Raw genomic sequence first — 72,089 nt, 5'->3', positions numbered from 1 at the left:
ACAATGCAAAAGTCTAAATCCTAATCTTTTAAAAGATCGTTGTTGAAAAGGAGGATGACATAATCAGATTATGGGTCACCTTACATTTCAAGAAGAAAATGTCAAGGACTTATTTTCAAACCATTTAAAGCTTATTGTGGGGTTAGATTCAAAGCACACCTTGTTCTCCACATTGAGTTATAGTCACATGAGGTAAAACTATACCGCTAAGATCAGGTTTGTTTTCAACCTCTTACAGTCTAGAGTCACATATTCAACAGTCACACATCTTTTGAGAATGTGAGTGATTTGTTATGATTGTCTTATGTAAATAGTTATTTGAAAATCCAAAAATTTAAAAACTAAAAAAATATAAATTTTTGAAAATCCAAAAAAAAAAACAAAAGTGCCATTTTTCTTAAAAGAGTCTTTGTGATTAGCATTGGTTGGTTTTGTTTTCATTATTGTGAATAGGGGGGCACTCGAGCTTGACTCGTTTAAGCTCAGCTCAAACTCGTTTGAGTAGATAAACAAGTCAAGCTTAAGTAGAGGCTCAAGCTTGGTACACAAAACTGAGCCAACCTTGACCAGGCAAGCAAGCTAGATTAGCCCTATTAAGCTCAGTTTGTGTAGTTATATAGTGCACTTAATATGGTATATGGATTATTTATGCTTTGCTTAAATGGGTAATGTGTTAACCCTTTTCTAGGAAAGTGGATAGATCAAAACCCAATGTCTTCACTATATATTATTATTTTTTTAAATAAAAAATGTTCGGCTTGAGTTGAGGCAAGCTAAGCTCAAGTTTGACTCAAGTCGAGCTTGATTAAGTAATTTTTTGAATGGTCTGAGCTCAGCAAGCCTAAGTTTGACTCATGTGCACCCTTAATTGTGAAAAGAAAATTTGAAAGTAGAGCCTTTTATGAGATGAAAGCATAAAATAAAGAAGCTTGAGTGAAATAGAAGGATAAATATCTTTGTGAAGCTTGAAAATAACAAATGATGAATCATATAAGGGCATGTTGAGTATCATATTCTATGGTTTAAGACCATGATGATCCACTTAGAGAAAAAACTCTTTAAGCTTAAAGATAACAAGAGTATCTTTTGTTTTGTCTTTACTTCGCATACCCTCCATTTGTTGGTCATGTGGACTTATATATCTTATGCACTTGTACATTCTTCTCTAAGTCTTATTTTCATCATCTCTGAAAAGGACTAAGTTTGTCATCTCATTGTACAAAGCAAAACATACACATTCAAGCCTTATCTTAAGGCACATTTTTTCACCTTATAAAAAAGAGTATCAAAAAAATTGTTTTCATAAAAAAAGAGTTAAAATGCAAAATTTAAAAAAAATGCCAAAAAAAAGTCATGTCATCCCCTAAGCTTTCTTGTCTCTCTTAAAGTCAATCACATAGTTATAAGTCTTGGTGGCCATGACAAAAGAAGAAAAAAAACATTGTTGATAACAAAAAAAGATGCATTATTGAAAGAAAAAAATGTAGCTTCAAAAGTTGTAATGCTTCCTCAGTAATTAAAGATCTCATGCAAATCCCAAGATCCCTTACCCACTTTTTTTTTTTGAACCTTACGTTCAAAAATGTTGTGTCCAACCTTCTTTGTTATTCTTTTTAAGTCTCCCAACCCATTGCCTGCCTGTAATCTGCATGGAGAAGAAAGGTGGCATGTTTTATTCATTCTAAAAGTTACTTGTAATGAGAAATAAAAAACCTTAATATTTTCAATGGTCCTTTTATATATAAGGTAGATTTAATATAAGTTTTTTTTTAATAAATTCATAACATATTTATGTTTGCAATTATGGACCTAACATTGGCTCCATACCAAAATTGCTTGCACATAGACTTGAGCTCATGATAGGGTTAGATCCACGATTAGCACACACACACACAAAGAACAACACATGGTTTACGTGGGGAACCTCTCTCTCTCTCTTAACACTCTTTCTCTCAACTCTATGAATTAAGTGAAGAGAGAAAAGAGTAAATATATATTATTAAGTTACACCACAAGAGGTTACACGTTTTGGGTTGGATTTACATAAGCCTTGTTTAGCAATAATTTCATCTAATCTTCTCTTGTTAATTTTATTCACTTCTTTAGTTGGAAGATCCCTATATTTGGCCGTATCCAATTGACTTGCATGACAATAAGATGCAAATGGGTGACATTCAATCAGATGAGTAACTAGAATATGAGAATTATAAATATGGACATTTTCAACACTTTTTTTGCAAATCCAATCATATGGATGTGCTTGGCATGGTGAATTTGCTAGGAATCAATCATTGGATCATGTATATTAGATTATAAATGTGATTTTTGAATGCATGAATATTTATGAAGATTATAAGCCATTGATTTTAAAACCTTAAACTAAACAAGTTTATGCATCAAAATCAGATGATTCAAGGGCGGGTTCTTTTAAATTCAAGCATCTGGATCACATCGGTACACTTAGATTCAAGAGAAAAGGATAAAATATCTATGAAAATAGCAGTTCACAATTAGTTCTCATATTTCCAGTTCTCATATTCTAGTGATTCCGATCAGACTCATGATCCAAATCAGATAAATTGTTTTGGATCGAGTTTATTTGGTGGGGTTTTCCTTACTCAGATCAATGTTCTCTCTTGCATATATTAGAAACTAGAATCTAGTTCTAATCCATTTCATTTGCAATTTTTTTTATGAAAAACTTTTTGTTTCCAACCTTTTAATCGCCTGAAAATATATTTTGAGCTTCATTCCAGACTCGGGCCCCACTCTTTTGACACCCCCTTAGGTCTGCCTAACCCCATCTTTGCCTACCCAATAAAAAACCAACCTTTAAAGCAGATCAGGTGATCCGTCAAATCACTTTAAGAAAATGATTAAAGTGATTTGACATCTTCACCGTCCGTTGTTTCATTCTACGAGGACCCCACAGTCTTTATGCAATTTGTCGACGGTGACCGATCTGCTCTCGTTTCCTTCGTTTCATCAAAAAATAAAAAAAAGTTGCAATTCCAGTATTCTCATTCAGGTCTATAGTTCAAATACAGATTTGTATTCACGCTTATCAGAGAGAGAGAGAGATGGCGCCAGACGGGTGGAGGGAGCGCGAGGCGACGAAGAACAGCCTAAAATCCGCAGGAATCGTCTTCGCGGCGCTGGCCTTTGGTTGGGCTGCGGTGGAGTTGGCCTTCAAACCCTTTCTCGACAGCGGCAGGAAGGCCATCGACAAAGCCGATCCAGACCACGACCCCGACGACGACCAACGTGCCTCAAAGGCGGCTCCATCAAACGGCTCCTAGATCGACAAGGTACAACCTTCTTGGCATTTCCGTTTCCCCTCTTCTCAATTTCGTCGCTATGCAAAAAAGGGGTTTTCCGTTTTGGATGTCACTAGTGATTGTATGACCCCTTTTCCATGTTGATATGGATATTTTATAGAACATAATGAAAGAAAAAAGGTAGGCATCGATACAACAACAACAACGCCTTCATCCCAAACAATTGGGGTAAAAAAGGTAGGCATCGATCTGTATACTATTTTGTATAGGTAGATACCAAGCCGCCCCACTTCTGTAGAAGAGAAAGAAGATAAAAAAAAACTCGTTCTTGCCAGGCCTAGGGCTGTAGGTAATCTAATTGAACTTCTGCAATGGTCGAGGACGTTAGGGTAAACAATACCATCGGCAAGAATGGTGAAGGAGGAAAGCAGGTTGGAGCCTGCTAAATAATATAAGTTGTTGCCATAATGAGTTAATGCCGTTAAACACACATGAAGAGCGTGAATTATACGAACCGCTCTTGTAAGCACGATTATAAGCAAAGATTAAGCGTCTAAATGAGTGGCCAATATTTGAATGGTTTGTGGAAATGCCTTTCCTTGGAGCCCCCTTCTAGTGTATCCGTCACACTGTTATAGTCAGAGGGTACCAATATGGCTATTTTGTTTTGTCGAGTTTTTCTGTTGAGAATTTACGTAAATGGGGATAAGTAACCGAGGAGTTTGCAGGATATAATCCAAAAGAGGGAATCTTTTGTCCGTAATCATTTCCCCTAGGTATGGAAGGGGGCACTCCCATCGTGTTTGTGTGTATGGGCTACTAACTAGCAGTAGAAGGGATAGATCCTGACAAGAGTTGAACACTATTACAAGTTTTAATCATCCACAGTGCTTGATGGGGGATTTTAACACTGTGTTGCATCTTAAGGATAGTAATCGCCCCCAAAATATTAAACTAAATATGAGGCAGTTTCAGGATTTTGTTGACAAATGGATTAAGAGGGATACACCTTGCGAAGCAATAACTATACCTCGTCTACTATGAGGAAGAATCCTCGCTTAAAAAGTTCCAAAAAAAAAGGAGGTAGATTGAATATGTTTGTATTTTTTGTTCCTATATTAAGGCATGCTTGTAACTTGAATCATCAATCATGTCTGGAACTCAATGCCAATATTGTATAAGGTAACAGACTGCAAGTTCACTGTTTTCTGTCATAAAAAAAGGACAAACATTGTGAATCTTAGAAATGAGGGAATGCTAGCATCTTGAAGAGCACTTCATGAATTAGCAGAGACTGGATCTTCCAACCAATGTGGTACTGCATGACCTTAGTCTTGGACATGTAATTATTATATGGTCTTTCAAGGGCAGGTTATCCAGCGCTTAAAAAATGCAAACGGTTCCATGTGGTGTGAGTAACTAACTCGCTTACCAACCCTAACCTGAATTGTGAAGCTGTTGCAAACAATATACTGTTTGTTATATATGTAAATGGGTTTAAAGGTTGGTAATTTGTAAAATAGAATGCAGGTCATGTGCTACTGCTAACTTTCTGAAAAAAAAATGGAAAAATGGTGAGGTTAAGCATTGGATCATCTATAGATTTAATGGATGGGTGATAATCAAATAAATGCTTGAATAATTACAACGACCAGTGTGGATCTTGGAGTTTTAGTGGATAGGCTGTCTTATTTGAACAACTCTTTAATTATCTGAATGACTGGTGAATATGCAGCTCAGCTCAAAGCAAATAAGTCCTAACAAAAGAACCAGAGTTCTGAACTAGTACAAATATCAGATGGTACAATATGAACTACAGAGATTTAGAGAAATTTCCTATTTCTTTCCACCCTTTTAACTATGTTTTTTACTCTCTCTCTCTCTCTCTCTCTCTCTCTCTCTCTCTCTCTCTCTCTCTCTCTCTCTCTCTCTCTTTGTTCTCGATATCTTTGGCTCCTTATGGTTCTGCTGGCTTATATTATTGTGTTTATGCATGACTGTAATATGTTTGACAAATAGATTGCCCCCTTTTGCTATATTAAAATACCTGATATCAAAACACTTGTAAGTTGATTTTCTTGTTCATTAAGTCAATGACATGGGATCCAGTATGAAATTTTGTAGTTTAAACTGAACTATGTAACATGGACTCTAGTTTACACTAAGCTATATCACATGGACTCTAGTTTACACTGAGCTATGTCACATGGACTCTTTACTTAGCATTCATATTTCAGGTCTATACGACATGACACTCAGACAGACCAAGACACTTCATGGACACAGTCAATATTGCGTCATTCACTTTATCTATTTCCTTATATGATTTGATTACTTATTTTGTATTTACTTGCATTCTTTTTCTTTTAAAATTGTCATCAACTATATTATATTTTTATTTCAGCTTTGTTTTATTCATAGTCACAAATATTGGTCTCAGCAAGACAAATTCTCTGGATATTATAGGCTTTCAATAAAATGTTGGTATTTAAAAAATAAAATGAAAAATTTGAAAAAATAGGGAAAAACAGAAAATTTGGACAAGCTCCCTCAGTTCCTTCCTTCCTTCTTTCTTCTTTCCTTCCTTCCTTCCTTCCTTCCTTCCTTCTTTCTTCTTTCCTTCCTTCCTTCTTTCCTTCCTTTCCTCCTTCCTCTTCCTTTCCTTCTTTCTCTCCTTTTCTTCTTTCCTTCTTTTCTTCTTATCTGCTCCTCTTTTCACCTAACCCAGAGCCAAAAGCAACACCTATATATGGCAATATTATCATATAATATCACAATATATAAATTTTTGATATTTTCTCTTCCAAAAAGGTCTTTGAATTTATAGTGATAATATCGCAATATTTTGAAAATATCGCCGCTATCTATGACAATGGTTATATTATTTGATGTTATATTGATTTAGAATTGCTATTCAAGAGTTTGCAGATGATATTCATGTTTTATTGCTTTATATATATATATATGGGTTAAGATTTTCTACAGTCGTTTGTATTTGCAAATGACCTAGCAAATGGGGTGAAACCCTTTTGTTTGTTTGTTTTTCTCACATTTAACACCATAGATGTGATCTACATGGTTTGTTTAGTGGGAACCAACTTTTGGATCGCTGGAATCCAACCTGTATACAGGTTTTCCGGTGCTCCAAAAGTCAACAGCTATGAAGGCATCAATTTTTCTCAACTCATAACTTGTTTTTTCATCAAAAAAACATGATCCAAGGGTCTATTCCTACTAAATTGAGGATGCTAAACACATCTATAAGGTTAGATTGTGTCAAAACAACTCACATTGTGAGATTAAAACTAAATTGTAGGTACAATCGTGTGTACCAAATATAAACTATATATATATAAACCGAAATACCCATCAGGGGTATTTCGGTCCTTTCACTAAATAGGCATCAGCCCCTAATGAGCTGACTATTCCTTTTATATTTTTTGTTATTTTTATCTTTTTGTTTTTTTTTCAGCTTTTTATGATGGAACAGCTCCATGTGACTGTTGCAGCTGCCCCAACTGGTCACATGGGCTGCTCTCTTTTGCCATTCATTTGTATTATTAATAAGCCTCTTGTGGCCTTGTAATATCATCTCTTTTGAAGAGAGTCTATAAAATAACAAAGTTATTTGACCCTTGTGTGGGTGGTGTGTTCATTCAATCAAGTATTCTACTTGATTGAAGTGTATTCTTGCATGTTTATTGGGTTGAATCCATTTCATTACATGGTATTAGAGCTTTGGTAGTCCAAAAGCAATTTTTTAGAGGAAAGATTGTGATAATATCAAGAGGAGGATCGTGAGCTTGGTGGATACAACGAATCGTGGATTGTTGCATCGGGAAGCGCATCATCTCTCAAGCAAGTCTTGTATTACATTTTCTCTCTCTTTCTCTTCTTCTCTTTACTCTTTTTACCTTTTCTCTTCACATTCTAAAGAAATAAAGAATGAGAGGGAAGTAATAGTCTCCATTCTTGTATGCCTAAATGATACAAACTATGTGATGTGGGCATCCATAGTAAAGCACAAAATATGATAAAAAGGACTATGAGGTTTGGTGGACGGTACCGAAAAAGAGTCTAAACTCATTCTTACAAAATTTGAGAATGGGAAGGAAGTTGCTCTTCAAGGAGAGAAGCCGTTTTCGATTATGAAAGAAGATGGAAAGAATGGAGGATGGGTTATTCCAAGATAATTGGATGACTCATCAATAGTGTGGACATCCACAAGTGTTCGAGTTTGGCGAAATTTGATTTTGCTAATGATGCGTGAAAATATCTTAAAGACATGTATAGTCTTAAAGATATTGCACACATATGTAATGTTCAAAATAAGGTAAGAACCATGACTCAAGGAGAGATGAGCATTAGGGAATACTACAATGCACTCTCTCTTCTTTGTGATGAATTGGCTCTTCTTGAGCCAAAATAGCATTGCCCATAAGATGTAGAACTCCATAAAAACCAAATTAAAACGGAGCATTTCTACCAATTTATTAATGGGCTTAGACCCAAATTTGAAGGAACCAAGTCGGCTCTTCTTCATAGAGGACGTATACCATCCATAGTAGAAACTTTTGAAGAATTGACTATGGAGGAAAATAGATTGAAGAAGCCTTCCGCTTCAAAAGATGAAGAATTCATGCTTGTCATGTCAAAGCCCGCTAATCATACTAGAAGCTACAAACCTCCTCATTTTGTAAAAAAATGAGAATAAAATAAACCCCAACAACTATGAAAGGAATGAAAAGATGGGTGATCATGAATATAAAAAAAGTAAAAAAATAATTTGTTATCATTGTTATGAACCGGGACACATCAAGCTTTTTTGTCCTAAAAGAAAGAAGGATGATCATAGAGATGACAAAAGAGTTGCTTTGGTTGAAAGGAGTAATATAGACGACTCTAAATGCATTAGCTCGCTCTCTTTGGCTCAACTAGTGGAGGCGCTACAACCCATGCTTAAAGCTCAAGCTATCTCTTTTTCGGGAGCAGCCATATCTATGAGTGGTGACCATGGTAAGACCTCTTGGATCCTAGACTCCGATGCTTCTTTTCATATGACTCCAAATGAATCCATATTGTTCGAATGTAATTTTAACCTAAATGACTCTTATGTTTCAACTGCTGATGGGACATCCTTGAAAATCAAAAGTTTTGGGATTTTTCAAAAACATACAATATTTCATATACCAAATATTAGAGTAGTACCAAAATTAAATTTAAATCTTTTATCACTTTCTCAAATTACAAACCATGGTTGCAAAGTATTATTTTCATCTAATGATTGTCTAATACAGGATCTCCAGTTCGAGAAGCCGATTTGGCGAGGCCATAGAAGAGGAGATTTCTATGTCATGGACAATCTTGAGTTACCAAACAATCATTTTGTAATTTTGTGAAAAAGAAAGATATAGAAATTTGGCACAAAAGTCTAGGACACCCTAGCGTGACCAAATTATACTTGTTTCCATTTCTTTCAAATTATAAAGAAAGATTTTGTGTGTGAAGATTGCATTGTTGGCAAAATGAAGTCTTTGCTCTTTGGACCAAGACATTTTATAACTAAGAGCTCATTTGAGTTAGTATATTCGGATGTATGAGGACCAGTTGTAGTTGTATCCAAAGGAGTATCCTATTATGTTGCGTTAGTAGATGACTATAGTAGACATTCTTGGATATTTTTTCTAAAACAAAAATCGAAAGTATTTGATTGTTTTAAAAAAATTCATTGCTATATCAAGAATCAATTCAAAACTAATATTTAAATCTTTAGAACTGATAATGGGGGAGAATTTGTGTCAAAATAATTCAAAAATTATCTTGGCCTAAATGAGATTGTTCACCAAAAATCGTGTTCATATCATGGTTGCCAGTTGAGGAAGCGGGAGCGGGAAGCGAGGCACTTTCAAAATTTTAGGAAGCGGGGAAGCGTGGGACCACTTAGGAGCGATTCGGGAAGTGTCTCGGAAGCGACCTAGGAAGCGACCTAGGAAGCGTCTCGGAAGCGAGGGGAAAGCGAAAAAAATAAAAATAAAAAATACAAAAAAATTGAAAAAAACAGGGGAAGCGAGGGGGAAGCGCGCTTCCCATTAAAGGGAAGCGCGTCCCCCATTAAAGGGAAACACGTCCCCCATTAAAGGGAAACGCACTTCCCAAAAAAGGGGGACGCTTCCCCCCACGCTTCGGAAGCGCGAGGTTTCGCGCTTCCGAAGCGCGTTTCGGGGAAGCGCGCTTCCCCTTTTAGCTAGGCGCTTCCGGTAACCCTGGTTCATACACTCTTTAACAAAATGGACTAGCCGAGAGGAAACATAAACACATTATTGAAACCACTAGAACATTTCTTATGTCTAAAAATATTCCAAAAGTTTTTTTTGGGCCGAAGCCGCCCTTACGACAGTCTATTTGATAAATAGAATGCCTTCCATAAACATTGAAAATATCTCTCCTTTTGATTTTTTTTTAAAACATCTCCCGATTATAAAAGATTAAGGATCTTTGGATGCAAATGTTTTGTCCTTACCAATAAGAATGTCAAATTTTCTTCAAAAGCAATCCCTTGTGTTTTTTAGGCTACGGCGAAAACCAAAAGGGATATAGATGTTATGACATTGAAAGAAATAAATTGTATGTTTCTCGAAATGTCACTTTTCTTGAAAATGAAATTGGTTATTGCAAGAAAAAAATCCAAAAAAGTTGTAACTACTCGTTTCCTTTTTACCTTGTCAATGAACATGAACGGTGTGAAAATATTCATGACATACATGAGAGTGGAAATGAAGACACACATAATGCGAATGAGAATGGGAATGGGGGTATTAATAATATAGACCTATCTCACAATACTATACAAACCTATTCTCGACGTAACGAAGATCATCCACCATGTGCTTTAGAAAGATATTCTCAAAATCAAGAAGTAGATTCTTCTAGTGTTAGAAAATCCATAAGAATTTCAAAATCCCTTAGTAGATTTGTATCATATGATTCCTTTGAACCAAGGTATAAATTATGCCTAATGGCCATACACTCTTATTCTAAACCACAATCTTATCACGAGGCTAAACATCATCTAGAATGGATTAAGGCTATGAATGATGAATTAGAAGCTTTGGAAAAAGCAAAAATTTGAGAAATCCAAGCATTACTTAAAAAAAAGAAAATTATAGGATGAAGATGGGTCTACAAGATAAAAACCAAATGTGATGGAACATTAAAACGATACAAAGCCGGGTTACTAGCCAATGGTTACAGTCAAGAATGTGAAATAAACTACGATGAGACGTTTGCCCCAGTTGCTTGAATGACAACTGTTAGAACTCTCATTGTTATAGCTTCGATTAAAAAATGACCTATATTTCAAGTGGATGTGAAGAATGTGTTTTTGAATGGTAATATGAATGATGAGGTTTACATGGATCCCCCACCAGGCTTGAATTTAGCACATGATAAAACTCTTCAGTTATGCAAAGCTTTGTATGGCTTAAAACAAGCTCTCAAAGCTTGGTATGATAGGTTCAGTAATGTGATGACACAACTTCATTTTAAATCTTGTTTTATTGATACTGCGTTGTTTGTTAAATTTTTCAATGTAGGGATGACGATCTTACTACTTTACGTAGATGACATGATAAGGTGATAAGTAGTGAGTTAATCATATCAAAGATGTGCTTAAAGCCAACTTTGATATGATAGATATTGGATTTTTGCGGTATTTTCTTAGATTAGAAGTTGCGAACTCACCTTGTGGTTATTTTTTATCATAGACTAAGTACGCAACAAAGATCATTGAATGATCAGGACTCTCAGATGAAAAATGGGTTGATACTCTAGAGGTAATAAATACCAAAATAAAGAAAGATGATGGCGAGCCTCTACAAGATCCAACTTACTACAAACAAATGATTGAAGCTTTGTCTTATCTTTCTATTACTCATCCTGATATATCTCATGCTATTCATTCTGTTAGTCAATTTCAGCATGCTTTCACTACAGTGCACATGAGTACTGTAATGAGAATTGTTAGATATATTAAGAAATTCATTAATCATGAATTATTTCTATCATCCTCTTCCTCCTTAGAAGTCATTGCATATTCCGATTCTGATTGGGAAGGGGATGTAAATGATAGACGCTCAACCACTGGTTTATGTGTGTTTCTAGGTGATTCTTTAATTTCATGGCGATGCAAGAAGCAATAGAAGATATCACTTTCCTCCATTGAAACTGAGTATCGGGCCATGACGACAACCACATCGGAGTTAGTATGGTTGCAGTAACTACTAAAGGACTTGAGAATTCACATTGCAGAACCCTTCAGACTATGTTGTGACAACAAGAGCTTAGTCTACATTGCAAGCAAACATACATTTCATGAGAGGACAAAACATATTGAAATGGATTTCCACTATGTTCATGAAGAATTTTTTAAGAAGACCATCACATTGCCTTGCGTTCCCTCAGAGTACCATACTCGCGGACTTCTTCACTAAAGTGCTTCCATCACCTCGATTTCATTTCCTACTTGGCAAACTCTCGGTTGTTCCACCATGAATTTGATGGGGGGGGTGTTAATATATATATATATATATATATATATACACCGAAATACCCATCAGGGGTATTTTGGTTCTTTCACTGAATAGGCGTCAGCCCCTAATGGGCTGACTATTCCTTTTGTATTTTTTGTTTCTTTGTATTTTTGATCTTTTTATTTTTTTCAGCTTTTTATGATGGGACAGCTACATGCGAACAATCACAAATGTGACTGTTGGGTGCACCCCCAACAGCCACATGGACTGCTCTCTTTTGCCATTCATTTGTATTATAAATAGGCCTCTTGTGGCCTTGTAATATCATCTCTTTTGAAGAGAGTCTCTATACAATAACAAAGTTATTTGACCCTTGTGTGGGTGCCGTGTTCATTCAATCAAGTATTCTACTTGATTGAAGTGCATTCTTGCATGTTTATTGGGTTGAATCCATTTCATTATATATATATATAATGTGTGTGTGTATTGCCATGTCCCTGTGTCCTAGTGTTGAGAATTGTCATGTCGTACCAAGTGTATCCGCATTGCCTCCCATTGCACATCCATATTCATGTGACAGGAAAACTAATACATTTATTCAAAAGAATTTGTCAAGCTCCTTTTCATGCCTATTACCTTACTAACACCTGCATTCCATATGTCTACACTTTTTATCCCTTTTATTCTTTTGTTGTCTTTGTTGTACAAATATATGCCTCAAAGCATTTTGCCTTTGCCAAATTTGTTTGGATAGCTGCACTTTCCCTTGGAGGAAATGTAAGAATTGTTGCTACTTGTCATTATTCATAACTGGCCATGAATCAGTGAATGTTTTTGATATTATACTTTGATAAAGAAATACTTATAAGTTTTTCTTCTTTAAAAAAATATTACTCCTATGATTCCCTTTTATACCACTTATAATTGAGTAAGAAAATTTTGAAAAGATTAACCAAGCATTTTGTCAACAATTAGGATGAAATAGAAAAAAAATAATTTTAAAATATTTGCATGGCAAAAAGTGTTAGAAAAACTGCATACCATTGAAGGTACTAATATATGAACTGAGAGGTATATGAGCCAAAATAGAAGGCGCAGGAGATGTTGTTGGAAGGAAAATTGATAGCGCATGCTATGCGCTATTCTTGCTTTTTGATGGGTCGGATAGTTGCCTTCCATAATAGCCACTTTCTCAATTAATTATGCATGTGATATTGTGATGTATGAGAACTTCTCAACTAAAATGTGCATGTGATGTAGATTGTAGAGTTTTCTTAATCAATTGCAAATGGTATAAAAGGGTAGTTGTTTGTTTAAATAATTTTTATACATTTATTAATTTTATTTGTTTCTCATAATAAAATTTTGACATGTGCTTTACTTGTAGAGCCAGGCTAGTGATTCTAATGAAAATATGGAGAAAAACATTTCGGAAGATGCAGCCACTGTTTCTTATTTATGTTTCATATTGAAAACGATCTGGGAGGTGTATATTGGTTAAAAAATCATTCTCATCAAACTTTTGAGATGGGTTTCAGGTGGAGGATGAGATGGTAGGACTCGATTACATACCTCATGCTTGATTGTATTTTTACTTGTTCACAGTAGGACCTTTATTTGTGGCTTGAGTGTTTTCAGGTTATTGGTGTTGGGGATAGTTTGCTATGTAACCTCATGATGGAATAGAGAAATGAGTTCTCGTATAATCTATTTGCTTCCTGCAGGAGATCCTTTTAAAAGGATCATCATCATCATCACTATCATCAAACCTTATCCCAACTATATGTGGTTATTTATAGAAGTCATAATTTCTCCGTTCCTTAAAGAGGATTATAAGAAGCACTACATGGTTAATTATAATGTGCAAGTGAAGAAAATAATTAACAGAAATAGTCCCTTTTTTAACCTACTGCCTTGTTAAATGTAACTTTAGAAGAAAGGTGAAGTTGATTTTTAACTTTATATCACAATCATAAAGATCTTGCAGATTGCTAGATGTAATAGAGTGAATCATTTTTTTTATTTAATTGGTTGCAGATAATAATGGGTGCTACTTGAGTGCCGGATGTTCTTTCAAGAATAGGAGGGTATTCTCTTTCATCCTTTCTTGGATCAAACCCTGAACACGAAAGCTAGTATTCTATCATGTCATTGTTTTATTGTAATTGCCTATAGTCATCTTAAAAAAAATAAGTTGGGCAACTCTTGCACATTCTGTTGGCATTTTTTCTTTTTCCTTACCAGAGAAGTTTGATCCAATGAAGCAAACAGGGTTCTCAATGAGATGCTGGTTTGAATGAGCAACCTCATGCTTGGGCAAAATCAGTCTAAGCCTAGCTCGGAGATCACCAAATTAGGGCTAATCAAGACGGGCTAGCCTTTTTGCTCATGTCTTACGAGGCTCAGCTTGCTTGGTAAATGGCCTGCAATTTTTTTTATTAACTATATATCTCACGGACAAAGATACTGAAGACGTTCATTCTATTTTTTTTTTAGTTGGTAACTCTGTGACAGGGACATATCACCGCAGGGGTTGGCCGCGCGGCCAGTGGGGTGGTTGTGGAGAGAGGATCCTGTAAAACGCAGAGATTAGCAATGTCACCCAGCATTTACAACCACAAACCCCACTCCTCTACTGTAGCTCAGTACAAGCGGCCACAGAGGAGTGGGGTTTGTGGTTGTAAACGCTGGGTGAGATTGCAGAATTTTACAGGATCCGGTTGTGAGGGTGCTGAGATGATGGTGCCGGATCAAACCCCGCTGGTGCACTGGTTTGTCTGTAGCTTTTGGTGGTAGGCCACATAAGGCAAGGTGGTCGTGGGGCCCCACCTGCGGCGATTCTTCTATCATCAAAAACGCTGACAGGGACATGCTATTTTGGTGTCATGTCCCTTGTGACACGGCTGGACACACTCAAGCATGATGACATGTACGGATGTATTAGCACATTTTTAATAACTAATAATACTTCACTAAAAATGCCTTTTTTATGTATCAACATATCAAAATATATTTTTTATCGATTAAAAGTTTTAAAAAATGTCTGTCCAACTACATATATCCCTTTTCACAAGTTTTTTGTGAATTTCGTACATTTTACTCACCATGTCAGGTTGTAACAGCATCTTTGATATAGGTTAGTACATGAAGACCGTTACATACACTTACATATAATAAGCCATGAATTCATATACGGTTTCATTAAAAATTTTGTAGTATTTTTATAATGTATAAAAATAATTAGACAGAGAGAGAGAAGGGCTGCAAATGGATTGGATATGAGACAGTCTTGCCTCATTCGAATTTGTCGTAAATTAGCAAGTTTTGATCTATATTTTTTGTATTGGCTAGGTTTTTGGGTGTATCATATTGTATATCGAACCTTCTTCCACATACATAGATGATATCGTTACTATGGCCCACCCAAGTAGAAACAAGCTCATATTTCTTCCTTAAATTTTCTTAGTTATTTCTTTTGATTAGATTTATTTTCTTGCTTTATAAATTTCAAGAACATTATTGAAAAACAACTTGAAAAATAAATTGAAATATTTCACAGTGATGGTGGGGACGAATTTGTTAGTGATAGTTTTATCAATTTTCTAAATAGTTGTAGCATTAAAAAATAGCTCTCTTGTCCATACGCTCCTGCACAGAATGGAGTCATTGAGAGGAATCCTAGACATGTGTCTGAACTGGCATTATTATTTCATGTTGGTCTTGGTAAAAAAATTTAGGTTGATGCCTTTTAGAACCATCATCCATTATTAATCGGTTACCCTCTCCAAACCTAGGTCATAAATCACCCTATGAGCTCTTGATAAACTATACTACCGGCAAAGAACACCTTAAAATTTTGGATGCACCTGTTACCCATACCTTGTCCCATATGTAAAATTTAAACTTGAACCCAACACTCTGCATCTTCTTGGGTTATGGATCTAACCATAAAGGTTATTTATGCTATGACCTTGTGACTAAAATGTTTATCTCTAGACATGTGGTCTTTGATGAGAAAAAAATTATTTATGCATCATGTCCAAAGATATTGCCAATTGGATCGAAAGCCAAAATCCTAAATACTCAAGTGAGTCAAATAAAGACGTTAACAATAGGGTGTGGGTTAATCTAATCCAGTAACCTAACCCAACATAATATGTTCAGCTGTTAAACCCTCCAGATGAACCGTCCATTACCGAAATTCCTGAGATAACCCTATAAGAACCTAATCCAGAACCAAGAACCTTATCACCTATTGAGTTCTCCCGTGAAGAGAGATCCAATGAATATGTTTTGCCATTCTCATCCTCTAGATTAAATCTCATAGATCTCATATCCCAATATGGAACCCTGCGACCTGGACTATTATTTGGATACAGATATCCTATTACTCTTCTAAGTGAAATAAAACTAGGAAGAATATGAGCCATACAACTTTAACCAAGACAATACAAATCCTAAGTGGTGCCAGGCCATGGAGAAAGAAGTGAGAGCCCTAGAGCAAAATCAGACCTAGATTTTTGTCCAACCAGATAATGTTACCAATTTAGTTGGATGTAAGCATAGTTATAAAATCAAAAAGCATACTGATGGAACTATTGTTAAATACAAAGCCCAACTAGTTGCTAAGGGATATAGTGAGCAGGAAGGTATTGATTACTTTGAGACTTTTAATTCAATCATTAAACCCACCTATGTGAGATTGATCATGTCTATTAATGTTAGTTTATGATCGTTGATCCATTAATTAGATGTTAATAATGCATATCTTCCTAGCATTCTAAAATAAGAAGTCTATATGGTTTAACCACATGGGTTTGAGCACAAAACTCATCCTCATTATGTCTGCAAACTTGATTGATCCCTCTATGGGCTAAAATAAGCTCCCAAAACTTGGTTCGAAAGACTTCATGTTTATTTAAAAAAATTGGGTTTTACCAAGTCCAAAGTTGATCCTTCTTTATGCATTTGTCACACCAATAAGTTATATATGTTTATTTTGGTATATGTTGATGACATTATAGTAACAAAAAACTCACAAGATGAGGTCAATCATATAATACAAGATTTTGTGTTTGAGTTCTCTATTAAAGATTTGGGTCCATTATATTTTTTCTTTGGAATTGAAGTCGTCTCAGACTCTAAAGGTGGGGTCATTTTATGCCAAATAAAATATATTTTGGATCTACTAACAAAAATAGGTATAACCGCTGCTCCTAATGTTTGAAAAAACCTTGTTAGAGAATGCTACTGAGTATAAAAGTCTTGTTAGAGAACGCTACTGAGTATAGAAGTGTTGCTGGAGGTCTTCAATATGTCACGTAAAACAAATCCTCCGATATTTGGAAGGAACCATAAATATGGCTTTGCAAGTCAAGCGGTCTGCTTCCTTGCAGTTGAGTGCCTATTAAGATGTCAACTGGGCAGGATGCCCAGATGATAGAAAGTCTACATGAAGCTATCTGACATTCTTGGGTTCAAATATTTTATCCTAGAACTAGACCAAACAACGTATAGTTACTACATCAAGCACTAATGCTAAATACATAGTAGCTGGAGCTGTGTCTGAACCTAACGTCTCCTCTAGTGGAGCTCCTGCAATATGTGTGACAATGTCGGTGCCACATACCTTGCAATGAATTTGGTGTCTCATACTCGAACCAAGCATATAGAAATTGATTATTATTTTGTTCGAGGAAAAGTTGTAAATGAAAAAATACAAGTTCAATTTGTTTCAACTTAAGATAAAGTTGAAGACGTGCTCACTAAACCTTTAGCAAGTCCAAAGTTCACCCAGTTCAAAGACAAGCTCAATCTCGTGGAGATTGGCTTGAGGGGGCATGTCAAGAATAGCAATGCAAGTAGGACTCTAGAGCCTACATTTGTGGAAGAGGTCAACCATCATAAAAATCGTCCATATGGGATATGAATGCCACCTCAAGTGGTTGCTCGAGAACCTCATCCTAATGAGGTGCTACATCATAAAACTCTTTCCTTGAATAAACCTTCCCTTCTCAATGAATCTCAATTGAACAGGACTCCATACAAGAATCAAATGGTGAAGTCGTCCAGTGGGACCGGGACTCCTGATCAGACGCAATCTTATCATTGTAATTCTAATGGAAATGTGGTTAATTTTAGAGTCCTATCCTCGTCTATATGCTCTCAAGATAAAGCTTGTACATGGATTCATACTCATGTAACCGTATATTAAACAAGGAAACCTCTCTCCTCTTATCATCATCTGGAGAGAGAGAACCCCGTGGATGGAGGTTACATTGATCCAACCACGTAAAAGTTGTGTAGTCCCTTGTGTGTGTTTGGACTCTCTACGTCGTGTGGACCTGGTCTTTAGTTTCCACATCCGGTACACGCGTCACGTCATAGATGTCCACGGTTGCTTATGCTTTGTATCTGGTAAAAAAAACTTTGGAGTAACAGTAGTGTAAATGTGACTAGCTAATGAATCTGAATTGTTTCTTCACATGATGGCCTCAAATTCGTGTGCAGAATTTTCCCTTTTTTTATATTTATAGAGGGGAAAAGTCAGTTAAAGTGGTGAACCTCGGAAGAGATTGATGCTCTTGCCATAATTTTGTTCTACCACCAAGCAGTTGTAACCCCTGGACTGGTTGCCCCCATTTGCCACCTGCTGCTTCAGCCTATATCAAACTTCCTGTAGTGTTCAAGTTACAACGATCAGCAAAAAACCATGCCACGCTTTGCTACTACGATAATAAAGATTGCCCATGTAAGGGTAGTTAGAAGCGGACCGAGAAAAGGAGAGAGAGAGTGCTACTTGTATCATTTTTCATGAATAAAACAACTCCAATCAACTGTCAAATCAACGGAGACAGACAAACAAAAGCAAGCCATCTTTCCTACTAACAGAGATGAGAGGGTGTTGTGTGTTCTGCCTGTTCGGGTGGTGCACATATAACCAGCTTCAAACAGAGATGCATGCAGAAACACCACTATCAAATATTGTTAGCAAACCTATTGATTCTATGGACACTAATAGAGATGAAAAACCCCATGGGAGCCAAACTTTTCCCTGCATAACTTTGTGTGTTATGAGCCGCTTAATGATGGTTAGTGTCTAATGGAAGCATTTGAGATTGCGAACCATCAGAAGAACCCGTGTGCATGAGACCGGCTAGAATGCTGTCTATATCACCAAGGCCACTCAAGAAGCTCGAATTAGCAGGTTCCCATGCCGCCTTCCCTTCGTCCTTGATGTCTGCAACACGAGTCACTGCTGCTGTTGATGACGATGATGATGATGAAGACTCGGGTCGAACACAATGTTGCAGCTTCCTTGTGGCTTTACGGGTTGTCGGATTCCCGGCCGGTTTCCCGGTGAGTTTCTGAACCAGTTCCCGGAAATTGGCAGCGTCTGTTTTGATGATCTCTGGTGCAAATACGTGAATGATTCTGACTGTTGGGGATGGAAACTTAGGGAGCCCTCCATGTCTTAGTTTTGTGATTGTATGCGAGTTTTTGCATGTACCAAGCATGGTGCATGACTTTCTGGAATCGGGCACCCGCCTGTAGTTCAGATCACCTTCCATGTTGTCTACGAGAGAGAGAGAGAGAGAGAGAGAGAGAGAGAGAGAGAGAGAGGTGCTGAATGGAAGAAATCAAAAGAAGGCTATGATAACATATAGAGGCAAGACAAGGCGTGAATGAAGAGGGCGGGGAGTCTGACAAGAAGAGGGAGGAAGATGTGTCGATGTATTTGGCTCGATTTCAAAAGAGCCAAAAATTGATGCCTCAAATTTTTATCCGTTTACTTATATTTCAGATTAGTTGTCTGATGATTATATTAGAATCATGGAATCACCACTATTTCACTATTAACACTTCAACTGATGATAGAGTTAACAGATTATTAGCACATAGAGTTGACCGCTGCCATGAAAGTTGGCATTTGGTAGAAGTACTATTATTGATTAATTGAGGCAGTGCATTCTTTTCGTTTACAATACCAACATGATCAATTTAATTTGGTTACAGTAATTATTAAACTGTTCACCTACTATATCGATTAAGATCCTCATATTTTCATTTTGGTATGGCTTCTAGATATTTTGTATTATTTGAGAATCACTCGATGGTAATTAAACGTAGGTAGTCAGTTATTTGGGGGCGAGTTCTGACGTTTTCCGGCGAGAAACCGACGGATTCTGCACGTGGGTGGGTGTGATTCTGGGGGATATGATTGCATAAGCGAGTGGGCACGAGACTTGTGCCTGCAGGCAAATGTCTCACCCCTCCTCCTTCCAGGATTCGCCGCATGGCTCGTTGTACGACGCCCTCGGTCTGGCCTTCCAACCAACGGAGGGGATGGAGTCACCTTTGCAAAACACCTGTTGGTTCGAATCTTTAAATTTCCACGCTGCCAAATTCTAACTAAAAAACAAAGATCAAAACATAAAGACGCTGCCTGCTTTTGGTAGTTTTATGGTGAAACAAGTGCAATTGGGACCATAGAGACAAAACTTTATTATCCGAAAGCGAAAAAAATCTTGAGAAATTGAAATCGTTTATGTTCTCATGTTTTTATTCTTTAAAATTGTGGCAAAATAAATCGATTAATAATATAAAAACAAAACTATGCTATAAAAAATATAAATACATAAAAATTAAAAGCTTATTTTTTCATGAAATAGCCATTAAAAAGTAAATATCACGAAGAAATTATGATATTTTTATTAAAACAATGTTATTAGGACATATTGAAAATATCACAATATTTTAACCGTTTAAATGGCAAAAAATATGGCCTTTTCACAATAGTCTCAAAATATCTCAGATGTTTATCACTGTGATTGGGACTAGTAAAGAAAAAGGGAAAAAGAAATTACAGTTGGCATATTGCGACGGAATCAAGTGGGGCTTGTTAACCACGAGCGATGGTCCATATATAATGGAACATTTCACTGTATTTTTTCTTAACATTTTTTGTTTTTGTTTAAACAGCAAACATTTACTCATGATTTAAAAGGAAGAAATTTGGAGTCAATAAGGTCAATATTTTAAAGGTTGCGTTGCATTTCATCATGAGTTGATGATAAGCCTATGGTTTGCCACTTTTCCTAGCTTGATTCATTATAGAAAGGTAGTGTTGTTCTCATACTAATATAATTATAACCTAACATGTAAACAACCAACCCCTCATTTCTTACCAACTTGGTTTATTCTAATATTTTTGCTTTACAGCTTCATCTGACATGTATGCCATTATTTATTGTTTTCAAGCTATTAATAAACCATATGACAATATATATATATATATATATATAAAGTTACATTTGCTACCATCTTACATAAGGAACCCCTAACTAAAAACTGTAATATTTTAAAAATATATATTTTTTACACATTTGGCCGACCATATGTGATATATTTGGGCTACTTGAAATCAGGGTTTAGACCATGTTATTCCAACGTGTATGTAAGATTTTATAGTGGTTGAAAGATCAATGGCCCGTCTATAATATACCAAAATTTTAATCCTAACAATATTTTTACATGAAAAAAATACAATACAAGAGTCGATGGCTACTATTTTGACCATATTGAACACATCCATGGTATCAGATTTAGTCAAGACAACCTCCATCTATGAGTTCCAATTAAGGGGTTCCTTACCAATGATAAGTTAAACCTTTATATTAATGTTGATAGCAGAGACGAGAAAACTTTTTCTTTTCTAGATCTTCCCCATGTGGTCTAGAGTTCTCACACTAGTCAACCTCTCACACATGCACCGACGCTTACCACACAAAGAATTTAGGCCCCAAAACCCCTTTTTCCTTTTATTCACCTTTCAAGAGTACAGGACTTTGGTTCCAGAGCTTACACCTCTTTCATGGCTTCTCACGCAAAAAATGCACAAGCGTGTGGCTGCTACGGCGCATGCATCCGCATATGGCATTCAACGCCCGCACGCAACGTGTGGGCACACAACCGTTGCGCGTGATGCGCAATACATTTGCACATGCCCACGTATGTCATGCGGGTGTGCACCCATTGCGCCAAATGCATTACACAGTGCACAATACTCACCCGTGTTGCTTTGCATGGGCATGCCATGTGATGTGTCCGCACTTCATTCGGATCACCGCGGACTCCATCAGACATCGCCACACCCTCCTTCGGATCAGAGCAACCCCTTCTTGTTGCGTCAGATTTAGATTCGCCATTCCGGGGTCACTATTGATAGCTCCTGCTGTTCGGGGCCCTGAAAATTTTCGCCCTCCTGTGGCTCGGTGGGGAAGGCAGCTGATACACTGGCGTGCACCAGTTCAAGTCCGAAGTGGCGCAACTGCTGGAGGGGGCGCGCTTCAGAACGCCGACCCCTAGGCACTGGGGGAAAACCCCTGCGCGCAATGGTTGCTCGCGGAGGGGCACACCGCGGTAGCGGGAATGCGCGCGGAGTTCGGCTCAGCGAAGGCGACGATGCGCGGGCGAAGGGAGGTTTCTCGGCAGCGGGATCCGCCGCGCGCGCTGCGTGCGGTGCGCGATGCTGGGGAGGTTCTCCGCTTGGAACTCGTTAGGCACGCGGAAGGCGCGTGCGGTGAAGGCAGGGCCGGTGCGTGCCACTAAGGCTGAGAGCGAGCGGTCGTGCGGAGGGTTGCGCATAGTGACTGGGAAGGTCGTGCGTCGAGAGGGCGTCCTGGTGGTGCGCAATGGGGGAAAACTCCTTGGTAAGGGCGCGTGAGGGGAGCTGCGGGCGAGAGGCAAGGCGCGCCGAGGGCCTTGCGGATAGAGGGGTGGAGTGTCGCACTGCGCAGGCTGGCGCGCCACTGGCGAAGGTGGAAGGGAGTGCTGAGACAGGCAGGCGTCCCACGCCTTGACCTGCTGTTGCCGCCGCTGAGGAAGGCAGATCCGGGGTTGTGTTCCACGTGACCTCGGCCGGCCAGGGGGAAGAACCACGTCCCCTTGGCTACTCGCTGAGCGAGTCCCAGAAATCTGACGTCGAGAACCACGCGACTGTCGGCCGGCTGATGGGAGAGCCACGCCCTTCAGCTACTCACTGTGTGAGTCCGGCTCTGAGCTTGCGCCTGCAGGAGCGTGAGGGAATAAGGAAGAGAAAAGGCAACTCGAAGGTGCATCAGTTCCAAAATTCCATGACTTCTACTCCGCAACAGGGAAGGCTTATAGCCATTACAAAAATGGGCCCCCATGGCTGGGGCGCCCAAAACCAAAAAGAAGAGCCCCCAACGGCTCTCTGAAACAAACAAGACCCCTACACAGTGTGCAGGGGTCAGTCCCGAGGTGCTCTGTAATGGGCGCCTGCTGAGCCTTGCCACAAAAGGCCCCTGCGGCGCACCTGCCATAGGGGCTGCTGAGACTTGCCACAAAAGGCCCCTGCGGCGCACCTACCGCAGGGGCTGCTGAGACTGACCCTCTTGCCAGAACCTGCGCTGGCCTCTTGCCAGCGCCTAGTCTCCTGCGCAGCTACCTGCACACGCCACCCTGTAACAGCACACTGCCTGCGCCCTGCCTCCTGCACGGCTTTCTGCACACGCCACCCCTACAATGCGCACAACTTGGCCTATGCTCCCAGTTGGTGCGGTCCTCCTATGCACCCAGTTGGTGCGGTCCTCCTAGTGGGATCGTATCAAGTCCCACCATGCTTCTGAATTGCTTGCCCTCAAGCCAAGAACCCCGGGTAGTCCTTCCGAAGTTCACTCTCCCACTTCCAACTAGCAGTCTTTGTACCTCCGTTTTCCATTTCTACCAGGTGCTTTTTTACCAAGCGCCTTCCTCCACGTCTTAACCTCTTAGTCTTCAAGATCTTTGTGGGAAGAGGAGCGTCATCATCTTGCGGAATTTCAATTGTTGCTGGCGGCATCCCATAGAATGGTTTGAGCCTTGAAACATGGAACACGGGGTGTATCTTAACCTCTTGGGGTAAATCAAGAAGATAGGCCACCTTGCCAACCTTTTTCTCAATCCGAAACGGCCCATAGTATCTTGGAAGTAGTTTGGTGTAGGGTTGTCCGAAGAGAGACTTTTGCCCTCGCTAAGCTCGTTTAAGCCACACCCAATCGCCTTCTTTGAAGTTTCGATCTAACCGCCCTTTGTCATAGATTCGCTTCATTCGTTGTTGCGCTTGAGCGATGTTGGCCTTGAGGATGGCTCTCACTTCATCACGGTTTCGCAGCTCTCGATCTACGTCCAACGAATCGGCCCTCCCATGTTCATAGGAGATGATGGAAGACGGGGGGTACCCATACAAGGCTTCGAATGGGGTGAGGCCGATGGAGGACTGAAAGCTCGTATTGTACGCAAATTCTGCCCAAAGAAGATAGGCAGCCCACTGAGTGGGTCGATCACTGGTAAAACACCTTAAGTAGGATGCAAGAATCCGGTTTACCTCTTCTGTTTGCCCATCCGTTTGGGGATGGTTGAAAGTGCTGAATCGGAGTCGAGTTCCACTTCGTTGAAAGTATTCCTCCCACAATTGATTTAAAAAGAGTGAGTCTCGATCGCTCACAATGCTTTTGGGCAGACCATGCAATTTCACCACATTCTCTAAAAATGCGTCCAACACTTTGTGAGTAGTATAGTCTTTTGGGAGGGCCACGAAGTGGGCATATTTGGTGAACCTATCCACTATGACAAAAATGGATTCTTTCTTTCCAGAACGCGGTAGGTTCTCAATGAAGTCCATTGAAATATCTTGCCATGCCCCCTCCAGAATAGGTAGAGGTTGAAGCAGCCCTGGGGGCTTGATCCTCTCATACTTGTTAGCTTGACAAGTAGGGCACTCTTTCACATAGGTTTTCACATCTTTTTTCATCCATTTCCAAAAAAATAGTTTTTTGAGCTTTTGATATGTCTTAGAAACACCCCCATGGCCCGCTTGAAGAGTGTTGTGGCACTCTTTAATGAGATCTTTGGTGAGTTCATCACCACTTGGGAGGTAGATCATTCCCTTGTGGTAAAGAACGCCCCCTTTCTCTTGGAAGTGGGGGTGAGCCTGGGGTCCTTGCGGATCTCTTGAATTTTTTGTTGTGTTTCACTATCCTTCTCTTGAGATTCACATATTTTGCTTCTTACATCATATGTAAAAGTGGTGAGTGTGTGCATTGCATGTGAGTCTTCAAATTTTCTTGAAAGGGCATCGGCCGCCTTGTTTTCGAGCCCCTTTTTGTACTCGATATCAAAGTCATACCCCAAGACCTTGGCTATCCATTTTTGTTGGTTCGAGGTGGTGATTCTTTGCCCCAATAGAAATTTCAAGCTTCGATGGTCCGTACGCACAAGAAATTTTCTTCCAAGGAGGTAGGGCCTCCATTTATCGATGGCCAACACGATGGCCAGCATTTTCTTGTCGTAAGTAGAGAGTGCCTTGCTACGATTGGGCATGAATTTGCTCATGAATGCTATGGGATGGCCCTCTTGGGTTAGGACCGCCCCCACTCCTGAATCGCAAGCGTCAATTTCTACTACAAATTGTTTGAAAAAATCGGGAACTGCTAGGACCGGGGCTTGTGTCATGGCCACCTTTAGCTTCTCAAAAGCCTCTGTGCTTCTGCTCACCCATTGAAAACTATCCTTTTTGAGGAGGCTGGTGAGCGGTTGGGCTAGGTGCCCATAGCCTCTCACAAACCGCCTATAATAGCCGGTGAGGCTCAGGAAGCCACAGAGTCCCCGAATGGTATGGGGTAGGGGCCAATCTATCATGGCTTGAATCTTATCCGGGTCGACTTGAATCTCGTGGCCAGTCACAATGTGGCCCAAGTAGCTAACCTTGCGCTGGCCAAAAAGACATTTAGACATTTTTGCATGCAAACGGTGGCTTCTCAATGTGTCCAACACCTCCCTAACATGTCTCAAGTGTTCTCCCCATGACTTACTGTAGACAAGAATGTCATCAAAGAACACAAGCACATATCTCCGTAGTGCGCCATAGAAAATATCATTCATGATGCCTTGGAAGGTAGCAGGGGCGTTGGTTAGCCCAAACGGCATGACCAAGAATTCGTAGTGCCCTTCATGGGTGTGAAAAGCCGTCTTGGGGACGTCTTCTTCGCTCATGCGCACTTGATGATAGCCGGGCTTTAAGTCCAACTTCGTGAAGTAACTAGTGCCATGGAGCTCGTCGAGTAGTTCCTTAATAACGGGGATCGAGAATTTATCTTTTATGGTGGTGTCATTCAAGGCTCGATAGTCCACGCAGAATCGCCATCCCCCATCCTTCTTTTTTACTAATAGAACTGGGGGTGAATAGGGGCTTGTGCTAGGTTAGATGATCCCTTGATCGACCATTTCTTGCACAAGTCTCTCTATTTCACCTTTTTGGGAATGGGCATACGGGTAAGGTCTCACTGATACGGGCCCACTCCCAACCTTTAGAGGAATACGATGATCCTGGGACCTAGTGGGGGGCAGACCGCATGGTTCTTTAAACACATCTGTGAATTCTTCCAGCACTTGAGCTAACTCTGGAGAGACCGCTTGGGGGGTCTTCTCTTGGCTAGGGTCCACGGATTGGGCTGTGAGGAGGTATGTTGTATGGCTATCCCGCAATAGTTTAAGTGTTGCGGTGGATTCGATAGCAGTGGCTGTGGGGGCCTTGACCCCCGCAAGCTTGACCTCCCTTCCTTCATTTTGAAACTTCATTTCCATGGAGAAAAAATCCCACACAACCTGCCCTAAGCCCTTCAGCCATTGCATCCCAAGGACAACATCGGCTCCTTTCATGGGAATTACGTAAAGATCTACCTCAAATCCACTCTCTTGAAGCCGTAGGGGAATATCATCGAATACTTCTCTACATTTGAGATGGGAGTCGTCCCCTACCATAACATCGAACGCGGGGTGTTCTTTGAATTTGCATCCCAAGGCTAGCACAAGGCTCTCGTGAATGAAGTTGTGGGTGCTTCCGGTGTCTATCAAGACATCCAAGTCATGCGTGCCAACCTTTCCCCGTATCCTCATGCTTTGGGGACTTGGTGCCCCCGAGAGAGCGTTCCATGCGTAGAATCCTCCTCATTTTCATTTGCCTCTTCCTCTTCTGAGTCAGCGGAGCTACTCGCTTTGTCTCCGCTATCATCTCTCACTTGGTACACGTGGAATTTTTTGCATTGGTGGTCTTTGGACCATTTTTCATTACAGTTAAAACAAAGCCCTTGCTTAATTTTGTCTTCCCTTTGGGTTCGCGTAATGAATTCTACTTTTGGCGTGGAGGGGGAGGTGCCCCTTGCAAATCGTGGGTTCAGTTTGCTTGACTTCCTCTTTGCATGCGCGACGGGCTAAGCGATGCGGCTTTTTGGCAGCCCATAATCTTTTCTGTTTTTCATCGTGCAATCGGGCAACCTTGTAAGCCTCCTCGGGGGATCTTACATTGGCTGCCAAAACTTCGATTCTCAGCTCCTCACGTAATCCGCCCGTATATGAGCCCAACAAGGTCTCTTGATCTACATGCAGGAGCAACGTGCAAAGCTCCTCAAATTCTTTTTTGTAGTCTTCGAGGCTGCCTTTTTGTCTTAAGTTTTTTAGGTCTACGTGGTAGTTGACTAGGGTGGTAGGTCCGAAGCGTTCCATCACCCCAGTCACAAATTGATCCCACGTAGGCTTGCCTCGCACCGTAACGACCCATTGGTACCATCTAAGGGCGCTGCCATCGAGGCGGGCCACTGCCTCATCTACCTTGGCATCATGTGGTATGTCGTGGCAGGTGAAGAAATGAGTTGTTTTGTACATCCACTCACGCACATTTTCTCTGGAAAATGGGGGTATCTCGAATCTCACCTTGCGGCTAAGCCTTGGTTTATAGTCGTAAAAGTTCCCTGCAGCGGCGTGCCTTGGTGGTTCACCAAGAAAAGAGCATGCTGCTTCGTCCATACTGAATTGATCAGCTACCCCTGGGACTGCTGCGCCTGGGCCTATTGTACCAGGGCCTGTTGTGTCGTGACCTGCTGCAACAAAACCTGATGTGCCTAGGCCTGCTGCACCAAAACCTGATGCGCCCAGGCCTGCTGCACCAAAACCTGGTGCACCTAGGCCTGCCGCGTCATTGGGGTGCTGCGGGTTGGTGTCAAGACCACCCGTGCCCTGTCTGACATGCATGGAGGCACTCATTGTATCCATGCGCTCTGTCAGGGTCGCAATAGCACGTTGAAGAAGCCTGAGATGCTCCGCCATTTCCTGGCGGTCCCTTGCCATGTCGATCTGGGTTTGCTCGGCCACTGCCCGAGCTTGCATGCTGTGGCGATAGGAATCATCTTGACGTTCACGATCGTGGGAAGACTCGGGGATGTCCATCTGCAGTTCGCTCTGATACCAGGTTGATAGCTCCTGCTGTTCGGGGCCCTGAAAATTTTCGCCCTCCTATGGCTCGGTGAGGAAGGCAGCTAATACACTGGCGTGCACCAGTTCAAGTCCGAACTGGCGCAACTGTTGGAGGGAGTGTGCTTTAGAACGCCGGCCCCTAGGCACTGGGGGAAAACCCATGCGTGCAATGGTTGCTCGCGGAGGGGCACACCGCGGTAGCGGGAATGCGCGCAGAGTTCGGCTCAGCGAAGGCGACGATGCACGGGCAAAGGGAGGTTTCTCGGCAGCGGGATCCGTCGCGCGCGCTACGTGCGATGCACGATGCTGGGGATGTTCTCCGCTTGGAACTCGTTAGGCACGCGGAAGGCGCGTGCGGTGAAGGCGGGGCCAGTGCGTGCCACTAAGGCCAAGAGCGAGCGATCGTGCAGAGGGTTGCGCGTAGTGACAGGAAAGGTCGTGCGTCGGGAGGGCGTCCTGGTGGTGCGCAATGGGGGAAAACTCATTGGTAAGGGCGCGCGAGGGGAGCTGCAGGCAAGAGGCAAGGCGCGTCGAGGGCCTTGCGGATGGAGGGGTGGAGTGTCGCGCTGCGCAGGCTGGCGCGCCACTGGCGAAGGTGGAAGGGAGTGCTGAGACAGGCAGGCATCCCACGCCTTGACCTGTTGTTGCCGCCATTGAGGAAGGCAGATCCGGGGTTGCGTTCCACGTGACCTCGGCCGGCCAGGGGGAAGAACCACGTCCCCTTGGCTACTCACTGAGCGAGTCCCAAAAATCTGACATCGAGAACCACGCGGCTGTCGGCCGGCTGAAGGGAGAGCCACACCCTTCAACTACTCACTGTGTGAGTTCGGCTCCGAGCTTGCACCTGCAGGAGCGTGAGGAAATAAGGAAGAGAAAAGGGCAACTCGAAGGTGAATCAGTTCCAAAATTCCATGACTTCTACTCCGCAACAGGGAAGGCTTATAGCCATTACAAAAATGGGCCCCCATGGCTGGGGCGCCCAAAACCAAAAAGAAGAGCCCCCAACGACTCTCTGAAACAAACAAGACCCCTGCACAGTGTGCAGAGGTCAGTTTCGAGGTGCTTTGTAATGGACGCCTGCTGAGCCTTGCCACAAAAGGCCCCTGCGACGCACCTGTCGCAGGGGCTGCTGAGACTTGCCACAAAAGGGCCCTGCGGCGCACCTGCCGCAGGGGCTGCTGAGACTGACCCTCTTGCCAGAACCTGCATTGGCCTCCTGCTAGCGCCCAGTCTCCTGCGCAGCTACCTGCACACGCCACCCTGTAACAGCACACTGCCTGCGCCCTGCCTCCCGCACGGTTGTCTGCACACGCCACCCCTACAATGCGCACAACTTGGCATATGCTCCGAGTTGGTGCGGTCCTCCTATGCACCCAGTTGGTGTTGTCCTCTTAGTGGGATCGTATCACTATCAACCCCAGCGCGCGCAACTACCGTGGTACTTAACCGCACTTGACAGCTAGAGCACGTCTTTTGAAAAGCCCCGCACACGTGGAGCGGCCGTAGAAGGCCAATTGGCCACGCACCTTCGGCGCATGCCCAAGGCCCTAACTGTCATCCCCATGTAGCCATGATCGCGCACACTGCGTGCGTGTTGTGTGCAGCGCAGCAGCAGTTACACTGCCATGCACGCACACCCAGCACAGTGGATAGCGCCATGTACGGCAACAGTTGCTCTGTTGAACGTGCGAGCTGCACGCGGCAGCGGTTACACCAATGCGCACACGAGCCTCGCACGACAGCATCGCGTGTTTGAATTTCAAGCGCTCCACAACATGTGATGGTCGCGCACGGCAGCGGTTACACCGCAACATGCTAGTCATGCACGACAGTTGTGGCGGTTCAAAATTTAAACACAATGTGCGTTATGCACGCCGGTATGCGCCATGCACCATGCACAGTGCGGCAAAGGTGCCACACAATCGCATATGCTTCTGCTGCTTGCAGCATGCGCCCCTGCAGCGTGCGGCAGCAATTGCCATCCCAGCTGGGCGTGTCCCACCTATTTGGTGCCTCTTTTCCTGCCTTTTTGCTTTTGAATTCCCTAAGGCTTATTTAAGCCAGTATTGTAGTTTGTAAAGGGAGCTTATGAATTTTATAAAATTGCCTTTGGCTTTCGTCTTGCGAGACGTTTCTCTTTTTCCCCTCCACTGAAGAGAGGCTTTTCAGCACAAGGCCATGAGATCCTTCTCATTGTGCCATTTCGGCTCACGCAAGTATTGCGAAACACTTGGGTCTGCTTGGGCCATCGACGACGCGTGATCGGCGATGTTGGTGGAGTAGGCGCACACACAGCGAGCAAAGGAACCTGCCAGCGGTCTAGGGGCCTTCTTCTTCCCTCTTCACCAAGGGAGGTTTACAACATTGGGATGATCAAACACATGGTTTGAACTTCCGAAGCTCATCGTTCAACTGTGTACGAGTGCTACTTTCCGGTAAGCACTTACCTCCATTGAGTTTGTACATCTTGCACGGTGAAGCTATTGTTTTCGCGAAAACACCATCGCAAGTAACTCATCGCTTTGAGTTGGCTTTGCCGACTCGTTACTTTAGCGCACTGACGCCCTATGGGTGCCTACGCTATTGTTGGATTACGGCACATTGCCGGGATGACTCGAAACGCACTAGAAGAACACAGGTCACCCGCGATTCCAAAGCCTTCAAAGGCTTTAATCGCTACAGTGTTGTTTCCCTTGTGCATGTACTTGTTCATACACCTCACTACTCATGTTGCACTGCACCATCGCATCCTCCCCGCACTCTTGCACTGCACGGCACGCTGCCCCTACAAGCCTGCAGACTGTAGTGTGCTGCACTGCTATTCTCACTATTGTTGCACACTCCCTACCACTGCACCATTAGTAGTGTGTTGCTTCTGCACACTGCACTGTAGCGCTGTGCTTTGCACAGCCCCTGACCCTGTGCACTCCACCTACGCCACACAACTCCTACACCCCCGCATCCCATGTATCGCAAGCTCGTGGCGTAACGCTTGTGCACCCTGCACACCGCGCTTATGCATTTTGCGTGCCGCACACCCCGAATCCACGCACCCTGTGTGTCGCACGCCCCGCACTCACGCATTGTGTGTGTTGCATGTCCTGTGCATCGTGCACCCCACACCACTCTCGCGCACTGCTGCACTGCAACACTACATCGCGTGTGTTGTGTGCTCTTCGCGCTACACCTCACCCTCTGCAGTGCACCTGTGTCATACACTCTGCAGCATGTTGCTGCCAACAACAGCCTCTCAGCTACAACCTCCCTTCACACTCGCAGGCACTAGGTAAGTATTTCTGCATTCTTTTGAATAGGCACCTGCGTGTGCTAGGGGTGGCTCTTGCGAGCTTGTAACCCGGTCTTGCGCGCCTGTGTATCAAACTTGTAGCATTGACTCTAGCTAGATGAAACCCGTCCAACAAGCCTTTTCTCCTTCTTGCGTGAGTTATTTCTACGCTTTGTGGTTAGCACGTTTGCACACACTCATGCTGGCACTGACTACTCGAGCCCAACGCTGCGAGTTGCGAGATTTGATTGGCATTGAACTCAAATATCATTCTGTTGCCCGACAAAACAAAAATTTCCTGAAACCTAGTCATAGACCATCAGATCCTAGGAAAAGGGCTGCACCACATGCCCACGCATGCAAGAACTGAGCACGACGCGCCATGTGTGTGAATAATGCCCACATGCGTCATGTGTGCATGGAGGGCATCCAATGTTTGCCCTGCGATTCTACTACGTGTCTTTGGATCTTGGGCATCTTCCGCTCCAGAATTTGAGTGCGTGTGTGGCTGCATCCAACTCTGTAATGACACCAAATTATACCCTATTTTTTTACAGAATTTTTTTAAATTTTTTTTTAAAGCAATGTGGAATAAACACCCAGGGATTCAGAGCCCATTACAGATTCAATATCCATATCCAAACCATTTATTTCATTCACTCTATAAAATAAATAGTTTGAATTTAATTAGGACTTAAATAAATGAAAGTTATCAATTCAAATGAGTTTCAAATAAATAAAATCAACTAAGTTCAAATTGTGTTCCGACATTCTATTTAACAATTAAGGCATGTTCCAACTAAGCTACCCTCGCAGGGTTCTCCCCTGTTGCAACCTAGTGGATTTAGGTGCATACCCTTCTACTGAACCTTGAGTGCGCCTGACCCAACCTCCTGTCCTAGCTATGGGGCGACAATTCTTCCCCACTGGAGGAGTCTGATGTCATCATTGGATTATCAAGGTATCTTTGGATGAGATCCTCGAATTGCCATAGTTTCAAGTCCTTCTCCCAAGTAGCCTCCTTCGGACTCAATCCTTTCCACTTTACCAAGAAGTAGACCCATCGATTCCTCTCGTACTGCCCCTCTTCCCATCAATCAAAGATGGCTTTGTCCACCTTATCGAAATAGTTTTGCACCATAGATGGTGCCCCCTTTTGGACCACTCATGAGGGGGTCCCTGTTATCATCATGGTATCTTTTCAAGAAACTCACATGGAATACAGGGTGTAGCTTGAGTCTATTTTGCAAGTCCATCTGGTAAGCCAATTTTCCCACCCTTTTGGTGATGGTGAAGGGGTCATTATACCTCTGAATGAGCCTCTTGTGTGTCATCTTTTTGACTAACTTTCTTCCAAAGTTGAGAGGTGAGTTTGAGCAAGACTCATTCAGCTATACCTGGAACTCGAGTAGTCATCGGTGCTCGTTAGCCCACTTCATGTTTTGCACTTCCTTGGCTAAGCAGTCACACACCTCTTGTCGGTCATGGTGCATTCTGACAAAGCGGTAGGCCACTGGACAATGATCAAAACTCTTTTGCTTGGTGTCAGCTACTACTGTCTTGTTGCCACCTTGAACGAACTCTGACCTGTTGAGGAACTCTGTTGAAGGTTGTAGCAGAATTGGGTCACATCCAATAACTCCATCCAATTTCATTGGTTGGCCAACACATAGTGTTGCAGATACTCCTCCAGTAGAGCGTTGATGGGCTTTGGTTTGTCCATTTGTCTGGGCATGGTTGCTAGTCCAAAAATTGAGTTGAGTTCTCAACATCCCGAACAGTGCCACCTAGAACCTCCCTTTAAATTGTGTATCATGATCACTCACGATGTCCAATGGGATACCTCGCTGCTTGACCACATGGTGAAGAAAGAGCTATATTGTTGTTTCCTGGTGTACTTTATGGGGTGAGAACGAAGGTAACATATTTCAAAAATCTGTCAACCACGAATAGGATTGAAGTGAAACCATCTATCTTTGGTAAGCTCATAATGAAATCCATGGAAACGCTTTCCCATGGTTTGGAATGAATGGGTAGTGGTTCTAACTCTCCTACCACCTTCCTCATCTATGCCTTGTCTTGTTGATAAATAAGACATGTTCATGCATAGGCCTCTACATCTAACTCCATGTGGTGCCAGTAGAAGTTGGAGGAATGTAGAGCCAAAGTTCTCTCCTGGCCTGGGTGCCCTGCCCAAAGTACATTGTGGGTCTCCTTTAGCAACAACCATCATAGCGCACTTGTGCTTGGCATGTAGGGTTGTCTGTCCTTAGCATAGAGGACCTCGTCCCCCAGCCAGAATCACGAAACTGCGCCATCAGCCACCTGTTTGGCCAATATCACCCATGGCTAGATCGCGAGAGGTCTCCTCCTAAATTTGTTGTAGTAGGTCACCTCTGACCTATGTCATAAAGTGGCCAACACTATGCTACTCTCGAGCTCTTCCTGCATTTCAGGCTTGATTTTGCGGTTGAGGGCATCGGCCACTATGTTGGTCTCATCTAGCTTATAGAGGAGGGTATAGTCATACCTGCCACCTCACCTGCTTAAGCGTCAACTTCTTCTGCATGGCAAAACAACTTATTGACATGTTGTTCATGAGGACCACGAACAGTTGGTTGAGGAGATAGTGTCTCCACACTCAAAGGCAATGAACAACCATCGCCATCTCCTTCTTGTGCATGGAGTAACGTCTTCGTTTCACTGAGCTTCTTGCTCTCAAACACCACCAAGTGTCCAACACACCTTTGATGGCTAGGTTCAAAGCATCTGTCTCAACCTCGAATGGCTGGCCAAAGTCAAGGAGCCTCATGATGGGATCTGAGTTCACGACTTGCTTTAGTTGATTAAAGGTTTGTTGGCAAGCCTCGAACCGGGTCCACATCCTTCCTTCCTTTCTTTAACAAGTTGGTCAGGGCCACCACCTTATTGAAATAGTTTTTAATGAACTTTCTATATTAATTGGTTAGGTCGAGGAAAGAGCGAAGTTGGGTCAGTGCCCTTGGCTCTCACAATTCCAAAATGGTCCTCTTCTAGATAATGTGTTTGAGGAAGTCAATCTTCTGTCTTCTGAATGATTATTTTTTGAGCTTTAAGTAGAGCTTGTTCTTCTTTAGCTTACCCAACATGAGCCTCAAGTTCTCCACGTGCTCAGAAAGGGTTCAAATGTATACTAAAATGTCATCCAAATACACCATGACAAAGCGGTCGAGGAGTTCTTAGAAGACATTGGTCATTAAGGTACAAAATAAAGCTGGTGCATTTGTGAGCTCAAAGGACATTGCCAAAAACTCAAAAGAACAGTACCACGTGACATCAACAATTTTTGGCTCGCCCAATTGGGCTATGTAAAGCTGCCAATATCTAGAGCACAGATCCATTTGAAGAAGAATCACACTTTCCCCAAGCGATCCAAGAGCTCTTCCACATTAGGAATGGGGTACTTGTTCTTCACTATGACCTTGTTCAAGGCTCGATAGTCTACACGTATGCATAATAATTTGTTATTTTTCTAGAAAAGGACAGACGCCTCATATGGTGCCTTGGATAGACGCAGCTATGCAACATCGATCAACTCCATCAGTTGCCTCCTTAGTTTCTCTAGGTGAACCGAGGACATCTTATATGGGGAAAACATTGAGGGTTTAACCCCAGGCATCAACTCAATGGTGTGATCCACTTCACGCCATTGTAGCAATCTCCAAAGTAGCTTATTGGGCATGATTTTACAAAAATTTTCAAGCAGATCCGCTATTTTGGGTGGCAGCCCCTCTTGGGATGGTAGTATGTATTCTCCAATCAGAGTGGCCATGTAAGTGTCTCAGCCTTTGCATACCTCATCCTTGAGCTAGAGGGATGAGAGTAGACTACCTGTCTCCTTTTGTTTTCACCCATAGGGATGAATGTTGGGCACTCGCTACCCATGAGAAATAACTCTTGGAAGTGAGGGATGATTGCTGCTCTTGAAACCTCTAAGAAATCCAAGCCCAAAATGACATGAAATCATCTAGGGTCACCACCACAAAGTCACATGCACATTTCCAAGTGTCAACTTGGAGCCTAACTCCTTTCGCCATCCTTGAAATGGGCCTTGCTTCGGAGTTTACTGCCTTGATATGGTTAGATCCCTTGGATAATTAAGGTCAATCTTAACTTGGCCACCTCCTCGGATATGAATTTGTGAGTGGCAGCATAATCTACCTAGGTATGCACTCCATGTCCATTAATGCATGCATCCAAGTACAAGAGACCACCTTACCTAAGCTTGTTCTCAACTCAAAGCGGGTTTAGTTGGGGTGCATCTCATTTTGGGGATAAATCATATTCTTTGGCCACCAAGGCATTGAGACACTCCTTCTTTGGGCAATTCTAGGCTCGATGCGGCCCCTTGCAGATAAAACATGAGTCATTAGTTGACTTCTCGGGCTGCTTAGGGGAGGAGGATCCTTCCCCCTTTTTTTTTCTTTTGGCTATAAACTTGCCTGGTCTTTTTGGGCTTCTCCTTACCTTTGGTTTTTTCCTCCTTCAACAAGGTTGTAGACTTAAAGTCTACGAGGACATCGGTCGTCGATAGGTCCTAGACCTTCTGCCACCTAAGCCTAGTTTTGCAAGCCCGAGGTGAAGTTGTAGAGTCCTTGAACATGTTCTTGATATCGAGCATGGGAGAGGAGAATTGCTTGACATATTCCATGAGAGTGCATGTGTGCTTTAGCTTTCACGTAGCGTCCCATGCCACCCATGTCATGTTGCTCAAGAGAAATTGTTCCTTTATCGCCTGCATGAAGACTTCCCAACTTTCGATCTTGAGATGGTTCTCATCCTTCGTCCGGGTATGCCACCATAGCTTGACATCGCCATCAGGTACATGATGGTGAGGGTGACCTTTGCCTCAGGGGCGTTAATTGACTTGAAATAGTGGTTCATATCCCACAAGAAGGTTTTTAGTTCCTTGGGGTTGTTTGGGTTTGAGTACCTTCGCGCGTCTCAACTTTGAGGGTGTGGTTGTCTCAAAAAGTGCCCTCTTTGGAAGGCCAATATCATCGCCAAGACCCTTTGTCACGTCTTGAAAACATTTGGAGAGCAAGGCTATGTCAACGAGGATCTCTGTCATCTTTACCTCGGGGGTGCCAATGACTCATGTCATCGTTCTCTATGTTGCCGTGAGACAACCCTCTATATCGCTCAAGTGTCCTTCTAAAACAAGAATTCATGCTTTAAAGGCCCCGCTCTGCTCCTCCATACGCATCACCTCAGAGTTTCACTTGCCATGAATCTCTACTCTGATACCAACTGTCATGAGAAAAGTTTTTCTTTTCTGAATTTTCCCAATGCAGTCTAGCATTCCCATGCTAGTCGACCTCTCACACGTGTACCCATGTTTAGCACACAATGAATTTGAACCCGAAAACTCCTTTCTCCTCTTATTCACCTTTCAAGAGTACAAGACTTACGTTTTGGAGCTTGTACCTCTTTTATGGCTTTTGAAGACCAAAACATATACAAGAGAATCCCCTCTTCCCAGCCTACATCAGGTCGTTCCTCCCAAGAATACCTTGCTTGAGGCACACTCCACACATGCACGTCTTTGCCAAAGATGTTCGGTGTTGGCATGTAAAATGCACAAGGTAGACGTCCGTTGTGGCGCGTAGCCACACGGGTGCGCAATACTCATGATACACGTGTGTCGTAGTGTGTGTCTGCATATGGCACGCAATGCCCGTACGCAACAAGTGGGCACACAACCATAGCGCATGACACATAACACTTTTGTTCTAGCCAGTTGCGCCAAATACACAACACGGTGCACGATATGCGCCCACATTGTGTTGCACAGACATGCCATGGTCGCACATGCAAGAACCGTGCATGACATGCCACGCGGGCAGGTAACGCCCCTACGCATCACGATCCTGCCATGTGACATTGGATCTCGGGCCTCCTCCACTCCAGGATTCGGGTCCGCGTGTGGCTGCATCTGACCCGTAATCTCACCTGCTGCGACCTGGTGGATTCGGGTGCGCACCCTTCTGCTGGACCTAGGTGCGCCCGGCCCAACCCTAGCTAATTGTGGGGTGACTGTAGCATTCAATTAATTGAAATACTTAATACACCCTCAAAAGTATTATCAATTTTGAAAAATATGAAACTACTGTGTGGGTAAAAAAAAGTTACTTTGCCTAAAGGGCTTTGGTTGCGAACAGGTCAGATTGAGGAAGCCACATTTTTAAAATTTGGTTGTCCTGATTCTAATCCGTTCTGACTTTTCAAGGATCCAAGATTCGATCCCTTTGCGATCCTACCCACAGGTGGGACAGGTTGAAGCTGGTTGACCCTCCCCCGGGGCTAAAGGGTTTTACTAACAAGAGGTCAGTAAATGTGGTCAGCTATGATGAAGGAGTTTTTCCCTTAAGATTATTCCCAAAAAAAAACAAGTTACTTTAACTTTTCAAACTAAAATAAGTTGAAAATATGTTACTTTTTGAGAAATGTAGCCAACTTTTTTGGTTTTATAAACGCAGGAAATTTCCTTTCAAGAAATAGGCCTAATCTACCCAAATTGGTTTCGCTTATCCCCTATGTCATCCATTCCATAGATGTGATCTACATCATTCGTTTAATGAAGATCGTCATTTAAGTCATCAAAATCTCATTTGTGTGCAGGATTTTTTGGTGATTCAAAAATCAATGGTTGACAAAACAGAAAATTTTGTGATTTAAAATTTCATTTTTTTGTCAAAAAATGTAATTTCATATTAAATCGACTATGCTGAATCCATCTAGATGGTCAGATTTGATGAAAACAACTTGCACCATAAGATTTAAGAGGTGTTTAAAGATGGGGGATGAGTGGTAGCCGTAAAAGTAAATACATATTCTTTAAAGTGTCGTTGCTTTTGAAATTGTTTTGATTATTTCAGCTAGTTGAATGCTGCTAGTGTTAGGGTTTTTAATGGTGATTCATGTCGGATGGTGTAAGAACGGTTGCCTTCTCCTTAGCTGCTGCTTACATGACAAACGTGATGCGATAGCATGGTAACTTTGTTATTATTTGCAACCACAATTAATGTGTACTTAATGTGTCACCAAGAATTTGTAATGAAGACTTCAACAACAACAACAAAAAAAGTGTAATAAAGAAAGAAAAAAACGAGTTAGGACCATACCTTCTAATCTTAATATAATCTTTTTCCATGCATTCAACAACAACAAAAAAAAATGTGTAATAAAGAAATTGGGGAGGCCACTACGCATCCATCCGATGCCAAAAAATTAAATCATAAAATGCGCCTTACTAAAACAGCTTTTCAGTGACAAATGAGCATTTAGATGACTCAAAGCCATTTTAGCTAAACTTGTAAATTAATGGCTATTCCTTGCCGTTGACCCTAAAATTGAGGTGGATATGCATCATCAATAAACAAATAGAACAAGGATAATGGCCTGGATATTCTAGGAAGACACAGAATTAATGCAACAGCTGCAAGTTAGATCTCCACTGATTGCAGAAAACTTATTTAGAGGTCAACCGAGGACAAGATTAGCTCAGTAAACAATAAACTATACCTTGTATTTACCTTCAGTATCAGTTTTACAGTATATTCAGGCTTAACTAATAGGTCAATTCTCCATATTTGTCAATCCAAAAGCAGCTATTCAGATGATATTGGAACATTAACGGTCCAAAGATATAGGGGTGGTTGCCACCTTTACTGTCTTTTAGATGGATGGAGTTCTACAAGGGTATGGTGGATTCTCAGCACAAAATCTCAGCGGGTAATTCTGAGGTGTATATGCTGTCACTTATCAAGAAAATTGTGATAGATGTGGGATGGCCACGGTTTGAAACTCGAAGGAGACAGCCCTTGCCACAAGCTGGTCGAAGCTGCATGTACTCTCTGGTTGGCAGCAGGGAGAACTACAAGGGTTTTACCAATGGGGTACCCGCCCATGTGCAGTTGGTGATAGGGGAGGGTTTTTGCTTGCACTAGCAAAATAATGATAATAATAATAATATTATTGGTATTATCATCTTGTTTATTTATGATTAATTCAATTAATCATCGTTTTCTTTAAAAAAATTTGTGTTCTTGTTACTGTTTTGAGAAAGTTCACGAATTCCAAGGTCTGTATACTTGTCCTAATAGTGAAACTTATTTAAGAAGTGTTATGTTTTGTATCAAACATAAAAATATTTAAATAATCTAATCTTCCAATAACTTTGGGGAAGCAGCCTCCATTTTGAAAGCACCCTTTTAAAACTCTAGTTTTTTTTTATTTGAGAGTACCCTTTTAAAATTCTAGTTAGGTCATCCGAATATGGCCATGGTGTATGAGGAGGTTGACGAAAATAAAGAAGGCGATATTTTAATCATAGAGCAGTCTACATATCTGATGTTTGTTTATAACGTCTCTGCTAATGGTCGTTGGAACTGATTAGGGCTACCGACTCTCTTCCTCGCTTCTCTTTTTAAATAAAATATGGAAAATAATCGTACTTTATGGCTAATTTGACCTGATTTCTTAAAAACCATATCATTTTTTATATTCTCTTGATGTCAAAAATCGCAAATATCTGACATCGTTATAACATTTTTACCCTTCGCAACTGCGAATTTAGGCCTTTTTGAGATAAAATCGTATCGCCCGTCAAATATGTCCAACACCCACTTAAATCCAAAATCGCAAGTTTTTCTATGCGAATTTAAACCTCACGAACTCGCATAAATTTATTTGTAAAATCTCGATGAAACTGAAACCACTAAATCGCAAATATCTTACTCTTTTGCATATATGTTAATATTTCTCATAAATATATTTGCGAAACACCTACCACTAATTTCGCAAACATTTTATTTTTTCGCATATATTGAACGCTCTCGCATGAAATTATTTGTAAATCTTCAGATATTGTAAATATTATACTTAAATATTTATAAAATTATGACAAATATTCAATATGTTTTTATTTTTTATGAATTTCTGAAATCATATATAAACCTGCTGTGAATTTTCATATATAACAACCCAAATAACACTGAATGTAAGTAAATAGACATTTAAATCATTTAAATGATTTGAAAACATGTGAACATATAAACAATGACATTATATATAAATCATTCAACATTGCTTTCAGTTTAAACATTCAATAGCATTTTCAGTTTAAACATTTAACAGTGGTTTCAGTTTTACATTCAAATCCTTTAAACATTCTACAGTGGTTTCAGTTTTACATTCAAATCATTTAAACATTCAATCAATGACATTATATAAAAATGAATGACAAACAAACTTTATATAAAAAATTATTCATAGAAACATTCAAATAACATTACATACAAATCAATGAGTAATCAATAAATTATAATGTTAAACTTTGAATATACAAAAAAAAAAATAAAAAACAATCAAGTGAATTTTTACGATTGAGGATGTTGTGATTGTTGCGATCGTAGTTCCTCGATGACCTTATTTGCATTCTCCAGAAGGTTAGCTTGAGTATGTATCATATCTTCTTGAGTACGTACTATATTATTCAGCATGTGAATTTATTCAAGTGCAAGAGCTAACTCGCTCTCTCTGATCCACTTACGATCTTTTTGTGTTTCTCTTCAACCTTCTTATCTCCCTAAAAGACCTCTTTTCCATTAAAGAATAAGCAACCTATTAGGCGGCTACAAATTCATTATTTATGGCACGTTCTATGAACAACAAGCTGATATCTTTGCTACCCTCGCACTAGTCTTGATGTTTAGAGAGGAATACTATAGGATAATCCTTTGTTCTTGGCATGTGATAGAAATTTGCTAACTAAGCAAAGGCAACTGGTTGGTTGTTTAACAAACCCAAATTGTCGAACGACTCGACTAGGCATTTGGTACTCAACTTCATTCATATTGTACATCCAAATGTCTTTTTGGGGGATGTTCTTAGCCCCCCACAACTACATTGACATTTTCTTCCTCCTTCAATATGCCTTCATAGGGGCACTAGTTTACCTATATTTTCTTTATGGTTAGGCCTAAATACATACATTTATTAAAAAATATATACAAAATATCAAAAACAATACTTATGTGTGCCTAGTTAGCCTGCGAAGTGATGCAACGCAATTGGCACATGGCATGCGATGACCCACCAATCTTCGATCACGGCCCTCTTTGTTGCATGACCGACTCCATATTATGGCACGTAAAAATTCATAGGTAACGTCACACATTTGGGGTATTTCAATGGATATGTGCTCTCATATCCAAACCTGCATAACAATGTTTAACAAAGATTAATACACTGTATGGAATAGCTATAAATCAAAAGTTTAGGTATAATGAAGGAATAAATATATCCAACAACACCAACATCCCGACAAGGTTTTTTCTTTCGCTCTTTGTGCTACTCAAACTTGCATACAGGTGTGCAAGCGTGGATGCTCCCCATGTGTATTGATCGACATGATCCAGGTCTTTCAACAGTTTGATGGACGATGCATGGATCGACTTTCCACCAGTGTCGATAAATAAGCATAAGTCAAAGAAGTATAGCAAGAATGGTCTCATTGTCTTGTCCACCCTACTACTACCTTTTCCTCCACATATGGTAGTTTCTCTTTTATCCTTCTCATCTTACTAAGGTCATAATTGCTCCTAAGCTATGAAAACTTAATCCCATCGACTTTGAACGCATCATCATCTGCTTGCAAATAAATATCATACAACTACTTAAAATTTTCTCACCATTGTCCACTAACTGAATCCCCATGACACTTCAGTTTGGTTATTTGTGTCATGTCCTCTAATGCGATGATCATCTCAAGATCTCCAAACTAGAATGTGTTGGTTGTCGAATTTCAAAATTGCACAATAGTCTTTAAGAAGGGGTGACTGAAGTTTCATAGTGTGATCTCCAAAGAATTTGCCAAAATACATTTGATCTAACAACTCCTTTGCTTCCTCCGTTAGTGTTAAAAATCATTGGTCTGCATGATTCCAGTAGAAACCATGCACACATAATGTTGGCTCTTCTGAATCAATTGGTTGAGAATCTTGCAATCCAAATTAATTTTACTCAAATCAGTTAATTACAATGAATTCATGTATACTAGAATATATATATATATATATATATAAAATCAATGAAATCAGACAATTACAATAAATTTTTATATTTTGCACACATGCATGACAAACTAATCAATTGCATTCGTGTATTGTAGCAATACATATATCTCAATTTAATCAATGAAATCAGTCAAATGCAATGAATTTCTATATTTTGCATAGATACATGACAAACTAATCAATTTCATTCATATATAGTAGCAAAATATATATATATATATATATATAATCAATAAAATCAGTTAATTGCAATGGATTTCTATATTTTGCATACACACATGGCAAACTAATCAATTATATTCATGTATAGTAGTGATTATATATATATATATATAATCAATGAAATCAATCAATTACAATGAATTTTTTTATTTTGCGTACATACATGACAAGTTAATCAATTACATTCATGTATAGTAGCAATATATATAGAAAGTAATGGGTAGGTGCTTAATGATATGTGCTTAATGGGTTCTTTAGGTTTTTGTTCATTTTATTTTTAAATTCTAACTGTAGAAATGTGATCTATGTACTTGATTTTATAAGGATCAACTCTTGAAGTGTTTGATTATGACACATGGATGGATTTTTATAAGGTTCAAAAACCAATGGTCTAAGATTTTTATAAATTTTTTAGGCTCAAAATATCATTTTTTTATCAAAAACACATGATCCAAGTGTGGATTGCTCATAAATCGACCATGCCCAACACATTTATCAAGTCGAAACTACAAAAAAAATATTGAAAGGGCATAAAAACCCATTAAGCACCTACCAATCTCTCTCTCTCTCTCTCTCTCTCTCTCTCTCTCTCTCTCTCTCTCTCTCTCTCTCTCTATATATATATATATATATATATATATATATATATATATATATATATATATATATATATATATATATATATATATATATTATTTATTTATTTATTTATTTATTTATCAATAAAATCAATCAATTGTGATGAATTTTTACATATTGCACATGTACATAACAAACTAATCAATTGCATTCATGTATAGTAACAATATATATATATATATATATATATATTAATTTAATCAATGAAATCAGTTAATTACAATGAATTTCTATATTTTTCATACATGTATGACAAACTAATAAACTATATTCATGTATAGTAACAATATATATATATATATATCAATTTAATCAATGAAATAAGTTAACTGCAATGGATTTTTACCTATCCACGAGCATCAAACTTTCTTCCCCGTTGTGACCTCTTCGTCGGAGCATGTATTTTCTCCTGCGCATGAAGAGTAATATCGAACTTTTGATTGTTGTTCGCATCTGATTCAACCACATGACCTTCATTTACATCTACTTCTTAAGGAGGGTTCATATTAACCACATCCCCTTGGTCAAGTACTTTTTTTGCCCTCTCATTACTACCACTACAGGTGACTGCATCTTCAGCTTCATTTATCCAGGTATTGAGGTTAGCAATAACCTCTTAGCCAGCTAATTGATCATTATGCTCCTCCTTACATGCTTCCGGGATGGAAGACAAGATTGTGCAGACAAGATTGTGCTTACAAACTGCTTAACTTTTTTTGCACATTCTGCCTTAGATACGGGCCACTTTAAAACTTGTAGTTGCTCATTGCTTGAACGCAACTGTATGTGATTATTGAAGGCACAATTTTTACAAAAAATGTCAATTACCCATATTTTTTGCAATGGATGTGGCTCCCTCTCTACCCAGTTTATAGTTCTCAATTAGCTTTTGTTGTTGTGCACGAGAAATTTCAAATGATGTGGGTGTGGTCGCCTTTATTTTATTGGCCATATTGTATTAATAAATAAAGTTAAATTTTTCTACAATAACAATACATGAAATATTGAACAAGCTTTTTAAAAATTAAACATATTTGTATTTTAAAAAGCATTTAAAAAAAGTGAACACTGTTTCATTCAGCCATTAAACAAAATAGAACAATGTTTGATTCAATTGTTAAACAAAAGGGCACATTGTGCTTACAGGAAAAACACACGGTCGATGGTTTAGCAGGGATGAAATGCCTTCGATGAATAGTTGCCAAAAATATTTCACTACAATTAAGCAATATTGCATATGTGTCATGCTTTCGCACTATGTTTGCGATATTAAGTGATTCACAAATTACGTTATGCGAGAATGTATAGTATATGCGAATAAGTAAGATATTTGTGAATTTAGTGGGGTTTTGCAAAATGAAACAATGTTATAAATTTATGCGATACCGCATCATATATGAGAATAAGTAAGATATTTATGAATTTGGTGGTAAGTGCAGTTTCGCACATAAATTTATGCAACTTTAGGAAGTATATGCGAAAAAATATAATAATTGTGAATTTAGTGGTAAGTGGAGTTTCACACATATATTTTTGTGATTTCATAAAATATATGCGAAAAAGTAGGATATTTGCTATTTTGGTGGTTTCAGTTTGACCGAGATTTCGCAAATAAATTTATGTGAGTTCATGATGTCTAAATTCGCAAAAAAAAAAACATATGATTGTAGATTTAAGTGCGCGTTGGACATATTCGATTGGCGGTACAATTTTATCACAAAAATATCTGAATTTACAGTTGTGAAGGATAAAATTGTCCTAGCATTTTCAAATATTTACGATTTTGAACATCGAAAGAATATAAAAAAATTATAAGATTTTTAGGGAATCAGGTCAAATTATGCTTGTCATTCTCCTCCGAATAAAATAAGAATATTTTTTCTTCACTTGGCCTTCTAAATTTGATAGAGTGCTCTAATTGATGACAAGAGTAGTCTAATTGATGACAAGAGTAGCTGTTCAATGCTGTCACCTCAAGCTCCTATCCAATGTTGTCAGAATCGGCTTCGGATCTTAATAAAATCCTCGTTTTATGTTAAAAAGTTGATTTTTCTAAAGCTTTTGATTCTCTCTCCCAACAGATTGTTCTGTAACAGATGGTTCAAATGAATTGAGGAGCTCATTCTCAATGCATAGATTGTCGTCCAAGTGAATAGGTCGACGAAGAACTTCAAAATGCATTGTGAGGGTGTTATTTATCCCCATTGCTCTTTGACATGCGGCCTAGGACCCAGCTGCATTATTTAGGCAGGTGGTTGACATCAACCTCATTAACCCAATTTTATTTCTCATGGTTAAGATTTTACCATCCTCCAATATGTAGATGATCTATTGATCTTCATCCCACAAATTGTTAAGAGCTTTGTATTGGTGTCAGGCTCACATATAAACGAGTCCAAATGCTCCATGGTTTCCTTCAATTCGAATAGGCTTACGGACGTTGCAACCTCTACCATTTTCGGTTGTTCGTTAGGTTCTCTACCTACAAAATACTTGGGGCTGCCTCTCAGCAATTCAAGGATACGGCCATTGATAAGATTTCAGGCTTGGAGGGTGCATTACTTATCTATTGCCCACCCAGCAGCTATGATCAAGTATGCTTTTTGTGGCTTGTCTTGTTACTTTATGCAGGTGGGATGTTGTCATTTTAACAAGATCATTAGGCACTTTTTATGGAGTGGACCTCACTTTACCCAAACTGAGGGATGGCCATGGTATTCGACAGCTAGGTTTATAAAAACATAGCCTTAATCTATATATTAATAATGGTGGTGGGGAATTGTTGTCGATGACAAGGGTGCATACTGTGTGGCCTTCATTAAGGCTAAATACAGCCTGGTGGGTGCCTGGTATTTATCCATGCCTTGCACATACCATGGCCTTTCCTTGTGGAGAGGGTGGACGAAGGTGTGGTCTGATTTACATGAGTAAACTGGATCGGACTCGGACAATTTTGAAAGGATTTTATATGTATGCAAAGATGATCATGTCTTCTCAGTCTCATCATACTACTTTTCTCTCACCCCACACCTGGGATCCCACTTTTTCTGGATGATTGCATTTTGGGGGCTCTAGTCCATCACTGAAAGAGCAAACCTCAATCCAATATGCGCAAATGGGGTTTATATTTGGCCAGTGTGTCTTTGTCAAGAAGAAGATAGCTTTCACATGTTAATGGAGTAAAAAAAATGCTTAAAATTTTAAAAAAATATATTATTTTAATGGTTTTAACACGTGTCATGTTATGATTGACACATAATATGTTTTAATTATTTTTTTAGCCAATTCAAAATGATTCACTTAAGAATCGGTATAGGCGGATTCACCTGAATAGTTGGCCAAACGCTTCCATAGCAGATAAGATTTTGACACGGTGGTTGTTGGAAAACAATAGGCATAGAACCGACGAATCGAAGAAAATAAATAAATGAAAAAAAGCAAAAGAAGAAATCAAACCATACTAAGATTTGGCCCTCTTTAAATAGAGGAAGCCAAAGGGACTCTTGTAGTCAGGCTTTTAGGGTAAAATTACAAAACTACCTTAAAAAAATTTAGTGCAACTATAACATTCAAGTCCAAGTAGAAAACAGTCTCCACACTTCCAACAGTCATCATTATCATGATCAACATGATTTCAATGGTGACAGAGATGATACTGATGATGGCGACGAAGAAAATTGAAGGCGCTTGTGATGACGATTAGATGCTCTTGATGATTATTATGACCATAGAGACATTCATCTTATGGTATCTTGTTGCTGATGTTAACTAATCCATCACATGGCCGAGGCAACAGAGTGGTTGTCCTTTTGAAAATGATTTATTTACCCTAGGAGTTTAATATTTACAAGGTCCTAAGGAAAAAAGGAGACGAGCAAAAGCGTAGAAACTGTGGTGCATGAACTCTTATGCAACTATTGTTTTCAATTTTTTCATTTTAATCTAGGGAGAGAGAGGGAGTTTTAATTTTTTTATTACGGAATGCAAAATTAGAGGAAGAATATTTGAAAAACAGATTCATTTTTTAAAAAACGTCACTTTAAAGACCCAAGTCACCCAACCGTTTGGAAGAAACAGCAAAATAGGGGCCTTACCTCATTAATTTGTCATACTTAAGCCGTGAGTGAACAATCACAAATTTAATTTCGTGTAACATAAGAATAAAAGCAAATCTTCCAATGCAAGGGTTAAAAAAAAAAACAGCACATCCGTTGTGCATCAAACTTTGCAAATTAGCTTCAGGTCTCTGTTTATTTCTTCAAAAAGATGGATCTTAAATCCTTTTTTTTTCAAAAACATGGGCTTGTTTTAAAAATATAAGGTGGACAAACGGTTTCCATTTGTAAATGTTTCAATACTGTCATGAGCACATAGCCTTATCAATATATCTTTTTACTCAAAAAAACAGATGAAAAAATTTGGGACCAGTTGCAACATTTACAAAGTCTTGAGGAATTAGTGGATCGTTCTTCTACTAGATGCAACATAATACACTGGCCCACTACCAAGCAATTCTACAGTAAAATGATATTACTACTTGCTTTTAATAAAACAAAGTTTACACATTTATGTAGCAAAAATAAATTGCAACATGGTGCAATTGCCACATATGACTACTAGGAAACCAGAATAAATTGTTTTCTTGTGCCGAAGAATTGACACCAGTATAAGCTTTTGAGGCCCTTATGTCTCAGGTCAATCTAAATGATAAGACAGACTGAAACAGCAAGAAACACAAATGAGTATAGGGTTTTCCATTTTTTAGTTTTTTTTTCTATAGTGAAGTTGGGAGATGGGACTGATATATTGTTTAGAAAAATTAAAGAAAAGAACTGTTTTTTGTTTTTATCTGCTTTGTATGTAGCTTACCTTTTCAATTGTGGATCCGTATTTCTCCGAGTCTACCTCCGAAAACTGGGAAAAAAAAGAAATTGAGGTTTAGATGAACTTTGTTGCTCTGGATGACGCAACAGAAACCCACCAACATAAGTAAATAAACTATTTTAGGGATATTGGACCACCAACTGGAGTAAAGTATTCGGTTCAATAAGTGATCTTACATTATTCCGATCATTAATTCCAAGTCAATAAGATAGTGAATGCTCTTCTTTGTTTTTATTTCCAGCAGATAGAGGTATGATGGAAACAGTAAATGTTCAAATCCAAGAAAGCTCAATAGCATCCACATACCTGACCAGTTATTGTATAGAGTCTGTTGTACCAACCATTAAATCCAATGCCCAAGGCAGTATATATATGCCTAAGGTTTTCTCCTGGGTTTTGCAAGGAATATTCTATGTAATATAACCCTGCCACGAAAGGTGCTGCATAGTCAGAATGATACCAAGTAGGTGTTGAAACAATATTGCTACTAACCAACAGGAGAAATTCTGTGATGAAAGGCAAAAGCAGTGTGTTTCAACATTCTAACTAAAGCTATTTGATATTTGATAATATGGACTAATCAACATTTTAAAGCCAATTTAGTAACAAGAATGTTACTAACCAACAGAACAATTGTTGTCATGAAAGGCAAAAACCAACATTTTTTTATATTGATAATGCAGATTAACCAACATTCTAAAGCCAATTTAGTAACAAGAATGTTACCAACCAACGAATTTGTCATGAAAGGCAAAAACACCGAGTTTCAACATTTTAAAGCCAACTGATATTGATAATGTGGATCATCTTTGGTGATTTAAATTATTGTTGTTTGTAAAATGGCTAGTGATTAACAGGACACTTGGGATTAATTGATGGATGCCATACCATCAGACCATAGAGTGAAGAAAAAGAAGCTCCATGGAGAATGGTTTACTTGGTCAGAAAGATCAAAGAAGAGATTTTTTATCTTTTTAAACTGTCCCTTCTCATGCATTTTCTTGGAAATTTGGTTTGGGTGCAATAGCAAATAACTAAATAAGGCATCTGCTTGATGCTGATATCGAGTGGTATTGACAGCAATCATCATAGCCGAACATTTTTTCCCCCATACGTTCAGATCTGTCACAAGCACAAGTAAAATTGTGTCACATCTTGGGACACAACGTTATATGGTGACATAAAAGTGGCATAATGCAGTGCGTGTTTGAGACTGGGTGTGTATTTTTTAGTACTTTTACTTATATTTTATTACTTTATATAGTTATTTTCATGTTTTTCTTAACAATTTGGATCATATACGCATACAATAATAAATCTACTTGAACATATTTTGTATATTAAAATATCAAAAATGCATTTTATTATTTTATACATTAAATATTTCACAAAATACTTCTCGTGTCTTAATTTCATAGAAATTGTGTTTCGTGTCTCATGACAATGTCGTATCCATGTGACGCAGGTTAAGATAAGGAAACTTTGATTGCCCTTGATATAAATGAGGACAACATTTTTACTATCTAATGGAATACACAAGTTGCACTTATTTTGGCTAAGACAACTAGGAGGAGAGGAACTAAATTGTATTGCATTTGGAATTGGTGGATTTTCCAAGGATGTTGCCTCATTTGGAAGTAGAGAGACTAAAAATTTTTTAAATTCAAATTGTGAGCTAGAGTTAATTCACCATAGCTGCAACATTATGTTATAGTTATCAGAAATGCTTAGAACCAATATAAACCGTGCTTCCTATGAAGCATGAAGCATGAAGCAGAAGCAGTTGAGAATTGTGATTCTCTTGCATAGGCATCTCAATTCTTAAATACAGAAATCATGATTCCCATGTCCTAGGAATCCCGATCCCCATGTTCAGGAATTCTTATTCCTATAACATGGGAATCTCGATTGCCTCCAGAATCCTAATCCCCTCGACATGAAAATCCCAATTCCCATGACTTAGAATCTCAATCTCCAGGAATCTTGATTCCTATATTCAGGAATTCCAGTTCCCTAAGGAATTTTGATTACTATACTCATGATTTCACATATTGTTTCCTCTCCATACTGCTTACTGCTCACTTACCACTTTCTGAATCTCCAAAAATTTGAAATAACTACTACTTCCCAATTTTGATTCCTGCTCTAGCAACCATGTATTATCTATCTTTATGCTTTTGATAGGTAGGAGGACTCAGATATTTCTTGCATTGGGTCAACCAAAACTAGCTTATACAACATGCCTTAATTTTGGTTTAATAACTTCTTTTTCTTGGAAAAAGAAAAAATTCACTGGCTTGCACTTATGTATGCAATGGAGTGCCAAGGGATGCTTCTTTAAAGGAAAGGGACAAGTTGTAACTTGCAACAATAGTCCTCAAGGAAGCTGAAGATTTATGTGAAATCATACTGCTTAATATATTTCAGCTCAGAGTGCTGTTGGTGAAACCTTATAGCATTTTTTGCTTCTTCATCACGCATCACCCAGTATGGACTACGGAGTGCCCCAGCTTACCTACCAAATTACGGCTTATGTGAACATGCCATCTAGAGGCGAAGATTTTGCGAACTGGTTGTACTGTAGATGATCAGAATAAGCAGTTGTTTAATGGAAAAACTGTCAATGCCAGTCCCTTGTGAAGGGAAGATGCTACTAAGTGATCTTCCATGTGTGAAAGATGGTTAGGAAGGTAGAGGTAGAGTTACAAGTATGTGATTGGAGACCTTAAAAAGACATACAGGCATTCAACAGTACCAAGCTACTCATTCTTCATTTCCTTTTTCATATACACAAAAAGGAAATGAAGAATGAGTTGCTTGGTACTGTTGAATGCCTGTATGTCTTTTTAAGGTCTCCAATAGCATACTTGTAACTCTACCTATACCTTCCTAACCATCTTTCACACATGGAAGATCACTTAGTAGTTCTTCATTTCCTTTTTCATACACACACACACACACACACACACACACACACACACACACACACACACACACACACACACACACACACATATATATATATATATATATATATACACACACGTGTGTGTGTGTGGAAGGGGGGGGAGAGGGTTTGTGTCTCAACTGTGATGGATGCTGAAACCTGTCCATGCAGTCGTCTCCAAATTGAAATTGTAATAAGACACCAGCAGTATCTAAATAGCTCTACCAACCATAGTTAGATTTTCATTAACACTTAATCCGTGCAGTAGGCAGATGCTCATGCAATATCGCCATCAAATGCAAACAGTAAAAAGGAACTAGCTCAACACTTAACTTTCAAATTACATCTATCCAGGATGAAACAAAAAAGATGTAGTTCACCATCACGAGCACTATGGGGTTCATGTTATAACCATTGATTGCAGTTGAGGGTATGTATATTTTGAAATTTACCATGTTAATTCTATTTTCAGTGACGTGTCTCTTTGCGAAACTCATTTGACTACTTTATGAATGCCTTAGATAAACAGTTCTATAATTGAGATGATTCATCAAATCAAAAAATTCACTTAAATATTGCTTAGTGGTTAGTACATTGTTAAAATGCCTGTGAAGAGAAGGTAGTTGTTGATAAATGTGTTCTTTCTGCTATATTAATATAAAATTTTCAAATTAGTCCAAATTAGTTGAACAGTCAATAGTTTACGAAGTAGAGATGTGATGGCAAGTTTCATACCATTTTTAGCTTTTGAATTTAATAGCTTTGCTGCTACTCCAGGGGGTCTCTGCCAGCTTCTATCCAAGCCACCAATCTAATGATACTTTCAGTCAAGAAATAGCTGATAGTTTGATACAATGCAGTGCTGTATAAAGAAAAATATAAAATAAGAATACCATTAGAAAATTATACTCACCAGATTCTCAGCAAAGGCATCAACATTGCCAAAGGACTCCAGTCTCGTATAGTCAGGACTAAGACCAGTAATTACCACACTAACTGCTCAAATTTCATCAGATGATATTTGAATTTTAGAATCTACGAACACAAAGAAGACCGCTATTTTCAACAAAACACAAATACCATTAGAACTAGTGTTGCCCTCTGGATAGAATGCAATGATTGTTCGAGTCCCAGTAGCTTCTCCTTGACCCACAATCCAATCTGCACAAAATGACACTGGCTTCTGTAACAGAAGGCTAAGGTAAGCATCCCAATCTTCAAAGAGATAACGACAAAAATTTTAAAGATTTGTTCTTAATTTGCCATCCCAATACAGAAAATCATAAAACGACATGCAGGTCTATGTAATTCATCCCAGTATAGAAAACCATACAGGTATATGTAATTCAAAAGATTAATCGAACTTAACATGAGGAGCTAGGAGCTGGGCTACATTGTAAATGTCAGATAGATGTGAGGATTTGAGCCTCTGTTTTTTTCTGGTTATTTTTCATTTGTTAATTGTGATGATTTTATTTGTGTTTCTTCTTAATCATTTTTTTATAAACCTCAGTTTGTACATTTACACTTCAAGGATTTGAATTACTTAATCATAATTATAATTTTATGTAAAAAAATTTGCTGACACAGTTGTTACAAAAACTATTCAAAAATGTATCCATCCCCATTTCACAAAAATTACATATTTGTATCACATATTTGTATCGTGTTTGTGTCCATATATATTGATTACTCTATACTTCTCAATGCATCATAATAATGGTGGAACATAGAGAACCAAATTCGGTTGGGTTTATATTTTGTACTAATGAAGGTATGGAACTATTGAGCTAGAAATCATAGGTGCAAGCCTATGTCACATAGGTGCGGGTGCAGATGCAGGTGCGGGTGCAGATGAGGCACTTTAAAAAAAACTTGGGTGCGGGGAGGGTATATATATATAATTTTTAACAGTTTAAGTTAACACTATGTGTATGTGTGTGCATTTATGTATTTATATATATAATATTAGATAAAAATGTACTTGATTAGGGTTAACTACATCTACTTTTGGAGAGAAATGGACCTCGATGTGGTTAACTTCACCTAACACAAAGGAAGCAGTGTCCAAGTGTCGCACCCACCTGGGTGCGGGTGCGGTGCCCTGTTAGAAGAGTCCGTGTTACATATGTGCAAGCTGTATCGACTCAATCTGACCATGTAGATGTATTCAGCATGGTTTTTTTTACTAAGGATACAACCTTGGACCGTGTCTTTTCTATGTAAAAATATGATTTTTTAAGTAATGAAATTTTGGTACATTGTGGACCGTTGTTTTTTGAAGCCCTTGAAAAACTTGCTTATTTGTCATAATCACATGATTCAAAATCCATTTCCATAAGGACTGATCTACAAAAAAAAATTCAAAATATGAAATAAAGGTGATTTCTACTCAATAGCTCTGTACCTTCATCAGTACAAAATATTTCCTCAATTCTTATGGTTCTGGGAAATGCCTACTAGAACACATTTCTACGCAATATCAGCAATGTGCAAATTTAGTGTGCATTTGAAGGAACATAACACGTGATGCTTGAGCAAGTGATGTTTTACCTGGAGGAATCGATATTGAAAACTTATTTGTATCATCTGCGAAAAGTCGGTACTGTTCAAGACCTGTCAATACATAAAAGAAAACTGATCAAGCAAATTCAGATTGTTGGTATGTTTCTTACAATATTTTCTAAACTCAATTATATTGTATCTACGATGTTGCAACTGCATACAGATCACAAATCATGGCGCATAAGCTGGATATGACCTAATATCCGATCAGTTAAGCATCCATACTGTGAGCTTAAAAAGGCAGAAAATAGGTGAGGCTCTGTGCTTGACATTCAACTTGGATCTTTCCTTGAGCAGATCCAGGCCTGACTAGGCATGGAAAACTCCTGCTAGTGGACAAAAACCTGCCGCAAAGTTCAGTCTTGGGTTAGATCTTAAACCAGCCAAACTAGATCAGACTCGACTCCTGCAAGCCTGTTGGATTTTAACTTGGATTGATCCCAATCAGTGGTTTGGCACCCAATAGGCCTACTGGCACCACCACATTTTGGAATATGAATAATACGGCTGGTAAACGAGCCAAACAAGTCGAGCTTGAAGTGTTGAAGCTTGGCTCATTTTTGTGGTGAGCCAAGCCGAGTTCAAGCTCATCACAAAAATGACCCGTGCTAAACCAGCTGATCTAAAGCTGGCTTGTTTACAAAAAATATATGTATTATTCCAGTGCAGGAAGTAATAGGATTACAAAAAAATAAATTGTTTCAGAGCTCAGAAATGAAAAATGTGTCCGGTGAGCTCAGAAGTGAAAAATGTGTCCGGTGACCCAACAAACATACAGGTAACTCTTAACTGTATGTAAACCAACTTCTTCACCGCTAAGGTTTTATCATTGAAACCATTCCTTACAAACTAAGTACTTCAACCATTTGTTGTACACTATATTATATGATGTAAAATACTTAATAAGTTATCAACCCGAGCTGAACATCTAGCTTATTTTATGAGTCCGAACAAGCACTTTGCAGGCCGAATCAAGAGAGTTTTGGCTTGTTTCCCAAACTAATTAGCTTAGCTTCAGGCTGTGTTTGGCCTCAAAGAACAAGCCTCAATGCCAACTTGATCTAAATATTCTTTTTCCAGACAACCGATAAAAGAACCCTGGCGGCCCCACTAGCGGTCAAGTCCCCACCCCACTATGCCAACCCCCCTTGGGGCTTGTCCTCGGTTCATGCTGGGATCAGGATCAATGGGAAATGAGTCTCTGTCAGCCGTTCAAGCGTACAATATGTCACCAAGTTTTGAAAAGATTGCCATAATTTTTTTCTGCAAATGTCATGTTTTTATTGCAATATGTACAATTTACACATGTATCATCAGAAAATTGGTCTTTTTCATTTTTATAAACTTTTTATATTTCATTATTTTACCTAATTTCTAAATTTTTCTTTTGTCGATATTTTGCAGATAAAAATCTGAGAAGAAACGGACGTTTTAAATTTTTTACGGGAACTTGGTTGCCGTTATTTTGCCGTTTTAAATTTTTGTTAACGTGGCTACGCTGTCCCTCTCTTGGCAGAAAGGCCAGCGGAGGGAAAGCAATTATATATATATATATATATATATATATATAGAGAGAGAGAGAGAGAGAGACGAACTATAAACATAACATTAGGAAAAGGGTCAACAAACATTGAACCCGGCGGCAACTCAAAACAGGCCTTAGACAGGCCGAGAGTACAGAAACAAAACTAGAGAGAGAGAGAAACCTTGGATCGGGGGCCCTGCGGAAGCACGCCCGACGGCGGAAGCAAAAGGGATCGCAGAGAAGAGGATCTGAAGCAGCAAACGCCTCCTCGTCTTCTCCTCTCCTTCCTCCCTAACCAAAGCGCTTGGGGGAGAGAGAGAGAGAAGAAAAAGGAAAAAAATGAGATCAATCTCTCTCTCTCGAATCATCTGCAGGGTGGGGAGGGGGAATAAAAGGAAAAATAAGCTTACAGAGATGCGTTCGTTTTCGTATTCTTATTTCTGACGATCCTCACATGTTTCGACTCGGAATCTCCTGCAAATGCGGAAAGAAGAGGAAAAACAAAATGAGGTGGTGTTGAGAAGAAATTCAGAGTTTGAGGGGTAAGGGTTGTCGACCGTTTCTTTTGAGGGAGTGGAGAGGAGTCGGGGTTGCTTGCAGGCGCAGCATGTAATGTGGTGCAGCAGCCATCACGCTTAGCTCCTCCTTATCAACCTACTTCCCCTCCACCCTCTCATATGGTTTGCCAATCGGATAAGGTACAGTCGAACAAGGTGGGTGGACCATCGTGTAACTGGGTCGGTTCGGATTGGGTCTTATCACAAACGGCTCTCGCGATTTGACCCAAACACGACCACATATTCAAATTTGAGTTTAAGGTATAACTAAAATTATGCGACGTGGTTCCCCATCTAGAATTTTATGGATGCAAGTTGTTTTGATCAAATCTGAATTTTGCAATGTGAATTCAATAGGAATGGATTATTGCATTGTATTTTTCAATCATTGCAAATTAGTCCCTCAGGTTAACCCCTGTTATATTTTCTGATGGAAACAGGCTTTACGAGTCATGTTTCCTTATTCTTGATTAAGTAGAGATAAAACTTCGATCATTTTACAATCTTTCAAGTCACCTCTAGCGGTCTCCTTTCAAGTCTTCATTGATCTTTTTCTTTTCTTAACTCTCCAAACCATCTTAAACTTTATTGGTCTAACTTTTAGGTGCATTTTAATATATTTAATTTTAAGTTTATCTTTTCTTGTAACCTTTTATAGAAACATCCTTTCAATCGTAAAGGTTCTCTTTTATCATATAGCAGGCCACTAATCTATCTCCACTTAACCTAATCAGCAATGATTTTGTTAGGGATATCTTATTCAAATCTCTCATTTTGTTGTAATATAGACCTAAATATTGAAATAAGCATCTCTTGTATTCAAATGATATTGTTATCACTAACTTTTGTACTCAACTTGCATGGTGTATATTTAGTTTTTATTCTATTAATTCATAAACTATTTTTCTCCAGCATGCACTTCTAAAGTTGTAGTTGCTTATGTATATCATCTTTCATCTTGACTAACAAGAGCTCTAACAGAAATAGTTAAGGGCAGGTAAATCAACGATTCTGCCCTTACCACAGACGATTAGCAGCCCTCTTCTCACCCACGTATATTTTATAAAAAAAATGCATATGATTGGGAGCTTTGGTTGGTCATGTGAGGAGGGTTAAGGCATCAAGCAAAGATGGGTGAGAAGAGGGTTAGGGCATTAGGAGAAGAAGAGCACCTGAGAGCCAATGGAGTGCCGCTTGAAATGGCACCTGAGAGATGCTAATTTGCCGCCTAAGAATCACCAGATTGATGTCGGATTGCTGCCTCAGAGATCGGCAATAGAGACAGGGTTAGGGCATCATAAAAAGAAGAGGGAGAAGAGGGTTAAGGCATCCAAAATAAGGTGTGCCTGAGCGCCACCGGATTGATGCCGAAAACCAGGTGTAGCCGAGGGAGGGTTAAGGGTGTTGGAGAAGTGGGATGAGGGAAGGTTAGGGGGGGTAGGAGAAGACGGGTGGGGGACGGTTAGAGCATTAGATGGTGGGTAGGTTTGTCATTTGACACGAGTTTAACCATTGGTTATAGTGTAACCATGGCTCGGTAGATAGGGGTGGCAAAACCTGACACGACCCGCCAACCCGCCTCTTAGGCGGGTTCGGGTTGGGCTTAAGCCAACCCGTTTAATAAACGGGTCGACCCGCCTAATCTGTTTATTAAACGGGTCGGGTTCAGGTTGGGGGTATGCCAACCTGGCTGACCCATTTAATAAACGGGTTAGGCGGGCGGGCCAATCCGACCACCAACCCGACCCGCCAACCCGTTTTCCCAACCAACCCATTTATTAAACGGGTTGGCAGGTCATGTCGGGTTACCCGTTTATTAAATGGGTCGGGTTAGTGTTTGCCACAGCCGACCAGTTTAATAAACGGGTCGGGTTGAGGTATGCTGACACGCCAACCCGATTGCCACCCCTATCGGTAGGACTTATTAACGGGAGGACTACTATGAACTAAAGGCAGGAAAGGCGGGGACTGATTTGCTAATTTGTAAAAAAACTAAAATAAGTATATGATTTTTTAAATCACAAAACTTTCATGTTTTTTGGCTATTGATTTTTGAATCACTAAAAATCATGTAGGCAAGTCAGATTCTAGTGATTCAAATGTTGGTTTTCACTAAATGGATGACATAGATCACTTGTGATTCACATGTTGATTTTCACGAAATTGATGATTTAGATCACATCTACATGTTCCAAATTGATCAAAACAATTTGCTTCAATGAGATCCCAGAAAAAGGTAGACCGAAATGGTATTGAAATTATGAGCCATTAGGTATTGGTTTTAGGCATAAATCAGGAAAATATAAATGCCAGCGCAGACATTTTCCTCCCTTTTGTTTGATGTTTGCACCAACCATGATTAAAAAAACAAAACTGAGACCTACACCTGCCAGCGTGGAATTTTCAGATATCAAAAGTTCATATATCCATAGAATAAATGGGCCTCAAGAAAACTGCACCACCTTTTCTGACCCTTTCCACCAACCCCAGCATGCTGGGAAACGAGATGAGCAGCTTCTTGTCGGGGGCAGCTCAGCTCTAAAATTCGGTATGGTGAGCCAAGCTACTAGCCAGCTTGTTTAGGTATCTGAACCGAGCACGAACAGGAAAAGCTCGACTCAGCTTGGCTCATATAGGCTTGTTTTACATATTATATATAACCAAATTTTTAAAACACAGTTTTTTTAGAAAATGTGTCTGATTGTGATCATCTCATAAAACTTGCTTCATAATGAGCTCAGCTTGTGACACGGAGCCGAGCCCAAGCAGGGGTTTATCATTGATGACCCAAGAAGATCGACTCATTCGGCTCGCTTACCTGTTCAAGAGTGGATCATGTTACATGATCCAACACAGCTAAGCATGCCTGTAAATTAGGACACGAAACAGCTAGGCAAAGCAAGCCTGAATTACTGTCGCAACTAAAATCCAGTGTAATATGAATGATAGCAATTAACATTTTGAGATAAATGGATGCTGAGAACAGATGACATTTGCTGTGGATACACCAGAGAAACGTTATGGCCACGAATGTGTTGGAAATGCAGCCTCCCATCCTGGCCACAATAGAACATCACCGGTACATAGTGGTTGAATCTTGTCGCAGGGACTTGGTACAGCTGGTTGTATAGTTTTGTGCAATTTCGTGTTCATTACAGCAAAATCAAGTTGGTGCAATCTACGCAAAACAAACATTCAGATTTAGATCATATGAACTATTGGTTTCCATTGAGCCTGTTCAGATAGAAGCAGACCATGGCAAGCACATACCAGTTGCTAAACAAAGCATTTATGATCAGATGAACCATAATTCAATACGGATGCAGAAATTAGATATCGCTGGTATTGCTACATATAGATAATGGGCATCCCTTGAACGTCTGCATCAGCCCATGATGTGGACTAATCATTGAAACTAATATGCATGCTTCTATAATAGAATTTACATCAATGCATCAAATACATGATACCAGAATCGTATACTCACCAGGTACACGTAGCTTAGGCCACATACCTTAGGCCACATAGTAGAACCAACATTTTAAAGAAACGCTAAAATGAGTAAAATTATAGTCAATCCCCTCTCACCAGGCATTCTCTTTAGAAGGTTGTCCATTACATCTTAAAGCTTAGCAAATAGCCATTCCCACTCCTTAGCACCCCTTGTGCCAGGTTCTATGCCATCAAACAAACTGATTTAATTGAGCATGATATGACACTGCCAAGTCCGATCATATAGAGCTGGTGGTTCTGTAATTCCATATCAGCTGTTTAATCAATAGCTGTCAGATAAGTCTTTGCAATATCCAGCAAGGAACGAATTAATGGGAGCCACCTGAAATCCAAAGGCAACTCTTTGGGAGCATGGATAGATGGAAAAATAAGCTCGAGTGTACGCAAAACCGACAGAGGTAAGTAGAGAATAGTTAAGAATGTGAGATGACTCTTTCTAAGGAACACAAAAAAGTAGCTCTGCGACTTCGGAAGAAGTGGTGCCTCTTGACCAAAGGAGGTCAGGATAACCAGGCCAAGGCAACTGTTTAAAACGTCTCAGCAAAGTTGTAAGACCATATATGGGGGCTGACACCAATCCAGTGCTGAAAGGTAAAGTTGGACTCCTGATGACGAGAACTGCTGACCAAAACCCTAGTGAATGCAATCATAACTCTAATGGTACCAACATAGCAATATCCCTTATCGGATAAGTTCCAACCTGCATGAAGCCATAACAATGTGGGCACTGTTTGGGAGAGAAGCTCAGTGAATTAGAGATGTCTGTCCATGTGATCAACATAATTTGGATTTGAACCATACCAGCATCAGCTCCACTTTACGTTCAAGGCAACACATCCATTCCAACCTATTGTGTGGTTAAGTTTAGCCCAGTCCTCTTGAGTTACTTTTCATAAATGATGATGACAACCACTGTATAACACCATAAAATCACCCGCCCACTTCAATTCTCTGCAAAATTTTGGCACATCAAGATTACTTGCCACAATAACCAAAAAGATGATCACGACAGGGAGGCAAGGTAGTTCTGATTAACCGGAATAAGTTATGGTCCCAACACCAGCATCATTACCCTCTTTTCTAATAGATCCCAACTGCGAGTGAGGCTTCGAGGGGAAGACAAATAGTGTGGCAGCTGAAGCAAGTGTTTGAAGTCTCGCTGAATATCTTTCTGAAGTAACTATAATCTGCGGCAATTGTTGAGGGCCTGAGAACAATGGCAACAGCACATAGGCTAGAACATGCACAGAATTTGGTAATACAAAAGCAACATCACTGCATGGCCCTGATAACAGGAAACCCTGTGATTCAACCAAGGAATATTGGATTTCCTGAACTAATGGCGTCTGGTTCTGAATCCTCACAGAAAATGAAAAGGGAACACCAAGTACTGCATAGGGTGGGCAATCCAAATTCACAACCAGCACCGCCTTTTCCACATTCACATCCGGGAGCTTCTGTTTAGTAACAATTTCCATTGTTGTATAGGGTTCAGACTCAATCAACTCTGACTTCCTTCTCCATCTGATGGATAGTGTTCCCATGGGAATATTTGGGGACTCCTTAAGAGGACTGAGAGAAAAAATCCATTTAAATTCTTCACCTGGCATGATAACAGGTTCAGATGAGACAGGCTCAATGCAGTTAGATACAAGACCATGATCAGGTGCAGAAGCATGCCTTAAAAGGAATGCCTCCCTCTCCTTGTCATCAGTATCAACAGAGGTAGAGATCAGCCGTAAAGGAACCTCACAACAATTCTTAGCAGTCACAAGAAGGATGTTTTTTTCATGCAGAGCAAGTGTTGTTGAATGATCAGAAGATGACACATCCTGTCTGATTTTTGAGAGTAACAGCAAATCCCTTCTAAATGGCATCATAAACTGGTGACTGATAACAACGGCAACCTTTCCCTCAATTTCCAAGCTCTTATGTACATGAATTTTCTGAGCGATGGTGTCCCAGCTGTTAGATGAGTAGCCCAGTGAAACAAACAGAGTTACTGATTTGGGTCTCTGCCACTTGATGTCCAGCCTGCAGGACCATGATTCACCGACATTCAAAAATGGCACAGAGAGCAACCCAAAAGACTGCTGAATTTTTCTGATATTTTCAATGTTTGGTTGAGATTCCTTCTGTTTAATTGACCCTGAAATACCAAGAAGCTCAACATGATTTTCTGAAGAGAATGGTTCAACATCTCTAGGTGTAAGCAAGGCCCCTCTGGTGTCGACGAGGTTTATCTTCAGCTCTCCAGAGCAGACCATATGTTCTCTTGCAGTCACTAGTACAGACACTGGAAAGATCTCGCCAACCAGTGCAGGGCCAGAAGAGCTTAAAACAAGATCAACAAGACACTCTGGCTCATCCACCTGGATAACCTTCTGACCTGTGAATGCAAGAGTAGGATCTTTGGTTGGGAGAGTCTCTATTCTGTCTTCAAACTTCCAAAGAGGTAAATCTTCCATTGATGCAGGACTTTCAGCACGGAAACAGATGGTCAAATATCGTCCTATTCTTGCCAACACTGATAAGCACTCAAGCTTGCCGCTCTGGCCTGTAATATTCAAAAGATATCAGATTCACATAATACAGGAAAATAAATGAGAACATAGCAAAGAAATTTCTTGTTATATTACCTGGCATGATGTCGTACGTTAATCGTGTCCATTTGTTTGAAATCAGAGTTAGGTCTGGAGCATTCTCAACTCGAAGGGCCTGTTCTTGAGTTGTTAGTGCTTGTCTATGCACATTGTTAATGATGAAATTACATGAAGGCTGGTTGAATTGAATTTCTAATTGCTCAAACTCAAAGGGATGAGGTAAACGTGATATAAGTGACAATGTCAGGAAAGTGGGTGCCCCTGGCTTAACAGATTGATCATGAAAAGCTACAGATGCCAGAAATACTGCTCTTAATGGGCTAACAAGATCGATCTCAAGATGAAGAGGCCGATCTTCAGTTAGACTAATGCTACCATGATCATCATTCAATTTCAACACAGGCTCTCCTTTCAAAATTCTTGATATTTCTTCATGTATAGTCTCCCTCTGGAAGAAGCAAGCAGGACCCGCTGACCCCATATTGCTTCCAGACATTATAGGCAGTGAAGCCAATTCAAGTGAATATTCTACATATTCTTTCAGAAGCCCAAGTTTTCTAGAGCAGTCCCTCAAATAACCCAAGGTTTCCCAAAGAAGAGTCAGCCAACCCTCTTGTCTGTAAAGGTTTGCAATGCTATCAAAAAGAATTTTAGCCTTACTAAAATCCCCTAAAGCAAAATGCTCTCTAGCCATTAGATTGCTGGAGTAAGAGGCCATCCTCTGAGCTTTAAGGTTATTGTATAAATCATAAGACTTTCTTAATAGAGCCACAATTTCATATGAATCCTGGTATCTCTTCCCCTCAGCAACAGCATAAGCCAGATACTCCAAATCAGTAAGACTGCAAGCACATCCAGCAACCAGTTAAACTCCAAGCATAATAAAATTCATATATTTAGTTATAAGAAGTCCAAGACTTACGGTTGCATAGCATACGTCTCTCCAGTCTCAATCAACCATGTAGACTGGCCGACATACACAGAAGGAACAACAGAATCTGTGCTATTTTGAATTGCATCTGCTATGGCAGAGTATTCAGGCTTTTCCATGACATACAAGGAGGATTCCAGCGCACTCCTCTTTTCTCTCAAGCAACAGGCTGCTAACTGTTGATGGAAAGTTTTCATAACTTAAAAAATGTGCTAGTGACCACTAAGTATTTGTGTAATTGAAACAATGAAAAAAGATTTAGAATGTGAAACTTCAGGATAAGTAGGCATCATCATTCACATATAAAAATCCATGCCATTTTGCGATGAGTGCATGGGGGCGAACAACAGAACCCATAAGATATTAAGATCCTAAAGATTGGAAGGAAGAAGACCCCAAATCATGAAAAGCTTGAAATATAAGACATTGTAACAAGTAATGATAGCCCAAACAGATCTATTGATTTCTATATAGGCTTACAATAGCGTAGAAAAAATGTGCATCATTATGCCAAATGCAAACAAGAATTCACTAACCTGATAATAGTAAGCTGGTTGGAATTCCCATTCGGTGACAGGTTTTTCTGATGTCCCTAATGGCAGAGGAACAATGGCTGGAATAGCAGCAGAACTTGTCTCCAATAACTCGGCGAATACTAAATATTGTTTACTCATCCAGTCCCAATGAAGGAAAAAAACTTCTGGATCTCCTGTAAGCTTCTCATAGCATGCAATATGCTTCCAGAACCATGCGATTGCTTCAATAACCTTGCCACTGTGAAGCAACAAAGTTGACCCTTTGAAATGCAATTGCCCAGCAGCTGCCTTTATCTCAGCCAAGCGTTGAATAGGTGGCAACCGTGTTGATGTCCCAATCATCTGCAGATCATCAAAGCCTTTATGATAGATAGACTCGTGTTTTGACATTAGACCGCAGGAGAACAAGAAATGATCAAGTGACAAAAAAGAAAATGACAGCTCCATAATGCTAATTTATTATGATAAGATTGGCTTTCAACTTCAAATTCTAACTTATTGATTAACAGAGAACAATAGAATCCTGCTGTTTAAGCAAATAATCATAGAACAGCTGGTACATTTTCCAGTTTTAGGAACTTCTCGATAGAGATAAAAGCCTTGATTGGGCAAACAAAGGAAACTAATGGCAGCTATAACTGAATAGATGCTCAAAATATTGCACCAAGCATTCACAAAGACCAGTCACAATTGAGTAGATTTCAAGATACCTCGCGCAAAGCATGGTAAGCATCTTCATAAAATCTTAAAGCCTCAGCCCAGTCTCTTCGAAATTCTGCATACACTGCAACCTGGTATTCAGGTAAGTAGATCAGACAGAGGACTCCATTCTTTAACTAAACCCTCGGCAAACATACTATGACTATTTATTATCATCATAATCTTTTACTAGGAGGGAACATCAAAAGTTCTGGAAAACAAGTTATGGAAGGAAGAAAGGTACAGAATACGGAGATATTTTTCAGCCAATTAATATGCAGAAAAAGATTCCAATATTCACTAGTTCTATTATCATAACTGCTGAACGAAGTGTCTTTCAAGATTTATGATGCAAAAGAAACAAATTAATTGATAGTACTAAAGAATATATTTGAAAAGATAATTTCTTAACTAGTCATTAGTAAAGGGAAAAAAAGATCCTCATGATATTTTGCACACAAAAATGCTAACAATATGGAAAATGCAACAAGTTGAATCAAAGAACCCAGTTAATTGCGGAGCAAAAGTTCACCAACTTTCAATTGAAATATTTTATGACATAGGAGCGGTGGTTAACAAGCATAATGCAACACATTGTTAGTGACGGTAATGCAAATGAAAGCTGAAACAATTATAGATTAACTCAATCAACAGCAAACAAGGCAAGAATAACACTTGGGGTCAAAATTCACTTTTATTTTCAGTTAGTAGGCATTATTGAGAACGCACTAACTCCTATAAGAGACAAGCACAATGACCTTGAAGTTGAGCATGTACTTCCTTGACCTTAAGATACATTAATAGCATATAATGCCTTAAGAATTTTTATTTCTTTCTACACCAAGAAATAAAACCAGACGGAAGGAACATAAAATAACCTGAACAACAAGAGCTCTAATCTCTAGCCAAATTAGCATTTAAACCAGGGTTACCGGAAGCACCATACCATATGGGGAAGCACGTTTCGGAAGTGTGAAATGCGGTGCTTCCGAAACGTGTGGAGAAGCGCCCAAAAAATTGGGAAGCTTGCTTCCCCCTTGCTTCCGGGTTGCTTCCAAGACGATTCTTGATTCGCTTCTAAGTCGTCCCGAGCTTCTCGCTTCCTAAAATTTTGAAAGTGCCTCACTTCCTGCTCCCTCTTCCCCGACTGACAACTCTGATTTAAACATTAAACCACCATACTCACATTCATTTGATCAATCTCATTCTTACAAACTTTTGGTGTTTTTCACATGAGATTATGTATGACTGCCTCCATACGAGTGATATTTTGCAATATACATGAAGTGGGTACTGTTTCGTTTGGAAACTAGGGTCATCTCAGTGTAAAGTATGGATGGCCTCCCACTCGGCTACTATATAATTTTCAATTTACATGAAGAAGGTTGATTGTCCTAATTACTGCCTAAATCATTTACCAGTGAATCAAATTGAAAATCCTTCATGTCATTTAATTCATAATATGTCCAAAGCACTTTAAGTACTATCTAACCAGACTTGTATAAATAAAGCACAACAATTACTTGAATCTAAACATGCATATAGACACCTCCATGCCTTGTCTATAAGGAAATGGACCTTTATTCCACATGGTTCGAGGAGAAAGATTCTGCTATGGACCTACGAAGAGTAATTCTTTTTTAATTGAAGATAAACTTTAATTGATAAAATAAAACAGTTACATCGCAGCAACAAGGTGTCACACCAAAACAAAAACAAAATCAATCCAAAAAGAAACAGAAAGAAATAAAATAAAATAAATATGAAATATATTGATCTGGAGCTTCTAAATACCCCAACCAACTAAACCCAATCCACTTTATATCAGATCCAAACCACTATGCTCTTGCATACAGCTGTATCTGTAAATGAATACATACATAATAACTCTCAAATGCTGAGTTTGGTCCTGAAAAAATTCTATTATTTTCTTTCTTTCCAAACCTCCATAGCAGCCTCCATTTTGTCCCTTTTCTTTTGGTCCATGGTACCAAAAGGATATGTCTAAAGGATTCAATTCTCCAGCTAACAAATACCCAGAAAGATTAAGCAGATATTGAAATGTGAGGCATAACCAAAGCAGATCCCATGCTGATTCCTCTTACTTCTGCACATAAATCATATAGCCACCAAGTGAAAACCTATTCTATTAAGATAGGTCTGTGCAGTAATGCAGTTTTGTGGTACCTGCCAAGCAAACATCGCTGCCTGGAATAGGACAATGATCCCATAGTGATTTCCTGGAGAAAGAGTTACTAAGGGCCTGCAAAAAAGAAAGATAACAAGATTTGATGGAAAATTTACCATTAAACAAAACCAGGGAATAGAATCTTTGGTTGGGCCCAACACCTGCTTGGCCAGTACTTGATTTAACGCTAACCAGCCCTCCAACTCAAGTAGAGAATAGGTTCTTCTAAAAGACCAGTCCCAAATCCCACCCACCCACCCAAACAGCAACTAACAAGTGAAATATCTTTATCAGCAGCCAGTTGGAATAAATTGGGAAATAACCATCTTAGTAGAGCCTTGTCTTCAAGCCACGAATCTAACCATAATTTTGTTTTGCAAGCATTTCCCAACTTCAGATGGATGTGGTCCTTAGAAGTAGCTAACACCTTGCAACAGCTGCTCCATAACCATGAATTCTAGAGCCAGTTATTCTCCCAAACCCATGAGAATGGAAGGCCACCTATGTCATACTTCCTCTTTATTGATGCAGCCAACCCTCTTCAAGTAATGGACTCTGCATTAGTAAGTGTAACTACACACTAGACAAAGATGATTCATGATCAAGAGTCAAGACAAACTTTCTACTTCTCCAACTTAAGATAAAAGTATTTCATATGACCAACTTTCCTGCAATAGTTGCACCTCCTCAGTCTTATATCACTCACCTTTTCCATCTTCCCTGAGATTCACAACCAGTCAAATAGCAACTATTCAATAGTCAACCTCCCACAAATATCACTCACCTTTTTGGATTGGTGTTGTTCATGCTATGATTGTTCAATAAAGGAATGCCAGTTGTTGTTCTTTTGTGTTGATATGTAATCCAATGTGGTTTTATTCCTGGAATTTGCTACATTTTATGTGTACTATTCTTTTTTGGTTCTGTTTTTTTTATTATGTCATTGGTTTTATTCAGTAAAAGAATGTCAGTCGTGTCATATGTATGTATATGTATATCAGTATCTGTACCATCTAACATTTTACTGCATACATTTACAGTTTTACACCTATATCAGATGACCAAAAGCATATTTTCAACCAAGGTGTGCAATGTTGATGATATATATAGAACATTTTAGCACGGTCACTAAACAAAGAACAGAAGATTGGAACAAAAAAGTATGTGAAGTATTGATGACAAAACAAAAAATATGAAGGGACAATGAGAAGAAAAGGACCTTTTAGAATCAAGAAAAGATCAGCATGTAGAAGAAAAAGAGAGGAAAATGAAGAAGGTTTAAGGATCTTGGAAGAGACAAATACTTAGACAAATCTCTTTGAATGTACCTGAAATAGATCCAACCAAGCCCTGATACCATCTAATATTTTGATAAAGCATGAAGGAGAAAAGAGAAGTCACAATGTGGGATCACCTTTTATATGTGAAACATACTGTTATATTACAAAACTGATCAGTAAGTAGGAACAAAGAAAGAAAGACTAAACTGCACCTGACTTGCATAGTACAATAAAAAATAATAAATAAATAAAACAGAAGTGAGTATGAAAACTGAATATAAAACAATGCCCTATAGCAGATACTTTCCTTTCAAGACAAGTTGCCTCTGTAAGATATCCAAGGAGAAAATTAGTGATCCAACCTTTCAAGATATGAGTTGGAACGATTGTTGAACAAGGTGCAAGTACCACCAATACGAGGGCATTAGCTAAATTGCATCATTGCAAAAGGCACTCAAATCTTTGCAAACCTTTCAAGAAAATCATGCCGGTTCGCATCCAATATAAATGGTCAAGTAAAATTCACATAGGACCGTCGTTGTTGAATCTTTATCTTATGCTATTTAACTCATTCCAGAATTCCCTTTTGTTTTTTTACCATCTTGTATGGCCTTAAAATGATGAATTGTCTAACAATTTATGTCTGTTTGTTTCAGACATCAGAAATGGAAAATAAAATCCCACATGATTAATGTTTGATATGATAGTAGGATCATATGAGACAGTTTTCATAAGATGCCATTTGGGTTGCATTTGTTTCATATTGATTGAGAAAGTCTTTTAAGTTAGTGAGCCACATTAAGAAATGTAACTCTTTGCATTTGTTAAGGAGACCCACGATGACAAAAGGTGGCAGAAAAACCATTCCATAGCAGGGAGAGTGCAAGCCCACATTCATGCAAAAAGTTCTGGTCAAAGAGAAAGTTGCTTCTCTTTAACCAGACACCATGCAAAAAGTGCTGGTCAAAGAGAAAGTTGCTTCTTTTAGGGAGTTTGTTTCATCAAGAAAAAATGGGTCATTTTGATACGAAAATGGCCTGTTTCCTCACCAAAGCAGGTTTTTAAGGAAATAACAGCAAAGGGGACATGAGAGAGAGAGAGAGAGCTCCCTGAAAAAGCCCATTTGTGAACCATCTATATATTCACACTAGATAAAGAACCTCTGATGGTGTTAAATTGACTTCCTGAAATTCAATAAGCATTAAAACTAACTTCTTGTGTTAGATTTTCTTTCTGAAATTCAATAAGCATTAAAAATAACTTTTTGATTTTATTGGTCACCAAGATACCATGTCAAATTGATAGTTATCAACAGAACTGGTTAGAAAAAGTTCCTTGTGTTTCCATTAAGGCCTCCTAGATTCTAGGCAATAGATATCAAAGAATTAAACCCACACCACGACCACATCAATGACATACAATTTTTTCATGTTGCCAACTGGAAAACACTTCAATAAAATCACCACAAAGAACAAGTGCTCATTGTTTTCCACATCTCCTGGATCTTAACAAAATCACATCCGCATGACAGTTGATGAATGCAACTTTTTGCTAAAGCTAATCCAAACTAACATCTAGATGCAGAGATGAGAATATGTCAAATCATGCTTCTTAACTAGATATGAGATAATCCATGGACAATAGAGTCCCCTTGCGACCTACAATGAAGTTCCACCAGAATATTATCATGATTTTATCCTCAGGAACTCAGTGACAAATGATAATTCAAACTGGACCAAAAGCAAATGAAATGCCTTTGAGAAGGAATGGATACACAGGAATAGCACCACATAAAGTTGTTCTTATTGTTTACAGTCTGGTGTAGAGCACTAGCGGAATCCTTGCCTTAAAGCAGTAACGGACATGCAACTCAGCAAAACTGAAGCTTTTCTTTTCAATACGAGTTTTAAGCTGCCGCCCTTCTTCTCTATAATAAGTACTAGATAGTTCTGCAAAGAGGCTACCTAATCTGCACAATGGTTGCCACATAATTTTACAACAAAAAAGAGAAAAGAAAATCATGTGATATGAAGCTATGCCGTGAGATAGACAAAGCAGGATAAAACCAACCTGACAAGCGACTGCTTTAATTCTGAAGGGCCCTTTTGAACAAACACTGTAAGGCACTTCGCATCTATTTCAGCACGTTTTCTCAAAGCTATCATTTGATCTTCACTGACATCATCTGGATATAAGCACCCAGTTCATAAAAATTACATCTCACTGAATGGGCCACTAAGCAAAGCGCAGGCAAAGCTAACAGAACAGAAGAGGAACTCCTACATGCTTCTTTATCCTAACCTTATGAAGCAAGAGGAACCTTGATTAAGCAAAACTGAAACTTAGACCTCCCTAGAACACCACCACGGTTTCTGAATTTCTTGCCGTGGTTGTTAGAGTTAGACAGAAAATCTTACAAAGATGCATAGCCCAAGAACAAGCAAGAACAAAACTTCATCAAATTCATGGTATGCATAATTCCACAAGATTGAAATTACGGTATCACCAAAAAACACGCCTTTTGAGACAGCAAAAAGAAAAATGGCATTTTGAAGAGTACCTTACAATAGGCTGGAACAGGACCACAGATCCCCGTTTCTCAGGTTTGAAGATTTACGTGGGTACCGATAATTCGCATGATTTAATAACCAGTATAGAAACTATTAAGATGCGAGTGGCTTTAGATCGGTATATCTTACCACTAACAGTCGACTGCACCACCACCACAACCAGTTTAATGTTCCGCCCCGAAATCACACCTCTGCGGATGTTCAAAACCACAGAGATGGTTGAAGGATCATAAAGAAGCAACAAATGCACAAGAATGAGCAATTATAAATTCCGCCATGTTCAGGATAGATCTGCATTCTATAAAACATTGGAACTGCTCTTTGTTTAATGATCTCTTCTAAGAAGCATGAAAAATCGAGCAACGCCAATCTAATGAGAGAGCACAATTATCCGGAGGCAAAGGAAAAAGAGGGAGGCCGTACTTTAGGGTTTCAAGGTCTGTGCAGACCTTGAGCCACTGAGTAGGGTCACCGGAGACCTGATCTGCGGCGAAGAGGGCGGCGACGACAGAAGGGATGCGGGTGCGGTGCTTGGAGAGCCAGTCGCGCTTGAGGACGCCGGCCGGATTGCCAGAGCTGAGGGGGTCCTTGAGCTTGCGGGCGACGAAGGAGATGTTGGAGAGGTCGGGGAGGGCGAGGGAGTTGATGGGCGGCTGCTCCGAGTTCAGGAAGGTGGAGATGGTGGGGTGCAGATCCGGCAGGCCAACGAGGGAAACGAGAGATACCGGAGGCGTCCGCAGCTCGTCCGGGTAGTCCTCCATCGCCCAGCAAGGTTTCGCCCACGAAGAAGGTCGGGTCCTTGGACCCCTTGGTATATATAGAGAGAGAGAGGATCAAGCGAAATGGGGAGAAGAGCGTTAGCTTAGATGTGATTCTCCTTCTCCCTCGTTTGCTCGTGAAGTAGAAGAGGAAAAGGAAGGGTGAAGTCGGTGATGGACTGGCGAGCGGTTTGGGAAATTGAGATCAATGCCCCAAGCCTCCTTCTCGGGAAAATCTCGCTACACAACCAAAAGTTTCAGATTGCGCAATTTATCACCAAAGTTTTTACCTTGGTTAGCGAAATGGCACCTAATTTAGTTGCCTATAATAAATTTTTGTTATATATTTTTAAAATGACTGTTGACCATAGACCCTTCCCGTACGAGAGTGCCTAGATCTTAGGAAACTCTCTCTCCAATTCATGCTCGCTCTCGCTCTCGCTCTCGCTCTCGCTCTCTTGCTGCAGTTTGGCTGTTTATTTAACATCTTATTAGCTTCAGTATTTTTGCACAAAAACGACCGTACTCTACGGCAAACATGTCCTGTCCCCTAAAATGTTCTGAAATTTCTGCTATTCTCTCCAATGTTCAAAATAGCAAATACCAAACTTAGTTATGACCTTTTTAACTCTAGTAAGTTGGAAATTGGTGAAGTTCATTCTTTGAGTAACTTAAACTCTTAAAAGGAGTTTCGTACATATTTTCTTGGAGACATCACGATAATTTTGTGAACCTCGTTTTACTCTCAATCTTTGAAATATCGCACATACCTGACCAATTTCACACATATGTTACGAAGTTCACATAAAATTATGTGTGAATTTCATAAGTATAAAAACAGAAACACCATCGCAACCCAGGGCTCATTTTGCATAAATTTTTAGGATTATTTGTGGTCTCCAACCTTTTTTCTCGACGTAGACTTTTTCGATAGTACTTTCGGCAACTATTCGGGTAGGACTTCATCCTCAAGTATTCTAGAATCATTGACGATGTTTTTTTCTGAGAAGCACATATTTAACGACTGAACCAAAAAAATTTTAAACAATTTTTTCTATTTGTTTTGACGATTTGTATGCTTCTATTTCATCCTAATGTTTTGTTGTTTATATTTTGTGAATTTTGTATAATAAACATAGAATGTTGGGCACA

At 39.7% G+C, this 72,089-nt stretch overlaps 5 protein-coding genes across 6 annotated transcripts; 1 reads left to right on the top strand and 4 right to left on the bottom strand.

The window, feature by feature from the left end:
• Positions 1–3,041: 3,041 nt before the first annotated feature.
• Positions 3,042–14,089, top strand: LOC149815902 (outer envelope membrane protein 7-like). Of its 2 annotated transcripts, XR_016427809.1 has the most exons (3): positions 3,042–3,308; positions 13,194–13,359; positions 13,844–14,089. XR_016427809.1 is itself a non-coding variant. In XM_089988251.1 (2 exons), exon 1 carries the CDS (start codon positions 3,081–3,083, stop codon positions 3,297–3,299), a length of 219 nt encoding a protein of 72 aa, XP_089844377.1. In that variant the 5' UTR covers positions 3,042–3,080; the 3' UTR covers positions 3,300–3,308; positions 13,844–14,089. The 2 variants fall into 2 exon arrangements, 1 of the variants encoding a protein (XP_089844377.1); XM_089988251.1 differs by lacking the exon at positions 13,194–13,359.
• Positions 14,090–18,888: 4,799 nt separating this feature from the next.
• LOC149815901 (VQ motif-containing protein 25-like) lies at positions 18,889–19,377 on the bottom strand. Its single transcript, XM_089990646.1, has one exon. The coding sequence runs from the start codon at positions 19,375–19,377 to the stop codon at positions 18,889–18,891; it is 489 nt and encodes a 162-aa protein (XP_089846772.1).
• Positions 19,378–26,068: 6,691 nt separating this feature from the next.
• On the bottom strand, positions 26,069–26,764 carry LOC149815900 (uncharacterized). Its single transcript, XM_089990645.1, has one exon. It carries the CDS (start codon positions 26,762–26,764, stop codon positions 26,069–26,071), a length of 696 nt encoding a protein of 231 aa, XP_089846771.1.
• Positions 26,765–47,897: 21,133 nt separating this feature from the next.
• LOC149815899 (Photosystem II reaction center PsbP family protein) lies at positions 47,898–55,980 on the bottom strand. The gene is made up of 10 exons (XM_089988250.1): positions 55,860–55,980; positions 55,713–55,776; positions 55,484–55,605; positions 53,766–53,828; positions 52,293–52,373; positions 52,126–52,208; positions 51,948–52,023; positions 48,572–48,690; positions 48,251–48,295; positions 47,898–48,098 (listed from the first exon to the last, which is right to left on the bottom strand). The coding sequence occupies exons 1-10, from the start codon at positions 55,930–55,932 to the stop codon at positions 48,072–48,074; spliced, it is 753 nt and encodes a 250-aa protein (XP_089844376.1). The 5' UTR covers positions 55,933–55,980; the 3' UTR covers positions 47,898–48,071.
• Positions 55,981–59,147: 3,167 nt separating this feature from the next.
• On the bottom strand, positions 59,148–71,181 carry LOC149815898 (uncharacterized). The gene is made up of 9 exons (XM_089989776.1): positions 70,603–71,181; positions 70,309–70,370; positions 69,680–69,794; positions 69,455–69,578; positions 64,153–64,233; positions 63,443–63,784; positions 62,898–63,082; positions 62,012–62,817; positions 59,148–61,929 (listed from the first exon to the last, which is right to left on the bottom strand). The coding sequence occupies exons 1-9, from the start codon at positions 70,938–70,940 to the stop codon at positions 60,404–60,406; spliced, it is 3,579 nt and encodes a 1,192-aa protein (XP_089845902.1). The 5' UTR covers positions 70,941–71,181; the 3' UTR covers positions 59,148–60,403.
• Positions 71,182–72,089: the final 908 nt, after the last annotated feature.

The sequence above is a fragment of the Nuphar pumila genome, chromosome 15, assembly GCF_984573655.1.
Source record: "Nuphar pumila chromosome 15, dmNupPumi1.hap1.1, whole genome shotgun sequence".
In the NCBI taxonomy this organism is placed as follows: domain Eukaryota; kingdom Viridiplantae; phylum Streptophyta; class Magnoliopsida; order Nymphaeales; family Nymphaeaceae; genus Nuphar; species Nuphar pumila.
The sequence above is the reverse complement of the archived record's forward strand: the minus strand, read 5'-3'. Positions and strand labels throughout refer to the sequence as shown.

Coding starts and splice junctions, on each gene's coding strand:
- LOC149815902 (XM_089988251.1), top strand. CDS start 3,081: ATGGCGCCAGACGGGTGGAGGGAGCGCGAGGCGACGAAGAACAGCCTA.
- LOC149815901 (XM_089990646.1), bottom strand. CDS start 19,377: ATGGAAGGTGATCTGAACTACAGGCGGGTGCCCGATTCCAGAAAGTCA.
- LOC149815900 (XM_089990645.1), bottom strand. CDS start 26,764: ATGAGGATACGGGGAAAGGTTGGCACGCATGACTTGGATGTCTTGATA.
- LOC149815899 (XM_089988250.1), bottom strand. CDS start 55,932: ATGGCTGCTGCACCACATTACATGCTGCGCCTGCAAGCAACCCCGACT. Junction 55,777..55,859: donor CCACTCCCTCAAAAGAAACG/GTCGACAACCCT, acceptor CCGCATTTGCAG/GAGATTCCGAGTCGAAACAT. Junction 48,691..51,947: donor AAATTCAAAAGCTAAAAATG/GTATGAAACTTG, acceptor CTTTCGTGGCAG/GGTTATATTACATAGAATAT.
- LOC149815898 (XM_089989776.1), bottom strand. CDS start 70,940: ATGGAGGACTACCCGGACGAGCTGCGGACGCCTCCGGTATCTCTCGTT. Junction 70,371..70,602: donor ACAGACCTTGAAACCCTAAA/GTACGGCCTCCC, acceptor GAACATCCGCAG/AGGTGTGATTTCGGGGCGGA. Junction 61,930..62,011: donor AACGTACGACATCATGCCAG/GTAATATAACAA, acceptor TGAATATTACAG/GCCAGAGCGGCAAGCTTGAG.